This window comes from Physella acuta, unplaced genomic scaffold (assembly GCF_028476545.2).
Source record: "Physella acuta isolate Inbredline_101_S28 unplaced genomic scaffold, ASM2847654v3 ptg002116l, whole genome shotgun sequence".
Classification (NCBI taxonomy): Eukaryota; Metazoa; Mollusca; class Gastropoda; family Physidae; genus Physella; species Physella acuta.
This window is the reverse complement of record NW_026733617.1, coordinates 1-55,000: the sequence shown is the minus strand read 5'-3', so window position 1 is coordinate 55,000 and position 55,000 is coordinate 1. Positions and strand designations below refer to the sequence as shown.

The 55,000-nt window shown below is 39.0% G+C and overlaps 4 protein-coding genes across 5 annotated transcripts; 1 reads left to right on the top strand and 3 right to left on the bottom strand.

Annotated features, from left to right (window-relative positions):
• Window positions 1-8,441: 8,441 nt before the first annotated feature.
• Window positions 8,442-20,881, bottom strand: LOC131932236 (glutathione hydrolase 1 proenzyme-like). Its single transcript, XM_059289097.1, has 12 exons — window positions 20,840-20,881; window positions 19,498-19,671; window positions 18,800-18,925; window positions 16,080-16,177; window positions 15,398-15,596; window positions 14,215-14,378; window positions 13,416-13,565; window positions 12,774-12,928; window positions 11,472-11,659; window positions 9,933-10,173; window positions 9,143-9,256; window positions 8,442-8,755 (listed from the first exon to the last, which is right to left on the bottom strand). The coding sequence occupies exons 2-12, from the start codon at window positions 19,662-19,664 to the stop codon at window positions 8,615-8,617; spliced, it is 1,743 nt and encodes a 580-aa protein (XP_059145080.1). The 5' UTR covers window positions 19,665-19,671; window positions 20,840-20,881; the 3' UTR covers window positions 8,442-8,614.
• A 3,531-nt stretch (window positions 20,882-24,412) lies between these two features.
• LOC131932234 (uncharacterized) lies at window positions 24,413-31,116 on the bottom strand. Its single transcript, XM_059289095.1, has 9 exons — window positions 31,006-31,116; window positions 30,196-30,596; window positions 29,403-29,616; window positions 27,472-27,652; window positions 26,383-26,600; window positions 26,055-26,140; window positions 25,568-25,670; window positions 25,066-25,147; window positions 24,413-24,524 (listed from the first exon to the last, which is right to left on the bottom strand). Exons 1-9 carry the CDS (start codon window positions 31,055-31,057, stop codon window positions 24,413-24,415), a joined length of 1,449 nt encoding a protein of 482 aa, XP_059145078.1. The 5' UTR covers window positions 31,058-31,116.
• A 3,350-nt stretch (window positions 31,117-34,466) lies between these two features.
• LOC131932237 (intraflagellar transport protein 88 homolog) lies at window positions 34,467-44,852 on the top strand. 2 transcript variants are annotated; one of them, XM_059289099.1, is made up of 26 exons: window positions 34,467-34,572; window positions 34,803-34,908; window positions 35,198-35,263; window positions 35,480-35,654; window positions 35,975-36,050; window positions 36,176-36,266; window positions 36,543-36,647; window positions 36,745-36,847; window positions 36,927-37,041; window positions 37,412-37,643; window positions 38,103-38,173; window positions 38,521-38,607; window positions 38,909-39,008; window positions 39,330-39,416; window positions 39,604-39,673; window positions 39,772-39,888; window positions 40,080-40,188; window positions 40,822-40,860; window positions 41,016-41,127; window positions 41,916-42,031; window positions 42,414-42,532; window positions 42,646-42,752; window positions 43,078-43,141; window positions 43,283-43,315; window positions 44,219-44,335; window positions 44,632-44,852. In XM_059289099.1, the coding sequence occupies exons 2-26, from the start codon at window positions 34,843-34,845 to the stop codon at window positions 44,754-44,756; spliced, it is 2,502 nt and encodes an 833-aa protein (XP_059145082.1). In that variant the 5' UTR covers window positions 34,467-34,572; window positions 34,803-34,842; the 3' UTR covers window positions 44,757-44,852. The 2 variants fall into 2 exon arrangements, with proteins under 2 accessions (XP_059145082.1, XP_059145083.1); XM_059289100.1 differs by lacking the exon at window positions 43,283-43,315 and having other exon boundaries at window positions 44,632-44,851.
• Window positions 44,853-46,925: 2,073 nt separating this feature from the next.
• Window positions 46,926-53,468, bottom strand: LOC131932235 (S-adenosylmethionine decarboxylase proenzyme). The gene is made up of 11 exons (XM_059289096.1): window positions 53,306-53,468; window positions 50,163-50,249; window positions 49,314-49,440; window positions 49,121-49,223; window positions 48,966-49,008; window positions 48,802-48,856; window positions 48,621-48,701; window positions 48,226-48,318; window positions 48,045-48,119; window positions 47,853-47,933; window positions 46,926-47,679 (listed from the first exon to the last, which is right to left on the bottom strand). The coding sequence occupies exons 1-11, from the start codon at window positions 53,413-53,415 to the stop codon at window positions 47,542-47,544; spliced, it is 993 nt and encodes a 330-aa protein (XP_059145079.1). The 5' UTR covers window positions 53,416-53,468; the 3' UTR covers window positions 46,926-47,541.
• Window positions 53,469-55,000: the final 1,532 nt, after the last annotated feature.

Here is a 55,000-nt window from a genome sequence, read left to right as displayed (position 1 = left end):
GGGCATTTGAAATTTTCGGGTGGGCTGACACTGGTAAAAGTATATAATTTCTATATAAAGTATGTTTTGTTTGGGAGGGGGGGGAAGAGACGTTGTTTGTAGGGGGGGGGGGGGAGGGGGGGGGGTGCATGCTCCGCCTCAAAAGAGATGCCTGGAAGAAACTGCTAATAATAGCAATTAATTTTCACATAGCTAAAACTTTTGTTTTTTAAACTTCATAGCTAAAAAAAAAGCAATACATTTTCAAATGATTAGATTTTTACATTGGTTCAATCTCAGATAACAGCCACAGATAAATTACCATATAGCTAATGAAACATTAATTAGTGTTATCACAAACAAATACATTAAACATAGACTGAAATAGTTGTCACAGTATTATGTAAAAACTTGATTTTTTCATTATTTTATTAAACAAAATCTTGTTGTTTTTTTTCAATTACAATGTAATGCTATACGGATCTAGGATTTTTATTAACGGGGTCTAATAAGAACAGTAAATAATAGAAATAAGTAAGCAATACATACAGCTAACGCCACCCATCAATTCTCTAAAGCAGGGGTCTCCAAACTACGGCCCGCGGGCCGGATGCGGCACGCGAGGTCCTCTTATCCGGCTCGAGGAGATCTTTTTGTCCACGGAAAAATCGTTTGTTGATGATGGCTGAGCAACTTTGCCCAGAAAAATCAAAGACATGCCTGGAAGAAATTGGCCCCCGAACTGAAATTTGATAGTTAATGCGGCCATCGGACTGAAAAGTTTGGAGACCCCTGCTCTAAAGCCGGACGTACAAAACCAGAACCTAAACATCTAGCTAAAGCCAGTAATTATAACATCTAGCTGAAGCCAGTACCTAAAGCATTCAGCTAAAGCTAGTAATTATAACATCTAGCTACAGCTAGTCATTATTATATCTAACAAAACCCAATAATTTACAATCTATCAAAAGCCAGGTTTTTTTTTAAAATATCTAGCTAAAGCCAATAATTAGAACATCTAGCTTAAAAGCCAGCATCAACAACAACAACAAAAAACAAGCATATATCTCAGTCATCACAGACTACTTGCGTTGCTTACAATGAAAGATATTGTTCAAGTGATTAGCGTCCAATCAAGGTCATTTTAAAAAAAAAACTAAATTTGCTTTAATAGCCCCGCTTTCTTAACTCTACATTTACGATTGGCCAGATATCTTGACTGCAATAAACCTCTGAAGCGTTCCTTGGCCACCAAAAAAAACCTTTTGGCCAGTTATGTTGGCCGCAATATGCGCCATTAGCCAGCCATATTTGCTGCAATACTTACGATCCAACTAATATTTTAGCTAAATTAATATCTTGATCAATGACCTTCTTCTTCTTCTTCAACGTTCTTAATTTTTAGTGTTGGGAGGGATCGAGCCTTATCTGCCAGAGGATTTGAACTCGAGAATTTTTTCGAATTTATCAACCATGAGCTTTGCCGACTCGACCATGCTTCCATCACAATTAAGGATTACGTGTCAACTGGTTATGCGCCATTGAGGCCATTGACTTCTTGGATTTTCTTCCATAGCCTTTGTCCAACCAAGAACAAACTACAAGGCAGGAGTTTTTTTTAATTTTGGAGTTGTCTCTCCTAGATGAGTGGCTGTCCCCAGCTAACGAGCCTCATCTGCCCGAGGGTTCGAACTCGAGACTTTTCGGTTTAGAAACCATGAGCTTTACCGACTCGACCACGCCGACCCCCACCTTGACCCCAATAAACGTCATCGGCCAGCTATCTTGGCCACAGTAATCGTCATTAGCCAGCTATGTTGGCCAGATAATCGTCATCGGCCAGCTAACGTGGTAACAATAAACTTAACTTCCCCACGATAACCGCCGACTTTATCTACAAGTGATTTATGATTCTGTGACGTTTTCAAGGCAAATGTAGCCTTTCATCAGTCTATATATGCATAATGTCAAGTTTTAAATAAAAAATTCGTTTGTTCAAAATAATCTTGTCAGACATGAGCCATATGTGTCTGTTTGATTGTTGGGAAAAAAAAGTCACAGGAAAAATATTCACAGGAAAAACTTCACAGGAAAAAAGTCACAGGAAAAATATTCACAGGAAAAACTTCACAGGAAAAAAGTCACAGGAAAAATATTCTCAGGAAAAACTTCACAGGAAAAAAGTCACAGGAAAAATATTCTCAGGAAAAACTTCACAGGAAAAAAAAAGTAGCAGGGAAAAAGTCAGAAATGTGTATTTGCATGGAATCTGTTAATACTTTTATATATTACGTTTTTAGAAAGTGAAAATCAACATACGATTAATTAAATACAATTTAAGCATTTTAGATATACATGCGTGGGTGGTATTTGTATAGTAATATTTATAGCGCACGTAAAAAAAATTAATAGAATGTTCCAACCTCCTCAGTTTCCATAGCGATATTTTTTTTTTATTTCTTCGAATTAGAGTGAACTGAGACGAAGAGATAGCTAATATTATTTGCTACCTTCAACTCATCGCAACAATAGTTCATCCACCTTTATTGACAATAATTATCGCGCTCATAGAATAAAGACAAAAAGCCGACACGGTACAAAGGCTGTCATTGACACAATCGTCAACAATACACAGTGTGGACGGACAAGACCGACCGAGGAAACGCCTACGTCAACAAACAAAAAAACCGACAAAATACAAAGATGAGCCTAAATTTGTTTTATAATTTTTCTACCGGGTTTTTCAGTGTTTCTTCCAGACTTTTTTCTACGGCGGGGGGGGGGGGGGGGGGGGGGGCACTGAAATTTTCGGGGGGGGGGGGGGGGCGGTCAACATTTTTCGGGGGGGGGGGGCGGACACTAGTTAAAGTGTATGTTTACTTTATAAAATCCATCTCGTTCGGGAGGGTGGTAGACTTTCTTCGGGGGGCTCCGCCCCCCCCCCTCCCCGAAGAGATGCCTGGAAGAAACTGGGTTTTTTTTATAAAATCTGAGGCTCCTGTGTAAATTCTTACAGTATATTTACTTATTAAAAAGATGACACTCGCATAAATATTTTAAGCCATTATACTTTTTTAAAGTTTCTAAGTATGCAACAGAAAAAAAAATCCCACCAATATTTAAAACACCGAAAAAAACTTTACAATTATCAACAAGTAAATCATAGACATGTCTTTAAAAACATTTTCTATGATTTTTTTTTCCGAACGTCTGTTTAACACTTGTAAAATGGAGACCACATTTAGCTGTTCAAAGTGTAAGACAGAGGCCATATTTGTCTTGTAAGATAGAGGCCATATTTGTCTTGTAAGATAGAGGCCATATTTGTCTTGTAAGATAGAGGCCATATTTGTCTTGCAAGACAGAGGCCATATTTTTCTTGTAAAATAGAGGCCATATTTGTGTTGTAAGACAGAGGCCATATTTGTCTTGTAAGACAGAGGCCATATTTGTGTTGTAAGACAGAGGCCATATTTGTCTTGTAAGATAGAGGCCATATTTGTCTTGTAAGACAGAGGCCATATTTGTCTTGTAAGACAGAGGCCATATTTGTGTTGTAAGACAGAGGCCATATTAGTGTTGTAAGACAGAGGCCATATTTGTCTTGTAAGACAGAGGCCATATTTGTGTTGTAAGACAGGCCATATTAGTGTTGTAAGACAGAGGTCATATTTGTCTTGTTAGAGAGAGGCCATATTTGTCTTGTTAGAGAGAGGCCATATTTGACTTAAAACTTTGTAAGACAGAGGCCATATTTGACTTAAAACTGTGTAAGACAGAAGCCATATTTGACTTAAAACTGTAAGACAGAGGCCATATTTGTCTTGTTAGAGAGAGGCCATAATTGTCTTGTAAGACAGAGGCCATATTTGTCTTGTAAGACAGAGGCCATATTTGTCTTGTAAGACAGGGGCCATATTTGTGTTGTAAGACAGAGGCCGTATTTGTCTTGTAAGATAGAGGCCATATTTGTGTTGTTAGAGAGAGGCCATATTTGTCTTGTTAGACAGTGGCCATATTTGTCTTATTAGAGAGAGGCCATATTTGTCTTGTTAGAGAGAAGCCATATTTGACTTAAAACTGTGTAAGACAGAGGCCATATTTGACTTAAAACTGTAAGACAGAGGCCATATTTGTCTTGTTAGAGAGAGGCCATATTTGACTTAAAACTGTAAGACAGAGGCCTTATTTGTCTTGTTAGAGAGAGGCCATATTTGTCTTGTAAGACAGAGGTCATATTTGTCTTGTAAGACAGAGGCCATATTTGTCTTGTAAGACAGAGGCCATATTTGTCTTGTAAGACAGATGCCATATTTGTCTTGTAAGACAGAGGCCACATTTGTCTTGTTAGAGAGAGGCCATATTTGACTTAAAACTTTGTAAGACGGAGGCCGAATTCAACTTTAAACTTTGTAGTTATTTTACTTGAAACTATGTAAGACATGGACCATATTTGCCTGTTGAAAAATTTCTAGACCAGGGCCTTATTAAATTCACAACGTTGGTAAACTGAACAACTTAATGAAATCACATGCACTGATAACTAATCCCAGCTCATAATATAAACTAATTTGGCAGCCAATTTCTATGGAAAAGATCGAGCATATATTTTATGAAATACTCCACTAACGTTATACGTCATTTCCACAGACCACCACACCTATTATTTTAAAACACTTATAGGAACACCCGCCCCCCTTCTATCCAACATACAGACACATACCACACACACACACACACACACACGCAAGACACTACTCAAATTGGTACTACAATGCTTTTTATTGATACGAGTCACAATATGTTTTGAGAAAAGAGTTTTTAGACAAATTTCAAAGCCTTGATTTGTGTGATTTAAAGAGTGATTGTAGAACAACCCAAATTTCGCGAAAAGAATTGAAAAAAAAACAATGGCAGTGTTAAGTAAGATTGCTTAGACCATACACTACACAATATAAGAATAAGTTGTTTTTTTTTAATTACAAACCTTCTTCTCTCTCCCCCCCCCCCCCCCCTCTTCCGTGTAAAATAATATGTACACTTTAATTAATGAGAACAGTTAGATATGATACTTCAATTCTTGAGTGTGCATACATTGTTTGTTAAGATATTTTTTTTTCATGATCAGATATTTTATTATTAGCTTGTGCAGTAACCGTTACTCTACAATCTACTTGCTAACAAAAATTTTAACACAACACTTAGCTAGCCAAGCAAAACAAAACTTTACTCAACAATTAGCAATTCACCAAAACTTTACTCAGCTATAAGCTAGACACCTAATCATTACTCAAATATAAGCCAGTCACAAAACTTTACTCAACAATTAGCTAACCACCAAAAGTTAACAGCATTTAGCTAGTTAATTAAAATTAACTATAAAAAAAGCATGCCAAGGAAAACTTCATTTCAGCCATTTCTTAACCAAAAAAAACTTTACTTAAAGCCTAACTAGCCAGCGAAACTTAACCCAGCAATTAGCCACCCAGACCATTAAACTAATACAATAAACAAGCCAGCAATTAGCCATCCATACCAAATTAAACTAATACAATAAGCAAGTTAACAAGTCCAAAACTTTGACCGTGTCAAACAAAAAATCTGGCTTACCTTGAGCATGAGCAACGTTCATATGTCACGTTCATATGTCACGTTCAGAGCCAGCCGTCATTTGTTTCTCTCGGCTCGGGGAGGAATGTTACAAATCGTTACGGGGGTCGATATCTTAATGCGGGGTGATTAAACGATTTCAATATCAATAAACAGACCCCCCACTCTGCCCCGCCCACCTCGTAACAGCTCCCCCCCCCAGGTGTACGTTAAATGGTGTGTGTGTGTGTGTACGCTCGTGCGTGCAGACTTCGGCAGAAAGTGCAGCCGTGCACCATACAAGGTGAGCCTTGTGGGCAGTGGGCATATGATTATATGGGCAGTGGGCATATGATTATGTGGGCAGTGGGCATATGATTATATGGGCCGTGGGCATCTGATTATATGGGCAGTGGGCATTTGATTATATGGACAGAGGGTATCTGATTATATGGGCAGTGGGCATGTGATTATATGGGCAGTGGGCATATGATTATGTGGGCAGTGGGCATATGATTATGTGGGCAGTGGGCATATGATTATATGGGCAGTGGGCATATGATTATATGGGCAGTGTTCATCTGAATATATGGGCATTGGGCATCCTCCATTTCTTTCACTTAGGGTGTAGTGTATTGCTCAGCCCCCTTTGTTTTGTATAAACCTATGCCAGGTACCCAATAGAGCTGAAGGTACTACTAGTGGTCTTTGTAAAACCAAGTCATGAAATGTTGACCTGGAATGAGTTACTGCATATTCATTGGAGTGTGACGGGGGCTCATAGAGGATACGCTAATTGTTAAATGGTGATTAATAATCATGTCATTTTTTTTAAACCTCGATCATTGAGACTAGTAAGTCATTATCTGGACAATCGCGATATAATTTAGTTTTTTTTTTATAACGTCATTCTAGTTTCTGTATTATATGGTCAACGGTCCTGTGTATTGTTATAATACCAACCACACCCCCACACCTATTGATGTCGTCTGCTGTCAAATGATTGGACCAGCCTAAAAGTGCATGGCGTCAGCTTAGTTATTTGGATTGTTTGCTTGTCACGTGATGAAATCACCCTAAAAAAATATAATTTAATTTCTTGGTCGTCTTCCAACTTTCACCTACAAACCTTGCAAACAACACGCAACACGTTTTTTTTTTAAAGAAATACACAATTAAGTGTAAGCTGTGAAACGTGTGACTAGTATTAGCACGCCAGTTGACACTTTCTTAAACCTCAGCACACGACGCGATAACTTCTCAAACCTCAGCAGACGACACTTTCTCAAACCTGAGCACACGACTCCACACTTTCTTAAACCTGGGCAGAAGACACTTTCTTAAACCTCAGCAGACGACACTTTCTTAAACCTGAGCAGACGACACTTTCTTAAACCTGAGCAAACGACACTTTCTTAAACCTCAGCAGACGACTCCACACTTTCTTAAGCCTGAGCAGACGACACTTTCTTAAACCTGAGCAGACGACACTTTCTTAAACCTCAGCAGACGCGACTTTCTTAAACCTCAGCAGACGACACTTTCTTAAACCTGAGCAAACGACACTTTCTCCAACCTCAGCACACGACTCCACACTTTCTTAAGCCTGAGCAGACGACACTTTCTTAAACCTGAGCAGACGACACTTTCTTCAACCTCAGCACACGACACTTTCTTAAACTTCAGCAGACGACACTTTCTTAAACCTCAGCAGACGACTAGAACTCTCAAACCTCAATTGGTGAGAGGTTTCATGTCACAGGTCCGTAGCGTTGTAACAGGTTTAACCAGATTTCGTTCAGACGTGGTAATAGGTTTAACCAGGGTTGGTTCAGACAATTCTCTTCGTGGGGGTTGGGCAACTTAAAGTTGAGGGTGTGGGGGCGGCACTGGCTAAAGTATATATTTACAAAGTTAGAAAACGGTCATTTTTTTTTCGTTCAAGAGAATCTAAGGTCAGGTCGGCAGACGGCAACCTGGAGAAATCATAAGAACCTTAGGTCAGCAGACGGCAATGTCTACTGATATCCCGTGTGATTGTGTTACACTTCATACCTGGTGTTAATTAGTTTTAAATTACATTCGGTCGATTGCAATTTTGTGAAACAAACATGTTGCTAATGAGTTATTTAACTTTCCGTTATAATTTTTCGATTGATTGATTTCGAATTTCATGTAATCCTGGGTTCTCCATTACCTGTACAAGTCAGCAGTCTCTTTACTAATAACCTTTTGCCACTTTGTAATGTCTGCCCCCCCCCCCCCCCAGCCTCTACAATTTATGTCTGTCTACACCCCTCATCACATTTACCTGTTCACCCCGCCCCCTCCCCCTCACCCCCACCCCGCATCAGCATGTTCCGCCTGTTAACACCCCACAGCGCCTACAGCCAGGGGTGGTGTCACCGGGGGGTAAAGCCATTAGAGCAGAAGTAAAACCACCCCAGCTGTTGTCATAATTCTAACGGCCATTAGACCCAGTCACCGGAAGCAGACGACTTACATTACGCTACATGCTGGCCTACTTTCTCCATGTTGCCATGCTCCTGGCTTTAAAGATTTTTCCTGTTTAATCGCGTTTTTTTAATTTGTCTGTTTTTGTTTAATTTAATTCACCTTACATTAAATAACCATTAAGGCTTCGGTACTAGCTTAAAATAGACGCCATTGTGTCGTAAAACTAATGAGCTAATGCGTGTTAATAGTATAATAGGATTAATAAATTTCATCTTAAGTCTTTATAAATGGAAAAAGTCATCCGTTATTTCTAATAAATTCGGAAACTCTTCATGAATTTACATTGTATGATAGGTGGTTACTTGCCATCTAAGTTGTTTTTTATTATTAAAAGAAAAAAAGGGAAAAAAAAACAATTAAATATTTATTTATTTATTTTGATCAGTTAGAATTTCTAGAAAATATATCCACTAATGACCCGTTAACTAAAAAAAACTAGTATCCTCTACCGATAAAGGAAAAGTAAGTGGCCGTCCAATGTTAACTAAAGAAAACTTCAGTGGCCGTCCATTGTTGACTAAAGTAAACATTAGTAGCCGTCCACTGTTGCGTTCTGGGCATTGGCAGTTACGGCCCCTTCTTGACGCTGTAGTATACCTGTAGGGCTGCTGAATACACCGGAAGTGATTGTGACATTGTGACCTTTGTGACGTAAGCCTTCAAGCAGCCACTGGGGATGTAGGAAAAAAATGAAATAGTTTAAAGTGGTGTGAGCACAGGTGGTGAGATGGCTGGTTGTACCTCCTTGTGGTGACTTAAGTTGCATGTACAGGTGATGATAAACGTGAAACTTACTTGTGGTGACACCGTGACTTCACATTTGCATTTGGTGATACCGTGACGTCACACTTATCTGCGGTGACACGGCGACGTCACATTTACCTGCGGTGACACGGTGACGTCACACTTACCTGTGATGACACAGTGACGTCACACTTGCATTTGGTGACACGGTGACGATATACTTACTTGTAGTTAAACGATGACTTTACACTTACCTGTGGTGACACTGTGACATCACACTTACCTGTGGTGACACCATTGACGTCACACTTACCTGTGGTGACACGGCTGTCATCTCGACCACATCTGGGTAGAGCTGATGGTGAATGCGTGGAGCGTCGATGGAAGATTTGATCCCTTCACCCATCCACAGCGTCATAGCGGTCAGCTGTTGGGAGTTGGTGGGGGGGGGGGGGGGGTAGGATAGATGCATTATATACGTATGTGATATGATTGTGATGTGTCTGTTTTGGTATGTCAATGATGTCTATGTTTTGGTATGTCAATGATGTCTATGTTTTGGTATGTCAATGATGTCTATGTTTTGGTATGTCAATGATGTCTGTGTTTTGGTATGTCAATGATGTCTATATTTTGGTATGTCAATGAAGTGTTTGTGGTACGTAAAATAACGGGTGGGTAGTGTGTAATAGGGGACGGCGTGGCCAAGAGGTAGAGCGCTAGTCTGATGGGCCGAAAGTCTATATAAGTTCGAATCCGGGTTCAAGTGAGCAGAACGCCCCTTAGTCGACCCGGTTCTGACGGGTACCTAACTCACGTTAGGGAAAGTATTAAGCGGTTGGGCAAAGTGCTGACCACACTACTCCGAGGTTAAAGAAATAGGTGAACTCTACTTCACTTGCCCCATGGACCGTTAGATTCATAAAGTGAACTTTACAATAAATGTGTAGTTAATAAGGATGTACTGAGATGGGGGTGACGTTTTATTTGTGTTCTTGTAATCCTTTAATAACAGATTGTGTTGCTTTGATTATATCGTTGATGGTGACTTGTTGGTGATCATGTGACATACTAATGGTAACCGCAGACAAAGCACCACATACAAACGCGGTGGTGGTGGTGATCTTGGTGCCGCCCCCCGCCCCCACGGCCAGCACCACCTGACCCTCCTGGTCGACTACGACCGACGGCGACATGGACGACAGCGGTCGTTTGCCGGGCTTGATGAAGTTGGCGGGGGAGGGCTCCACGTCAAAGTCGTTGACCCGGTCCGGTACGGAGAAGTCGTCCATCAGGTTGTTGTACACGACCCCGGTCTTGTCCCCCACGACCTTAGAGCCGAAACTGTGGGGGGGGGGGGGGGGGGTGATGTATCAAATATATTTGGAGTACCGGAGTTTTATTACAGAGTATAGAAATAAACAGGAATCTTTTTAAAAGAATGTATAGAATTAGGGGTCATCCATTTATGGCGTCCATACGGTGGGGGGGGGGGGGGAAGGTCCGAAGAAAATTGACTTTTGTGGACGCGTATGGACTTTTATAAGGGAAATAAATGGTTTTTCGTGGACGAGGGGGGGGGGAGGGGGTCCAAAATCCAAAAAAATGTGTGGACGTCATAAATGGATGACCCCTAACTACATACACAAATTAAGATAGATGATAGACGAAATCTAAACATAAAATTAGCTCATTGACTGGAACTATCCAAACTCAATGATTAGTTGTCATCGATCTTCTATAAGAATATTTGTACAAATAAATTTCCAGTCGATAGGAAAGGTGAAGAGGTGTACAATTGTTTCTTTGACCTGTATGTGACAGTATGGTTAGCACTATGTCCAGCTGTCTTTCACTTCAAGGTATACTGTGGTCAGTGTGTGTTACTTTCATCAAGAATGCTCTACAATTGAGTTATGGGACGGCGTGGCCTAAGCGGTAGAGCGCTAGGCTAATAAACCAAAAGTCTAGAGTTCGAATCCGGGTCCAAGTCATTCGCTGAGTCCACCCAGCTCTGATGGGTACCTAACTCGTAAGGGTAAGTAAAGGCGGCTGATAAAGTGCTGGTCATATCTTCTCTTCATACGCCGAGGTGAAGAAACACATGAACTCTACTTCATCTCCCAATGGATCGCTAGGTCTAAAGAGGATTATTTACTTTACTACAATTGAAATACACTGTTTATTAATTATATGTGAATGTATATTAATATATACGAATTTAATTAGTGAATATTTTTAACGATCCAACCACCAAGTTGGAGGCGTAGCGAGGAGGGGCGGTTGGAAAAACAAATTGAAAGTTCGAGGGGGGGGGGGGTGCAAATCGAAAGTTCGAGGGGGGCTGCAAATTGAAAGTTTGAGGGGGGGGGGCTGCAAATTGAAAGTTTGAGGGGGGGGGGTGCAAATGGAAAGTTTGAGGGAGGGGGTGCAAATCGAAAGTTTGAGGGAGGGGGGCTGCAAATTGAAAGTTTGAGGGGGGGGGGGTGCAAATGGAAAGTTTGAGGGAGGGGGTGCAAATCGAAAGTTTGTCCCCGGGCGGCGGGAACGGTCGCTACGCCTCTGTAACTGAGGTCTCCATGTGAAATCAAATAAGACCCTGACCCACTGACCACGCCAAAGGGTCACGCCCGCCCACTTACAACAAGTTGACCGTTGACGTCACCGTGACGGCATCACCATCAGGGCCCAGCACAGCCAGATTTGACGTCCCGTGGTCCTCGGTCACGACAAACGAAGGGTGGTAACTCGTCCACGGGTATGTGGTCGTGTCAGATATGCTGGCCCTGATCGCCTCCCCTTGATCTCTAGACGTGATGTTGGCCACAAGCTGTGGATTCAAGAATGATCTCCCTTAGTTTATCATGTTGGTGCGCAACCTTTTTGGGCGTACCGACCGTACCGAACCCCACCAGTTTCTTAAGCGCATTCACCGAACACTTCTTAATAGTTCTGTTGATCGTGAATCTTAAGAGTCAGGTGTGTGTCTTGACCTCCGCCGAACCCCTGAGACTGACTCACCGAAACCCTAGGGTTCGGTCGAACCCAGGTGAAGAACCGCTGGTTTAACAGTTAACTAGATCGCAATGTCCCTGGCTAAGTTAGTGCGATCACAGCCAGACGAATGTGTTTAGATGTGTTCTTAGGTACGAGCCGACCCGCGGCATAACATACGCCGCTATTTAGTTGTTGTTTTTTCTACCATTCAGTAATTCATAATTTGTGAATTCGACAGTACCAACGCTGCCAATGAAAATATTTCTTTAAAACACTATAAGTAGCACGTTAAGGACCATAACCCCCCCCCCCCTTTTCCCCCCCCCCCCCCCCTCCCCCCCCCCCTACGTTTAAAATCGTTTCAAACTAAATTATCTGCCCCTAATAGTCGTCACTAAACCCGGCTCTGCTTGTAAACATTTAGACTGAACACAGCTCTCTAAAACCATGTTGGGGTGGGGGTGGTAGGAAGCGCGTTTACAGCTTGTTTTCTAGTGTCTCCCAGAAGAGAATTATATATATAGATAATTGTTTATTTCTAATTACAAGCCTCATACAATCTCATGAACGTTCTTCATTGTACTCAAGGAATTAGAAGTCTTACCGTATTTTATTTTATGTATCTGCTCAGTCGCACGAACAAAATTCGGCATTTTATTTGACCGTAATAGTTTCCTGCATTATACGAGCTAAATCTGACGTTTCTCTGTCTATTTTAACGAAGTCGCTTCACCGAAGAAGCGGCTGACCACACTCAATGCCGAGGTCACAGAAACAGGTGAACTCTACTTCACATGCCTAATGGACCGTCAGATTCGAAAAGGGAACTTTAATATTTTTTTACTTCTACTGAACAAATTAAATCTTTCAACTCATCGTCCCATCTAAACTTACCAGTTGTCCCTTTATACGAACAACTACTGACTAGAAAATTATATCCCACTAACCTGCTCCATTTCCCGAACAAAATCTGCCGTCTCGCCGTCTGTACTGCCCATCTTCGACCTGGCCGAGTAGGCGTGTTTGAAGGACTCAATCATGCGGTGGTAGGTGAGCACTGTTTTGTCGTCAGTCGAGATGTCGTCCGGGCTCATCTGGTAGCCTGGAGATGGGAACGGTGCGGGTACATCGTAGGTGAAGTAGAGTGGGACGGTGCGTGTGGATCGTAGGTGAAGTAGAGTGGGACGGTGCGTGTTGATTGTAGGTGAAGTAGAGTGGAACAGGGCAGGCAGAGTGTAGGTGAAGTAGAGGGGAACGGTGTGTGTGGATCGTAGGTGAAGTAGAGGGGAACGGTGTGTGTGGATCGTAGGTGAAGTAGAGGGGAACGGTGTGTGTGGATCGTAGGTGAAGTAGAGTGGAACAGGGCAGGGAGATCGTAGGTGAAGTAGAGTGTAACGGTGCGTGTGGATCGTAGGTGAAGTAGAGTGGAACAGTGCCTGGATATTGTAGGTGAAGTAGAGTGGAACAGTGCATTTAGATTGTAGGTGAAGTAGAGTGGAACACGGCAGGCAGATCGTAGGTGAAGTAGAGTGGAACAGTGCATGCACATGCTGATCAAAGGTAACCTTACAACGGTATTGATGACCTACCCGACAAAATATTGAGAATGTAATGCAAGACAGGACCGCTAGATGGCAGTCCAGGTGAGAAGATGGTTAGGTTGCCATGGAGATCGAGCCGGAGGGGTGTCTGGAACTGGACAGCGTAGGAGCTGAAATCTTCCTTTGTGATGATTCCACCTAGGGGAATGGGACATATTTGTCTTCAACTTTTTAAAGTTTTTTTTTTTAAATGTGAGTGCCTACTAGATCAACAATATTCTAGACAACATTTCTTAAAATGTTATCTGGCAACTAGTATTTGCACCCCCTCCCCTATACAATGATATACGTCCTCCTCCCTATACAATCAGATGCGCCCCCTTCCCTACACATTAACACCGGCCCCCGCCCCTAAACAATCCCACCCTCCACACCTCCCTTACACGATCCCCCCTCCACCTTTACATACTCCCACCCCTACATATTCCCACTCACACACCCTTTACACAATCCCACCCGCGACCCTCTCTCTACCCACCCCTACACTATCCCATCAACCCACCCCCCATACACAATCCCATCCACCCCGTACACAATATCACCCCACCCCCCTACACAACCCCACCCACCCCACCCCCTACAGAATCCCACCCACCCCACCCTGTACACAATCCCACCCCTACACAATCTCACCCACCCCACCCCCTACACGATCCCACCCCCTACACAACCCCACCCCCTAACACAACCCCACCCCACCCCCTACACAATCCCACCCCTACACAACCCCACCCCACCCCCTACACAATCCCACCCCTACACAACCCCACCCCCTACACAACCCCACCTGCAGCTTGTATCTCAGCCACCATATCGTCAGCCAGACTTCCGTTGTAAAACTCTGCTGCCCCGCCGTCTGCCAGCCGCTGTAGGGTGTGGGCCAACTTCGGGTTTCGAACCGTCTCCCCTGCCCGGTACCACGTCTGTGTTTCTGGGTTGGTCACAAGATTTCTGGAATCACGTGACACATTCCACGTCAACAAAGTCCATTAGTGTTACAGGACTACACAACCAGGAGCGACATCAATGACTAAAAATAACTATCTAGGCTCAAAGCTTGTAAATAACTAAAAACCTAACGAAAACGTCCGGTCTAGCTGAGCTCGCACACCACTACCTGAGCATAACATGACGACTTGAACTTGATTTGACAACCTGAGCTTAACACAACTACCTGAGCTTAAAACGACTACCTGAGCTTAACACAACTACCTCAGCTTAACACAACAACCTGAGCTTAACACTACTACCTCAGCCAAACACAACTACCTGAGCTTAATACAACTACCTCAGTTTAACACAACTACCTGAACTTAACACTACCTGAGCTTAACATGACGACTTGAGCTTGATTTGACAACCTGAGCTTAACACAACTACCTGAGCTTAAAACGACTACCTGAGCTTAACACAACTACCTCAGCTTAACACAACAACCTGAGCTTAACACTACTACCTCAGCCAAACACAACTACCTGAGCTTAATACAACTACCTCAGTTTAACGCAACTACCTGAACTTAACACTACCTGAGCTTAACACGACTACCTGAGCTTAACACTACCTCAGCTTAACACGACTACCTGAGCTTACTATCTGAGCTTAAAAAGACTACCTGAGCTTAGTACAACTGCTTGAGCTTAACACAACTACCTGAACTTAACTTGACAACATGAGCTTAACACAACTACCTGAGCTTAAAAAGACTACCTAAGCTTAGCACAACATCCTGAGCTTAACATGACTACCTGAGCTTAACTTGACAACATGAGCTCAACACAACTACCTGAGCTTAACTTGACAACATGAGCTCAACACAACTACCTGAGCTTAACTTGACAACCTGAGTTTAACTTGACAACCTCTAGCTTAACACACTACCTGAGCTTAACACGACTACTTGAGATTAAAACTACCTGAGTTTAACACGACTACCTGAGCTTAACACGACTACCTGAGCTAAACACTACCTGAGCTGTGGCCAGCGGTCATAAACTCCGGAGTTCAACTGACTCCTAATGGCAGAAGCCTGAATGGGCTCACATGGGAAGCCCTCCAGTGCCAGCCTAATGGATGGCTGAAAGAGTTCCTTCCACGGCAGGCGCCCCAGGAGCTGGTGAGCCTCCCACATCCCCAGCACCTCACCTGGAACTGCCACGGAGCTCCCACCTGTGGAAATGTCGGAGAATTGGGTTATACTGAAAATAAAATTACAACAATAATTCCACAAAATGTCGCAGAAATCGGGCAGTATTGCTAGAAAAATTCCTCAGAAATGCTACAAAAAAGAAACAAAAAATACATAGAAAATATTATTAAAACATCATGAAAAACTATCATAAAATACCATTGAAATATCACAAAAATACATTTGAATTCCGTTGTATTTACACGAAAATACTAATGAACGTACAAGATAAAATACTACCACATAAACATATCACAAAAATACAAAAAAAATATACTAAAACTCCATAATTTATTCCAGATAAATCCCACAGAACTACAGCAAACCTGCGGAAATATCGCTTTAAAAATAACAAAAATATTTGTGCATGGTATCTGTATTCGGCACATAAGACTAAATAATTTAGACTGATTTGCTGTATTTGTGCTTAAGGCAAAGAGTGAATTAGGAGATAGTTGAGTCACCTTCAATGGTTCCTCGGGAACTGTTGGCGTACATGGTGGGGTAGCTGGCCTTGGGTGCAGTAGAGCGGGCGTTGATGGCGTAGGCTTGGCCAGTTTTCCTGGGTAAGATAACAGACTTTTGTAGGATAGACTTTTTAGGACAGACTTTTGTTGGACAGACTTTTGTACGACAGACTTTTGTAGGACGGACTTTTGTTGGACAGAATTTTGTTGGACAGATAGAAATATCCACCCACATATGGTAAATTGTCAACACCTGTCCCCAACCTGTGGTAAATTGTACACACCTGTTACCCACCTGTGGTAAATTGTACACACCTGTTACCCACCTGTGGTAAATTGTCCACACCTGTTACTCACCTGTGGTTAATTGTCCTCACCTGTCACCCACATATGGTAAATTGTCAACACCTGTCCCCCACCTGTGGTAAATTGTACACACCTGTTACCCACCTGTTGTAAATTGTCCACACCTGTTACCCACCTGTGGTAAATTGTCCACACCTGTCACCCACCTGTGGTAAATTGTCCACCCACTTGTGGTAAATTGTCCACCCACTTGTGGTAAATTGTCCACACCTGTTACTCACCTGTGGTTAATTGTCCTCACCTGTCACCCACCTGTGGTAAATTGTCCACCCACCTGTGGTAAATTGTCCACACCTGTTACTCACCTGTGGTTAATTGTCCTCACCTGTCACCCACCTGTGGTAAATTGTCAACCCACTTGTGGTAAATTGTCCACCCACCTGTGGTAAATTGTCCACCCACTTGTGGTAAATTGTCCACACACCTGTCACCCACCTGTGGTAAATTGTCCACACCTGTCACCCACCTGTGGTAAATTGTCCACCCACTTGTGGTAAATTGTCCACCCACTTGTGGTAAATTGTCCACACCTGTTACTCACCTGTGGTTAATTGTCCTCACCTGTCACCCACCTGTGGTAAATTGTCCACACCTGTCACCCACAAATGGTAAATTGTCAACACCTGTCCCCCACCTGTGGTAAATTGTACACACCTGTTACCCACCTGTGGTAAATTGTCCACACCTGTTACCCACCTGTGGTAAATTGTCCACACCTGTTACTCACCTGTGGTTAATTGTCCTCACCTGTCACCTACCTGTGGTAAATTGTCCACCCACTTGTGGTAAATTGTCCACCCACTTGTGGTAAATTGTCCACACCTGTTACTCACCTGTGGTTAATTGTCCTCACCTGTCACCCACCTGTGGTAAATTGTCCACCCACCTGTGGTAAATTATCCACACCTGTTACTCACCTGTGGTTAATTGTCCTCACCTGTCACCCACCTGTGGTAAATTGTCAACCCACTTGTGGTAAATTGTCCACCCACCTGTGGTAAATTGTCCACCCACTTGTGGTAAATTGTCCACACACCTGTCACCCACCTGTGGTAAATTGTCCACACCTGTCACCCACCTGTGGTAAATTGTCCACCCACCTGTGGTAAATTGTCCACCAACTTGTGGTAAATTGTCCACACACCTGTCACCCACCTGTGGTAAATTGTCCACACCTGTCACCCACCTGTGGTATATTGTCCACCCACCTGTGGTAAATTGTCCACACCTGTCACCCACCTGTGGTAAATTGTCCACCCACTTGTGGTAAATTGTCCACCCACCTGTGGTAAATTGTCCACACACCTGCCACCCACCTGTGGTAAATTGTCCACCCACTTGTGGTAAATTGTCCACACCTGTTACTCACCTGTGGTTAATTGTCCTCACCTGTCACCCACCTGTGGTAAATTGTCCACCCACCTGTGGTAAATTGTCCACACCTGTTACTCACCTGTGGTTAATTGTCCTCACCTGTCACCCACCTGTGGTAAATTGTCAACCCACTTGTGGTAAATTGTCCACCCACCTGTGGTAAATTGTCCACCCACCTGTGGTAAATTGTCCACCCACCTGTGGTAAATTGTCCACACCTGTTACTCACCTGTGGTTAATTGTCCTCACCTGTCACCCACCTGTGGTAAATTGTCAACCCACTTGTGGTAAATTGTCCACCCACCTGTGGTAAATTGTCCACCCACTTGTGGTAAATTGTCCACACACCTGTCACCCACCTGTGGTAAATTGTCCACACCTGTCACCCACCTGTGGTAAATTGTCCACCCACCTGTGGTAAATTGTCCACCCACTTGTGGTAAATTGTCCACACACCTGTCACCCACCTGTGGTAAATTGTCCACACCTGTCACCCACCTGTGGTATATTGTCCACCCACCTGTGGTAAATTGTCCACACCTGTCACCCACCTGTGGTAAATTGTCCACACCTGTCACCCACCTGTGGTATATTGTCCACCCACCTGTGGTAAATTGTCCACACACCTGTCACCCACCTGTGGTAAATTGTCCACACCTGTCACCCACCTGTGGTAAATTGCCCATATACTGTCCCCACCTGTGGTAAATTGTCCACACACCTGTCACCCACCTGTGGTAAATTGTCCACCCACCTGTGTTAAATTGTCCACACCTTTCGCCCACCTGTGGTATATTGTCCACACCTGTCACCCACCTGTGGTAAATTGTCCACACACCTGTCACCCACCTGTGGTAAATTGTCCACACACCTGCCACCCACCTGTGTTAAATTGTCCACACACCTGTCACCCACCTGTGGTATATTTTCCACACCTGTCACCCACCTGTGGTATATTGTCCACACCTGTCACCCACCTGTGGTATATTGTCCACATACTGTCCCCACCAATGCCACTGCTCTGGTAACGGACGAGACCATTGCAGATCAAAGTAGCGACCATACCGTCCACGGCATTGCCGCCATTTTTAGCCATCATGTCACTAAAAGTAGTTTTTTAAAAAGTGGTTTTTTAATTTATAAATGTAATTTGCTAAGAAAATAATACTGAGCCCCATGACTTTGTATGACTGAGCCCTATAACCCTGTATGACTGAGCCCTATAACCCTGTATGACTGAGCCCCATGATCTTGTATGGCTTAACCCTATGACCTTAAATGACTGAGCCCTATGACCAATGACTGAGCCCCATGACCTTGTATGCCTTAACCCCATGACCTTTGTATGACTGAGCCCAATGACCTTCTTTGACTGAGTATTATAACCTTGAATGACTTAACCCCATGACCTTGAATGACTGAGCCCTATGACATTGCATGACTGAGCCCCATGACATTTGTATGACTGAGCCCCATGACATTTGTATGACTGAGCCCCATGACATTTGAATTAACCCCATGACTTTGTATGACTGAGCCCCACGACCTTTGCATGACTGATCCCTATCATCTTGGATGACTGAGCCCCATGACCTTGTATGACTTAACCCCATGACCTTCAACGATTGAGCCCCATGACCTTTGGATGATTGAGCCCTATGACTGCATGACTTACGTCCCCACCCGAGCGCAGGTGTCCGTGTTTGAGGCCACAGCTGCGAAACGAAACTTGCCCTCCTCCCCCGTCGCTGGTCCCGTCATGGGCAGGTTGGGCACCGGCCCTATCAGGAAGGCCAGGGCTCCAGAGACCCACACCAACAGGAGGTAGGCGACAGGCGACATGTTGCACCTGTAAGCACATGGATACAGTGGATACTAGCAATTAATTAGCAAGCAATTCATATATTGATTTGGATATTATAATTAGAGAGATGTGTGTAAAGCTTAACAACTGTGTGGATAACTGAAAGATAGCGATATTTATCTAAATATGCCAAAACTAAATATGCTTTGTACTTAGAATTTATACATTGATTTAGACCAGGGGTTCCCAACCTTTTTTCACTCTAGAGCACATTCTAAAATATCGGTAGGGTGGCGGGCACCACCTATTTTAAATCGACAAACTCCTTCCAGAGGCGTAGCGACCCTTCCCGTCACCCGGGGACAAAACTTTCGATTTACACCCCCCCTCAAACTTTCGATTTGCCCCCCCCCCCTCAAACTTTCGATTTGCACCCCTTCCTCAAACTTTCGATTTGCACCCCCCCCCCTTCAATTTTTCGATTTGCACCCCCCCCCCCCCCCCCCCCTCAAACTTTCGATTTCCATCCCCTTCAACCTTTCAATAATGTTTATGAAAAAAATTCTGTCTCTGCGAATAGTGAGAGGCGGGCACATGCGAATCGTTCGGCGGGCGCCGTGGCGCCCGGGGGCACGGGGTTGGGAACCCCTGATTTAGACAAAGATGAAATGTGAATAGCATTTATACTGTGAATTACATGAAAACGTTTCCCTTATAATGTTTGTACCTTGATAAGGATGCTTGGTGTATTGGTACATATGATTTATACCTTGAAGTTGATATAATATTCTGTATGAATAGAGTTTATAACACTACTTAGTTACAATACAAGGGGTATTTGGTATATCCTGATTTTCTTTCAGAATTCCTTCCGCAGTGCCAAACCCCCTCCCCCACTTCCCTCGTCCTCCCAGAAGAAAAATGTCTGAAAGAACCCTATAACCCTAAATCTAAGTTAAGTAGGTTTTTTTTTTATTGGCCCACTTATAGCGTTGCAATGTAAGCTAATAGTAAACCAGCACCATGTTCTTACGCTTACAGCATATGAACATGTACATAAATAGCTCACAGCTTACCACTAGACTAAAATCGTATTAATTAACCTAATCAACAACAGAAACAGCTTTCATATATTGGTCAACAGCAGACAAGTGAATTTAAAACCACTCACAGCACACGTAAATCAACATCAAACACCAACATTTTACATTACCTGACGGCAGTCAATTTAAAAGTACTCACAGCACAGGTACCGGCGAAGGTTTAGAAATGTAACACACTTACGTGACGTCTCAGAGATAATACGGTCACGTGGTACGTCCGCTGACCTTGTCCACGTTTGACCCTGGACCAGACAAAGCACCGAGAGCAGAACCAGGTACTGACATGTGACACGCGCCTCGTGCATCCTGTTAATTGGGCTAATTTCAACCACCCTCAACACACATACTAGTTAGTGTGTTCATCAACCACCTACAACACATACTAATTAGCGTGTTCTTCAATCACCACCAACACACATACTAATTAGTGTGTACATCAATCAATCATCACCAACAAACATACTAATTAGTGTGTACATCAATCACCACCAACACACATACAAACATGTTGGCAACCTAATTATTTGAATAATCTGTTCTTAACTTGAATGAAAATATTTTTTTTTCAAAAAAATTCTTTAAAAGAACTTTTATTAACCTACATTACTTATTTTTACAACCTCGACCTACAAGATAAGGATTATTTTTTTTAACAACTATAAGCTAGCATCTACAATGTAAAGGTTTATTTTTAACAACTGTAAGCTGACATCTACAGTATAACTAGATAACACACTGACACAAATCCACGACACCTGTGTTAAGGTGAAGGTCACTTGTCATCACTATAGCATTATGTGCTCACTGAAACAGCAATGGATGCGAAAATATGTTTTTGCGCTGCTAATTTTATTCACAGCGACAACAGATTTTAGTTTTGTTTTGCGAATAACTTTTTAACTCAGATTGATTTTTAAAATTAAAACTTAATTACCGGATTTGCAAATAGCTAAATACTACAAGCTTATGTTCTACAAACCTTGAAAGCTTGGGAAGTTGTAATGTTATGTAAATTTCTTGCAAATAAATAGAATAAATGGGACTTGTGTATACATTGTTTAAAGATATGATCTATCCAATGTGTTCTCAAATTCCTAAACGATTATTCCAAATGTTCAAAATAAGTGTACTATGTTCTCAACAGATCTGAATATTTCTAACCGAAAACCAACTTACAGAGGCGTAGCGACCCTTCCCGGCGCCCGGGGACAAACTTTTCGATTTGCACCCCCCCCCCCTCAAGATTTCGATTTGCACCCCCACCCCCTCAAGATTTCGATTTGCACCCCCCCCCTCAAACTTTCGATTTGCACCCCCCCCCCTCGAGATTTCCATTTGCACCCCCCCCTCAAACTTTCGATTTTCACCCCCCCCCCCCATCTCGAGATTTCCATTTGCACCCCCCCCTCAAACTTTCGATTTGCACCCCCCTCAACCTTTCAATTTATTTTTCCAACCCATTTTGGCGCCCCCTAAGGTCGGCGTCCGGGGACATATGTCCCCCCCGCCCCCCCCCCCTCCCTACGCTACTGCCAACTTATACAACAAATTCTCAATATTCCCAACATATTCTTGATTTTCACCATGTTCCCAATAAACTCACGATATTCCCAATAAACTCACGATATTCCCAATAAAGTCACGATATTCCCAATAAACTCACGATATTCCCAATAAAGTCACGATATTCCCAATAAACTCACGATATTCCCAATAAAGTCACGACATTCCCAATAAACTCACGATATTCCCAATAAACTCACGATGTTCCCATTCTTAACAAATCCCCAAATTTCTCACTAAATTCCTAATTTTCACCAACTATCCCGATTTTCCCAATATAATACTCATTTTTCACAACAAATTATCGATATTCTTAACAAATTCCTCATTTTTCCCGATAAATATCGATATTCTCAACAAAATCATATTTTTTTTTACAACAAATCATCTATATTCCCAATACATTTCCCATTTTCCCCAATTTTTACACCGTAGTGAATGAGTAATCTATTTGGAAAATCAGGATAGTTGGTGAATATTAGGAATTTAGTGAGAACTTTGGGGATGTGTTAACTGAAGTTAAAACATTAAATGTAACATGTGATGTATTTTTATTGACGTCATTCAGCACTAGTCTCTCGCACTTTCCCATGATTCCATGCATGAGATTGATGCGCTAAAACAACTTCCGTTCTGTGTGAGATCAAACCCCAGTGAGGACGTCGTAGATGGTGCTGTACTCATCTTCTTGTGACTCCTCCCCCTGTGACTCCTCCCCCTGTGACTCCTCCCCCTGTGACTCCTGCAGACTTTCGCCGTCTGCTTCCCTGACCCCCACGGTGTTAGTGTTGTTGTCATAGACACCACTGTCGCCGTCTCCGTGGTCCGTCTTTTTCTTCTTCCTGGGTGGAGCTTTGGGTGGATCATCTGACGTCAGCTGGGCAGGGGGTGGAGGGGGTGGTGGAGCTGGTGGACGTGCCACTGGCCGAGTGGCTGGAACAAATTTGATTTTTTAATAATTGTAGAGTCTAATAACACACAAGTTACGTACATATAACAAGTATCTCAACATGTACATTACATTTGTACACAAACCATTTTGTTAACGTTTGACAATTACAGTAGGTGTATTGGTGTATATGATTTATATTATACCTTGAAGTTGATATAGTATTCTGTATGAATAGAGTTTATAACACTACTTAGTTAAAATACAAGGGGTATTTGGTATACCCAGAATTTCTTTCAGAATTCCTTCCGCAGTGTCACAATATCGGTAGATATTGACTCAGATAGTGATATCAGGACTGGGTGGAGTCGGGTTTCTTTCAGACATTTTCATCCGGGGGGGGGGACTTGAAACTTCCGCTGTGTGCAATAAAATTTCCGACGATGGGCACCGGTTAAGGTACATAATGTCTATATAATTGATTCCCACCACTAACCTCTAGAGATGCCTGAAAGAAACTGCCGTTGACTAAAACTGTTAAGACACTTTATTATTTATGGCCTATTCTAATGAAAAACATCCCTTACACGTGGGCGGTGACGTCACGGTCAACTTCCGGTCAGATGGTGGCACGGAGTAGACGCTGCACGTTTTGGCGCCACCCGGAGACCTTGACGTCTGCTCTAATTTACCAGCGGTAAAAAATCGCACCAGGGCCCCCAGTCTAGAAGGTTCCTTGTGGGCAGGCCCGTAGACACTGTGTGCGGCATTGGCGTCATTTCTGGTAGAGGATACATTTAGAATTGGCTTGACTGAGTGTAGGAAGTTAGTTGCATAAATTTATCGTGTATACACTCACCAAGAGCATTATAAGTATGTACCATGTATTTATGTTTGGTGCGTGTACACACTTACGTAACACAATGTACACACTACATGCCCACTGTATACACGCAGTAAAAGACAACAAGTACACAATGCACTCATTTTGTCCACGCTGTGCACATTGTCTATGCTTTGTTAGTTAAAAGAGAAACATCAACACTTGTTTCCACGAATCACAACTCGTATGATCAAATTTATCAGTTCACATATACTAAGTGAAGTCACTTTAAATTTATCAGCTTACATATACTAAGTTAAGGCACTTTAAATTTATCAGCTTACAAAAAAGTCACTTTAAATTTACCAGCTTACATTTACTAAGGGAAGTCACTTTAAATATATCAGCTTACCCATAATACGGAGCGTCACTTTTGGTAGATCCGCCATACTCGTACCAGTTCTGACTTCCTGTTCCGTACCTCTCCAGTTCTTCGAGTTCCCGCCTTTTCTTTTGTCGTCTGCATCAGAAATCAAACGGTTTGTTCAGAGAATTAAAAGTCAATGGTTTACTTAACCGTGAATACATCCATACACTGATCTAACTGCACTACTCAGACGGATAATGCACGTCGATATTCCCCCATTTTTTAAATATTCCCTCTGACTCTCTGACATCTCAATTATTGAATTCTAGTTGTCATAGAAACAGATGATACCGAAACTAGTATTGTTGTTAGTTGACCTTTATAGTCTTTTCTAGATTCGGGTTTTAAATTAATCTAAATGTGGTGCCTTTGAAATATTTTTTTAAAAGCGCCCCCTAATCCAAAACGTCTTTGAGTTTTCTTTTCATGTTTTACAAAGTAATCCATTATGTATCCTTCCCCCCAACCCCCTTTTATGTCTTCTATGTGTTAGAACGCCACCAAAGTTTCTTTCAGACACCTTTCGTGGGGGAGGGGGAGGGGCAATGCCTTCCACTCTTCCTGAAATTTCAAGTGTGCCCTCCCCCCCCCCCCGGAAATAAATGTCTGAAAGAAACTCTGGCCCGTCACCCACCTTCTGTGCAGTAGCGCCGCCCCCACCGAGCCCATGATGACAATCACAGAGGCCAGAGACGCCACTACACCTGAGAGAATACCTGGAAGGTAAGAAGTTGTCTTAGGTCAGTTGGTAGAGGCAATACTTTAGGTCAGTTGGTAGAGTCAATACTTTAGGTCAGTTGGTAGAGCCAATACTTTAGGTCTGTTGGTAGAGCCAATACTTTAGGTCAGTTGGTAGAGCCAATACTTTAGGTCAGTTGGTAGAGCCAATACTTTAGGTCAGTTGGTAGAGTCAATACTTTACGTCAGTTGGTAGAGCCAATACTTTAGGTCAGTTGGTATAGTCAATACTTTACGTCAGTTGGTAGAGTCAGTATTTTAAACGATATCTTAATAAATTAATTAGCCTTTTCTTCCACCATCTTGTAAGTGCAATATAATTTTCTTTGATTTGACTTAAGTATGACGAGACAATCGATTGATGTGATTGGTCCATGTACTGATAACTTTTGACTTACCTGGTGACGTGCCTGCGGAATCCCCTGCGTCAGTACCTGCGACGGCAGGCGGTGACTCGCCCCTGCCTGCCTGTTGCTGGTAGATGGCTTTAGCTTGGGCACCCTGCAGAGGTTAAAACACGTCACGTCAGGAGAGGTCATAGAGGTCAATGACAGGAGGGGTCACATGGGTCATTGTCAGAAGAGGTCACAGGGGTCATTGTAAGCAGAGGTCATAGAGGTCAATGACAGGAGAGGTCATAGGGGTCAATGTTATAAGACGTCACTTTGCTCAATGTTAGGAGAGGTCACATAGTTTAATGTCAGGAGAGGTCAAAGAGTTCAATGTTAGGAGAGGTCACTGAGGTGAGGGTCAAGGTCAATGGATCGCACAAAGAGGTCGGTGTGACGCCGACTGTCAGTCAGAAGTGTCAGAATGGTCATTTGATTCTAGAACCAGAGAAAAGTCAAAATACCTGACAAAAATAAAGTGCAAGACAACTCTCACCGAGACTTTACCAGAGTTAGCTCCTACTGTCGGCGGCTCTTGACAAGAAATATGGAAGACGGTGTTGGCGCCTGTCTTGCTCAACGCTTTGTTGTATTTTAAAAAACAATACGGGATTTTTTTTTTGTTATAAAGATGTCTTAAATTCAAAACCTAAATAATTGCATAAAAATTATATCGTATTTATTTTTAGTCACAACAAATTAACATTTTAAAAATGATATATGTTACCTTTGGTTAATGTTAAGGAAAGATGAACACTGATGATGGTGAAAAAAAAATGATGATGAACAAAATACCCCAAATCAACTCAAAAGTACCCTCTGACCTTTGAACTTTGCAATGAACCCTGACTTGTCCCCGACCAAAGGTGCCCCGCCCAGATACGTCACGCGCAGTATGCTGTCATGTATGATGACGTCACTGGAGACATTGTGGCCGCAAATCTCGCGCTCCATGACGTAACGACCCGCGGTCTTGGGATCGGGTCGCTCCAGCACGAGCATGTCGCCGTCACACGTGACCCCTGACCCGGGCAGGTGACTCCTGCAGGAGATTGAACATCACTGTGTAGTACACTAAAACTTACAATTTGTACAACCTTTGGGAGAGTATGGCATGTGACTCCTGAACATCACTGTGTATTAGGCCTACACTGCCCTACACCAAAGCTTACAATTGGTACAACCTTTGGGAGAGTATGGCATTTTTTTGTCTGATTTGAAAATAGGAGTTCCTTTATTAGTTCCCATCAGTGTTTCTTCCAGACTTTTTTCTCCGGTAGACTTTCTTCTTGCCTGGAAGAAACTCTGGTTCCCATAGAGTGCATCATAGAGTGGTTAGCAGTGTGCTCGGTGTGATTTTAAAAGTGTCCGGTACAGTCACAATGGAATTTTCTTAAATAATGGCTGTTAGTTAGTGTGGGACGGCGTGGTTGAAATGTCCGGAGTTAGCCACCGGCTTAAGTCAGTAGAACGTCCCTGAGTCTACCCAGCTGTAATGGGTACCTAACTCATGGTAGGGACACTCAAGGCGGCTGGGCAAAGTGCAGACCGCACCTTCCCTTCTGAAGAGGGTGTTGGGTATTGGCAGTTAACTATAACAATGGCGCTAATGCTAACTCTAGCCCTATACCTAACCCAAATCGGAACACAATATTAAATTTGTCTCTATCACTAAATGTAATTTTTACGATAATTTAACCGAAACAAAGAAACACATCTATTTTTGGAAGTATCCACTGTCCAGCGTTTCTTTCAGGCATTTTTCTCCAAGGGGATGGACACAGCACATCATCTATATAAATTATTTTTCTATTTCTTACATGGGGGGGGGGGGGGGGTCCGGGAAACTGGAGGGGGGTAGTGTTTATAAAACTCCTGCCCTTCCATACAATTAAAATGTGATTTTAAAGTACCTGAGGTATTCCATCACAATTTGTGAGTCCGCTTCAGCGCGTAGTGTACATTCGCATGACGTCACACTTCCGCTGACGGCAGACGTTGAGACAGGAAGTTGCGGGTAAGCAGGGGAGGTAATGACAACACCATCGGTGACGTCTCGGTCTGCTGGGGCACAAATGTTGACTCTTTTGGCTTCTGTTTAATTAATAATTTTTTTTAAAATATAAGAAAATTTTACTTTTCATCGTGGTTCTTTATAAACAACATTTGGTAAACATTCAAAGACGTTTTATAAAAGACGACTGGCAATGTAAACAACCACCCCCACCCCAAACATACACCATATTATTATGTTAGTTATGTATCGTCACATATTACACCCACCCTCCTCCATTCACATACATACTCACATACTAGAATATAATGATGAGATTAGTGTCTAAATTTTATTTTAATTTTAGTTGTGCTATATCGTCACAAAATACGTAACACACACTCATGCACCCACCCACCCACCCACACACACACACACACACACACACACACACACACACATCAAATAAAAATAATTTGAAATATCCTCCTCTATTGGTTTCAAATTTAAGTCTGAAGTTGTTATTTATTAAGTTGGTTTTGTATTATCATTGTTACTTCCCTTTGATCAGAGAACAACTATTTTTAGAGTTGTTTTTTTTTTTAAATAAAATATTGGATAATTTAACAATAAAAATATTCATTATCTACTTTAAACAACACTACAAACTTTATTTGCTAGAAAGTATAATTTATTTTTTAAAATCAACTTCCATTACAATAGTGAAATTTAGATTTTTAAAATGTAAGAAGTAGTTTTTAGCGCAATTTCCATTCTGGAGAATTGCGTTTATTAACCCGTCATTTCTGGATGTATGAATGTATGAATGGATGGATGGATGTGTGTCCGCAGCTTTAAGTCGTATCTCCTCCTCAACGAAGCAATATCGATGACTAGTTCCAAAAGCAATTATGTTAAGCAAGTTACGAGGATGAACATATGCCATAAAAATTCCGGGTTTCTTTCATGGATTTCCCAGAAAAGCCAAAAAACCTCGAAAAAAAGCAGTTTTTGGTCCATATCTCGGCAACCAGACCACTTAGCGACTTAAAACATGTACCAATCGATTCCTGCCATAATTTAGAACAATATTGCCGAAGAAAGTTTTCAAAAATATCCTTTCGTTCGGTCACAAAAAAAATTTTGAAGTAATTAAAATTTGGACCGAATTAGTAGGCATTTTTTCCAACCACACCACACGCGTCATCGCGTTCAATAGCTGCGCCATCACGTTCAATGGCAGCGTCATCACGTTCAGTAGCTAGGCGCGCAATGGTTTTTAGTCATGTAACTCTATTGTAAATAAAACATGTAAAATGCTGAAATTTTTTTTAATAAAAAACGTTTTAATAACTAACCAATGGTTTTACTAACCCTGCTCTTGATTTACGCTACGACAGAGCTATTTTTAGATAACATAAGGAAATTGCGCTAAAATTGTCACTAGACTTTTTAACTAACTTGTTTAAACAGTTGATTTTTTTTTTCTTAGCTTGCGAATGAGGTTAAAATATTGAGTTTGTCTATCGGTAAAGTTTAAAACGTGTGGGTTGGAATGGGTTCACAATGCATACAATATAAAGTTAGAGAGGGACAATACTGGTGGATTGACGAACACATAAACAGTGGTTTTTTTTCAGACTTCTTTCTCCGGGGGGGGGGGGGGTGGACTAAATTTTTCGTGGGTGGAGGGGGGTGGTGGGACAGGTAAAAAATTTTTTTATATTTTCTATATAAATTCCAGTAGACTTTTTTCAGGGGGAGCTGGGGAAGGGAGGGGGTCTCTGCTGTAAGGAAAGGACAGGGCATGCAGACACTTTAAACCTGGCAATACCATGATGACCTGCTTACCTGGCACACACTCGTAGTTGATCACGGCGAAGTTGACAGTTTGGCCACACTTTGGCATATCAACTCTACGTATGGCAACCTGGCAGGTGCCCGTCTCTCCCTGGCAATGTAGAACTTGGGTGGCCTTAGGGGACCCTGCCTGGCAGCCTTCGTACGCCTGTGGGGACGCGGAGAGAACAAGTGGTGAAGGGGGGGGGGGGGTATCAGAATTGGACTAGAACAGTGGTTAAAGTCAACATGTGATTAGACAGTCAAATTACGTCAAAAAATTGACCTTATTGTAAAAAAGAAATCTAAATATTCAGTGTGTTGATCTCAATGCGTCCCTGAGTCCGCTGAGGTCACAGAAAACAGGTGAACTCTACTTCACCTACACGATGGATCTCGATTTTTCAAAAGGATGACCTAGACCAGGGGTCTCCAAACTTTTCAGTCCGAGGGCCGCATTAACTATCGAATTTCAGTTCAGGGGCCAGTTAGTTCCAGACATGTCTTTGATTTTCCAGGGCAAAGTTCTTCAGCCATCACCAACAAACGTTTTTTTCCGTGGACAAAAAGATCTCCGCGGGCCGGATGAGAGGACATCGCGGGCCGCATCCGGCCCGCGGGCCATAGTTTGGAGAACCCTGACCTAGACGATAGGGAAAAAAATCTGTATGGCTATTTTCGTGGTCGTTTCTTTTTATTACTTAGAATGCTGGAAGCTTTTATTTGTAGTTGATGGAAGCAGTGAATGCATGTCCATGTACCTGTTTTAAAACCTGTACCTGTGCAATTGACTGTGAGTAATTACCTGTATACAAAGATGGCTGTTAGAGTAACCAATCACGACATTGATCAGGTGGATGGTGTGGCCAGGACACGCTATCTGCCCCACCAATAGATCCGGTCGGTGGCCAGACAACGCCTGCCTCCTCCTCCTGGCGTCCTCCCACTCCCCGTCCTCGTCCCTGTACCCAGACCTCCCCTGCACCCGGGCGACTGGCCGAGCCACAGGATGACCCCGCCCGTGGTTTTCTTCTTCTTCGTCGTCCTCCTCGTGGCCTCCTCTCCCGTTCCCGCCCGGCATGGCCGCGTGCTGGTGACCGGAGGGGAACATTTCCTCCCTCCTCTCCTCCTCGTCGTCATGCTCATACTCTCCTGTGTGGCCGCGAGAGATGGGATCAATCAAGCAGGCACTTTTGTGTAGAAAACCTGGAAATAGATGGGATCAATTAAGCAGGCACTTTTGTGTAGAAAACCTGGAAATACATGGGATCAATCAAACAGGCACTTTTGTGTAGAAAACCTGGAAATACATGGGATCAATCAAGCAAAAAAATCTTCAGAATATTAAAAATATACTCTTTAATAAGTGTTTAATTATTTTACAGTGATATTTTGTAAAAAGTCATTATAAGCGACATTTTCTAGACTAATATTCAATGATTTGAACTTTTAAAATGTTTCTTAAGAAATCTATCAATATTTTTCGATCACAGATCTCACGAAACGTTGCCAATGCAGAAAGACAATCAAAATACTTACCTGATGAGGTTGCAAAATGTTGTAATCAATATTTATTTTGATTATACTGAATTTTTAGTTTACCCGTAAGACTTACCTAACGTGTTGCCTAGCAACGCCAGGAGAACCAGTAGTGCCAGCCTGGGCATGTTGTTCACAGGACAAGCCAAAAAAACAGCCGTTTTGTTTAAATCAACATTCTCCTCTGGTGAAGACACACCGTCTGACTCAAAGGGGACATCAATCAGACACGCCCACTTCTCAAACGTCAATTGTATTGGCTGTTTAACCTACCATTGTATCCCCCCCCCTGAAACTTCAGTCTCCACTTCGTTCTATTCTGGGTTCTTTTTTTTTTTTTGGCAAGGTGTCCAAATTTTTCCTACGCGTGCGTTACGGCGGTCATTTTTTTTTCTTGTCCTGCCAACTGCTTTGTTTTTTTTTTTATGTCACCTTATTTTATTCGTTCTTTGTTCAGTCAAATGACCGTTTCCGCTGTAAACTCTACACACCAAGTGTAACTATTTAGCAACATTGTCTTCGAGATTAATATTGAGACACGGAATGGATGAGGGTTATATACTTTCGTTTTTGATCTTTTATATTAAAAAAAAATAAAGTGGCTATGATTTATGAACTTGAGTCAGGTACAAAACCAGTGGCTGAACTAGAAAAAAAATGACCACCCCGCAAAAAAAATTTTTTAGGCCCCCCACCCATATATATAGGCCTATATATATATACAAACACAAAATACGAACAGAGCATAGGATACTCATTGCTGGCCTGTTTGGGTTTTGAAAAAAAATTGTTTTTTTTTCATTAAAACAAATTGCAACATCATGTCATGTGTGTAAGTGCATTAGTGTGTTTTGAACAAATTAGTTTCATTTTATCTATGGGTTCTCTTAACATCTATCTGGCCAAAAGAATATAAAACATGACATTTTTGTAGAAGTAATGGTGTCTCGTGTTATGATTATTTTTATGTTTTTTCGTACTTATATTATTAATTTTAAATACATTTCCTTTTTATACAAGGTCATTCTTTAGTATGTACTTTATGAAAAAATATTTAGTAAGAGAAGTAATTGCTTTTTAATTTGTTTAGTACAAATCTATTAAAAGGAGCTTATGGGCATCCAAATTAGACTATTTAAAAAGGGAAATAAGTCATGGAAGTGGTTTGAACGTTTGCTTATCTTTGTTAAATTTAATTGTAGACGAGAGAGGATTTGGCTTTCACAGTGGTTCAAAAAGAAAGGGAAAAAGAATATACAAGGGCGTGGGGATGGTGTCTATAGAATAAAGATAATCAAACCGCAGCTATGGTAATCGTTTACAAAACAAACATCAAGTCAAAAATTGCAAGAAAATTAGATTTTTTAAACTATAATAAAAACTGTTAGGGTCGGCCGTGGGCCCCTAAATGGCGCCCCCCCCCCCCCGCATTGCGGGGTCTGGCGGCACTGTAGTTCCGCCCCTGTACAAAACAGAACTGGGTGGACCAATGGGCGTATTACGGACTCGATCCCGCGATCCGAACTTGAAACTTTCGGGGGGAGTTTCTTTCAGACATCTCTTGGAAATTTCAAATTTCAAATGCTTCCTTTTTCGGGAAAAATGTCTAAAATTGCTTTTTTTTTTTTTTCAAAAAAAAAAAAAAAAAAAGAAAATAGCTACTTTTAAGGGGTCTTTGTGACGATGGGATTGTGGGCAGGGGCGTAGCGAGGGGGGGGGGGCGAGGGGGCGGACCGCACCGGGTGACACCATTTAGGGGGGTGACACCAAGGCAAAAAATAGCAAAATATATAGAGAAAAACTCGAGGGGGGGGTGCAAATCGAAAGTTTGAGGGGGGGGGGGTGCAAATCGAAAACTTCAGGGGGGGGGGGGGGTGCAAATCGAAAGTTTGAGGGGGGGGTGCAAATCGAAAATTTGAAAGTTTGTCCCTGGGAAGGGTCTCTATGCCTCGGGGGGGGGGGGTGACACCATTAAGTGCCTCACCGGGTGACACCCGACCTCGCTACGCCACTGATTGTGGGTATGATTTTTAAAATATCGGGATGCGAGTGACGTCACAATTTATAAACATAAAACTAAAACGTTTGTATGATTTCTGTATCGTTGGGCATACACGTTATAAAACTGGACTGGAAACAATAAGCCTATATTTAGTTGCGAACTGCACAAACAGGCGCGCCATCTACTGGGGTTTATTTTTAACAGACCGTCATTACGTCGGCTGTCAGAAATGACAAGAACACATCACAGGCTGCAGGACCCAATCAGTCACATGACCATCCTACAGTGTACCAAAATGGCTGTATCTACTAGGGAACTAGGGCTATAAATAGACTTATCCGTTGTTGCAAAATGATGACTGAGAAAAATACCGTTAAAAGAGAAAGTATAAAGGAAAAAAACGTAAAGTGGTGTTACACAAAAGCAAAAAATAGAATTTTCTTCTTCTTCGATCTTAATTTTAGTGTTGGAAGGAACTTCCTCCAACACAATTAAGAATTGCTTGTCAATATGTTATGTGCCATATGACTTGACTCTTGTTTCAGCCTGCTTTTCTTCTGAGTTCGATATCACTAATCCACAGCCGTTGTCCGCCCAATAACATGCTACAAGACAACAATCTTTATGGCAGCAGTTGTTAGAGCTGTATCCCCTAGATGAGTTGCTGTGCCCAGTATTGAGCCTTACCTGCAGGGACACTGCAATGTGGACGCTAAAAATTTGCTCTAATATGTAGGATGATAGTAACGTATGGAATTGGAAAGGTGTGAGGTGGTACAAAAGTCTTATTTCGTGTTATATATACACTATCCCTTAATAAGTATATTACTAACCCAAATCATAAATTAAATTAATTGAAATTAACTTCAATTAATCATTAAAGAGATATCATTACCCTAATTATACGCAGGCTACTCTCAGGTTTGATAAGTGCAGATTATGTAAAGATTAAATATAAAGTCAAGTTTTTTAGAGGGTTTTACTTCCCATCTCTCCCCATTGTCGCATCGTCACTGAAAGTCACACCTCTACCCCACACCATACAAAGCGTCCCACTTTAGCCTTCCACCCCCCCCCCCCCCCCCTCCCTTAACACAAGTTTTGGTCTTTTGACCAGATATATTTCTTTCTGAGCCGGGTCAATTTTAGATACATTGGACATTTTTCAATATAACAATTTATAAAAGTCTTTGAAAATGTGTGAAATTAGTGCTATAATTAAATTTTAAAATGCGAAAATGTGACGTCACAAAACATCACTAAAAGCAAAGTTCCCTGCTCCCTGTGTAGTTAAGTGTGACATCATTTATTTATGGACGACCCCTGAGGACATTTCTTACGAGATTTTGGAAATATTTAGTGGCCTAATACTTTTGTGTTCGATTGGATTGGATTTTATTTTAAATATAGAGACTAGTAACGCACAGTGTTTCCTTCATCGTTTTTATTTTATTAGGCCCACTCATTTGATATTCTTTAAAACGCGATAAAAGCATTTGATTATTTATATGGGTTTTTTGTATTTTCATTTTAAAAAGAATTCCTAGTAACGGCAACGATAGTTTGCTGCGCATGAGTACTAAAGACCGGATGTTGAAAAATTCCTCAGTAGTACTTTATTGTTCAAAATTAAATGTCCAGGTAGATCTATATCACCCTCATTAAGTTAAATAGAATCTAGCCTATTAATAAGTTACTAGTCTATGACATTTTATACTATATAACTATAACGTAGAATGTCGTACATAAATCTTATACTGATAACTTGTAATGTAATAAGTTAGTAAAAATTGTTAAAACTTTTAATTTTTAATGAAACAGAAAGTTCAAGTTGAAAAAAGGTTTTTTTTTAATTTAAAAATCCAATCCAGACTCTAGCTGCTAGACTACTCAGAGTAGAAAAAGATCAAAATGGATTATGACGAAGATGACGACTATTCAGGATTCAATGATTACAATGCAATGTTGGACACAGATGTAAGTTAACTTGTCATAATTGTATTAAAGTATTATTTTAAATATATTATTATTAAAATTAAAAACATAATTTTACTCCCTATTCTTAAGTATTCTTAGGTCTTAGACTATAGTCTTAGACAGTTACTCTAGGGTCTTTAAATTCTAGTTGTATAAAATATACAACTAGTAACTAGAATCTAGTAGACTATCATGCTAATGTATTAAATTACTTGCTAATTTTAAAAAAAAATGCTATGTAGGATTGCTTGATTTTATAAATTGTTTACTATCTTTCCTTCTTCTATAGGAGCTTGTTCAAGATGAAAATTTCCAGAAAGCTGTTTTAAGGACGAGTCATGGACGACGCCCAGTGGTGAGTTGCATTGATTGTGTAGATTTTAAAAGTATAACATAAATTCTAAGCAGCCATGAAAGCAACCAATTAAGCATGATAGAGTTGTATTGTTATTTTAGACCTAGTAATGTATAAAAGTATTCTTTGAAAATATTTTTAAAAATAAATAATATAATCTTTTACCAACTTGTATTATTAGTTTTTGCTTAAAGATTTTGTTTGCTTTTATTTTAGACACAGGCTAAAGTAGGTTTCACTGCCGCCTCAGGTAGATTGGCAACTGCTGCCAAAGGACGTCTTGCCATGCCCTCATCCATGGGTCGAACAGGTGGTATGGCAGTGCAGGATGGACAGGCAAGACCAATGACTGCTGTCAGAGCAGCTGGCTTTACTTCTGCTGGAAACAGAGGTTTGGTTGCTTATTTCATATGACATCAGTATTATATTAATTTTTTTCTCTCCTGATATTGTTTTTAGGATGAGAGTTTACGTGAAGATTAATATTAAGGCTAGAGTTAGTATTAAGATAAAGAAATAAACATAAAAAACGCCTTTTTCTTGTTAGCTTATGTTTCAAAAAGTCTGGGCTTTGGGGTCAGATGAAAAATTGCTACAACTGCAGCTTGTCGATGCTGGTTGAATGTTAATCATTCCATTATAATTCAATGCTGCTGTATAGAAATGTTGTGTATACTTTATAATAACATATGGTTTGTTTTCCTTACATAGCTGGGGTTGGCTTTGATCCATTCAATCAAGCTGGTCGAGGTCCTGCACCTCCTCTGGAACCAAAAGCAGAAGACAGGTCAGTCAAGAGTTAGGCTATGTACTTCCACCTAACAATACCATATCTCACACTCCTGTAAACTTAGTAACACATTGAATCTCAGAGTAATGTGTAGTGTTTGTTTTCTCCTCATGGATATCCAGTCCTGAAGAAAAAATTCGACAGCTAGAAAAAAAAGTCAATGAACTTATTGAAGAGAGTTGTCTAGCCAACAGTAGAGCTGAATTTCAACTGGTAAGGACTGTTTAATCTTCCTATAGCCAAACCATGGTTTAGCTGAGTAAAGTCTTTCAATCCTAGCTTTTTACATGAACACTAGTTTTAAGACCTGAACTTGCATACAGGTCTATATTAAGTCTTTTTAATAAAAGCTTTAAATATAATACTTCTTTTAATATTTTAATATTCTCAACCTTGGTTAAGAACTGTGCAGTGTTTTATTTCCTAAGATTATTGAATGTGATATTGAGTAAAACTATGAACATTCCTGTATATGACTTCTTTCTTCAGGCGCTGGACAAAGCTAAGGAAGCTGGTAGGAAGGAAAGAGTTTTGGTGAGACAAAGAGAACAGCTGACCAAAGGAGACCAGATCAACCTGGACTTGACTTATTCTGTAAGATCCTCATCATTTTATGTTATGTCTATAAAGTTAAGAACTACTGATAGCAACAAAACATGTTTTTAAAATGAATATTTGACATTCCTGATAGGTTCTCTTCAACTTAGCCAATCAGTATGTGGCTAATGAGATGTACCATGAAGCCATCAACACATACCAAGTCATTGTAAAAAATAGAATGTTCAGCAACGCAGGTTGGAAAGTTTTCTTTTAATTTAGACGCATTTATTTAGAGATGTTGTCTCTGTTTACAGGAAATTTCTTTTTTTTTAGGTCGTTTAAAAGTAAACATGGGAAACATTTATTTTAAACAAAGAAATTTCCCCAAGGCTGTCAAGTTTTACAGGATGGCCCTAGATCAGGTGCCCAACACACACAAGGAGATGAGGTAAAAATAGCATCTTTGATGTGTACATTACATGTAGTGCTGCCATGTCTTTTGTATACAAAGTTTATTAATAACAACACAACATTTGTTCAGATTTTATAAGGTAGAAGTGTGGAGTACAAATAGAATAGGAATAACAAAATTTATTCTAAGAAAACAGAATTTTTAATAGTTAGGAATTCTAAAAAATAACCATTTAATGGTAGAATTCTTGTTGTCTCAATATGTATTGATGTAATAACTAAGAAGTAGCCATCATCACATAGAGTCAAAACTTGAAAATTTATTTTTAGAGGCTTTTAACCTCATATTCTGTTTGTATAAAAAGGTATACTACCAAAACAATGTAAGCATTTTTTTATCCACCCAGAACCAAAATAATGCAGAATATTGGTATAACCTTTGTGAAGATGGGTCAGTACAGTGATGCCATCACATCCTTTGAGCACATCATGTCAGAGTCTCCCAGCTTTAAGACTGGATTTAATCTCATCTTGTGTTACTTCGCCCTGGGGGACAGAGAAAAGATGAGGGATGGTTTCGCCAAGCTGTTGACTGTAGACTTGAAGATAGATGATGAGGACAAATACCTGTCGCATGGTGTAAGTCTCATCCCTCCTGCAGTGGCTCACATTGGTGTCTAGATCTGTTTTCATGATACATTAGAGTTCAGCAGGCTCTAGTTGAACATGGAATTCCTAAGTTTATATAAGTATTTAGACAGGAATATAATTTAAACAATACAAAAACGATTGAAATTCAATTTTATATATAATTAGAGTTGAGGAAATATCACACAATGTTATAAAAATAAACTAGGGCTTACCATTCTCCAAATTCAATGGGTAGAGTGACCTCCCCTAGAAAAAAAATCTACAAAATGTCTATTTGTTTTTATTTGTTAGAAACTCATGCATTTTTTTCAAATTCTGAAGTCTCTCAAAAGGTGGCATGTATTTATATTATGCTGAAGGTTGCCACATGTTCTGATCTCCTGTTAATCATGAAGATTTCTAACATGTAAGCAACAAAATGACTGATGTTTGTTTTGTTGTCATCAGGAAGACAAACAATACAACCTTGTCCTGGAGGTGATAAAGAATGATTCACTCAGGCAGATTGAGAGAGAAAGGTAAGAAAATGATGTTTTTCATGCATATTTAAGTCAGTTTTTTTTTTGTAATAGACCTCTCAACATTTTACTTTTGAAAAATAATTTATGAACACATTTTTTTGAAAATCTTAAAAAATTTAAATAATCATTGTTTGATTCAGTAATATTTAGTTTTATAAGTATTAATTTATGGCTTGTGCACCAAAAATTTTTTTTATTATAAACTGTTGAATATTGCAAATGCATTTACTGTATATAAAACATAATTTAAACACAGAAAATAGGTTGTTTTAACTAACATTCTTTACAAATATTGAGAAACACACTTTTTTGCATACTGGTTTAATGCAATTTGAATTTAACAGAAAATATGAAGCTGAAAGATGCATCAAATATGCTGCTAAGATCATCTCACCTGCAATAGAATCCTCTTTCTCTGATGGCTATGACTGGTAAGGAACTTTTCTACTTATCTGAGCTTACAAGATTTGTTTTGTTTTACATATTCACATTTCTCATCACTCTGTTTTAAACGTGTAACTTGAATTACATAATTAAATTGTATTCCAAGAAGTCTTTTTAAAATTTTGTGTGCATGCAATGAAGTAAGTATAAATTTTTATTTCATTAAAAGTCAATATAATCTTTGTTACAACAAAACTCAATATTTTTTTGGCAATAGAGTGATAAAAAAATATTTTCTAAAGAAATTACCTAAACTTTGTTCTAACAAAGTCTTTGTAAAATGTGTAGGTGCATTGAGATGGTAAAAAATTCACAGTACATTGACCTTGCACATGACCTTGAGATTGACAAGGCTATCATGTTTCTCAAGCAGAAGAATTTTCAACAGGTAAGTGAAATTGTAGGAATTACCAGCAGAATATCCACAATATTGATTTTAATTCCTCAAATGACTTAACACTTGCCTTATGTATTTTTAAAATGTATTTTTACATTCTGTACTAATGATTTAATGTATATATTAAGCTATGTATGTCTAATGTTTTTTTAACCATTTAAGATCTTAATCACTTGCAATTAATACATGATCAGTGTTAATCAAAGATATGCCAAATCTAGATAATTAATTATGTGGTACCAAAGTTGATTGACAAGTTACCTAAATAATTTAACATTTATTCCATGAGATTTTTAAAATTTATTTGAACAGGCTATTGAAACTCTTAAATCTTTTGAGAAAAAAGATTCAAAAGTGGCCAGTACAGCAGCAACTAATTTGTCTTTCCTCTATTTTCTGGTAAGGTTTTGTTGTTAACTAAGTAAGATACAACATTTGTTTCCTTTTATTTACCTAAAAGTACTTACCATTTTTTAAATTAACAATAGACCTGTGATAAAATACCATCTTAAAAAAAAATCAAGCTTTTTTTTTAGATCTGGTTATCAGTCCTAGAACTGACTTCTGAATCTGTTTATTTCAACAGGAAGCAGACTATGCACAAGCAGACAAATATGCTGAAATTGCCATGACAGCAGACAGATACAACCCTGCAGGTAACAAAAACTGTTTACAGTCCTGCTGACAAAAGCTAGAAAATTGAAAATATGAACACATTGCCATTGGTTTAAAAAATCATACATATATTTTTCAGCTCTGGTTAACAAAGGAAATGTGCTATATGCCAAACATGATTATGAAAAAGCTCGAGAGTTTTTTAAAGAAGCACTGACCAATGACTCATCTTGTATAGAGGCTTTGTACAATCTAGGTAAACTTTGTACACATCTCTTTATTTTATGTCCATAATTGCCAACTCCTCACATCATTGCCTGTTCAAAATTGTCATCTCACAGCATTGTCCCTACCCACTTGACCACTGCTTGCTTACATTAGTAGGTTGCCTTTTACCATGTACTATTTGCTGCATGCAACTAATTAAACATTGACTCTGTTGGTCAGGTTTGTGCAATAAACGCCTGAGTCGGCTGGAAGAAGGCATTGATTGCTTCTACAAACTCCATGCTATACTGAGAAACAGTCCACAAGTCATGTATCAAATAGCTGACACGTATCCTTGGCCCAGCAAAAGTTTTATTCAATTAGACGTGTCTTTTATGATAGTACCGGTATCCTGACAGCTAACTTTCTCCCATTTCAACCAGACTTAATGTGCATTTGAATCCTCACAAACTTAACAACAGCAATTTATACATGTTGACTAAATTAGATATTTCATTAATTATTAAAAACTAATTCAGATACTTCACACCTGAGATTACTAAATAAACGAGGTTTTGAGTTTTTTTTCTTCGTTCATAATTATAATATAGGATAGGATTTTCTCCAACTCAATTAATAATTATGTGTTAACCTGTTATGTGCCATACAGGCTGTTGACTGCGATCCCAGCCTGCTTTTCTTTTTGGATTTGCATCTATAGCTTTTGTCTAACCAAGAATGAACTACAATACTACAAAGCGGGGGTTGTTTGATTTTGGGGTTTTCTCCCCTATATGGGTTGCTGCCCCCCAGCTATTGAGCCTCATCTTCCCTGGGGGTTAAACTCAGGACTTCTCAGCTTTGTAACCATGAGTTTTATGGACCCGAATATACCAATCTTGAATATAAATTTATTTCTAACTTGCTTTTTTCTTACAAATTCTGATTGAGAGTATGTATACTAACCTTAACAACCGTAAAGATATGAACAGCTAGAAGACACTGCTCAAGCTACAGAATGGTAATATGCTACAAGCCTTATTGACTCTGTCCATTTATAAACATTTTTATTATAGATAGTTAAACTACACCACAAAACTCACAGATTCATTGAGTTTAAAATATATTTTTGTTACAGTTGTTGTACTTAAACTAAAGAAATATTTTCTTCACTAGGTTCATGCAACTGATTGGTGTGGTCAGCTCTGATCCTAGTGTTCTAGCAAGAATGGGAGAACTGCATGATAATGAGGGAGACAAGTCATTGGCTTTTCAGTACTATTTTGATGTAGGTTCCCAGTCAAAACAATAACAGAACTATGCTTTGTTTAACCTTTTCATTGTGGCAAATGTTTATGGTGCTGCACTACTGCACTACATCAAAGTAAAGTTCCCCTTCCAACCTGATGGTTCATTGGACAAGTGAAGTTGAGTTCACTAGTTTTTGTGACCTCAGCATATGAAGGGATGGTATGGTCAGCACTATACCCAGCCGCCTTTACTTTCCCTAACGTGAGTTAGGTACCCATCAGAGTTGGGTGACTCTGTGACACTCCACTGGCTTGAACCAGATACGAACTCGAGACATCTCGGGTTAGCAGTAGTATGCTCTAACATTCCACTACTCTGGACCCATGTGTCTTGGGCACAAAAAGGAAAAGATGTTGACTACATGAAAAAAATTAATCGCATTTTATTTTGCTAATTTTTTCTCCAATTATATCTATCCCACTGCATTTATTTCAGTAGAAAATCAAGAATGTAATCTTCTGTTAATGTGGTTTTCAACTAATGTACTTTATCTGCCATTTAAATTTTTTAAAGTGAAACTATCATCTTCATAATAATTTTTTATATCCTGACTTTTGTTTAATGTGTTTTTTTAAGCCGCAGTACATTATTTTAACACATTGTAATTGAGCTGGAGTAATCAAAGTAGAATGCTATAATTACACCTTTCTTTTTACATTATTAGAATTGTGCTATAAGACATAGTCACTTATGTGCTGCAAAGGTGTTAAAAGGAAAACCTTTTGAGTCAGTTCAGAGTGTAAAATTTAAAAATTTACATTTCAGTCCTACCGCCATTTTCCTTCCAACATCCCTGTGATTGAATGGCTTGGTGCCTACTACATTGACTCTCAGTTCTGTGAGAAAGCTATACATTACTTTGAGAGAGCATCTCTTGTACAGTAAGTTAACATTATAATGGATCTTCAGCAAACCCTCCAATCATCTACAGCAGAAGTCCTCCAATGATATATCATCAAACTAGTAAACTACCCACTCATCCATTTACTTAATCATGACTGCCAGTAGTCTATTAATTACCATCATGTTAGAATGTCCTCCAACCAGCAAAAAAGTCCTCCAATGATATACCATCACATTAGCCCTGAAGCTATACACTAGTCCATTTACCACCATGTTAGACCTTAAGCTATGTAACATTACTCCATTAAACTACCATCTCACCTGTCCAGTAACAAACATACTGGTCCAGTATTCACACATCACACTGTAAGCTACTGTCATTGTCACAAATCTGACATAAGTCATTTACTTTGTCTTCAGACCCAACCAAGTGAAATGGCACCTGATGATTGCCAGCTGCTATCGTCGCAGTGGCAACTACCAAAAAGCACTGGAGACATACAAGCAAATCCACAGAAAGTTTCCAGATAATGTAGAATGTGAGTGCAGTGGTCTTAATTACAATGATTTCTCATAATTAATTAAAATAACCCGCTTAGATCAGCCTAAACTCTTAATAAAATCTCATATTGTTTGTTGTTTCAACTTCCAGGTTTGAAGTTTTTAGTGCGGCTGTGTACAGACCTTGGAATGAATGAGGCACAAGAATTCGCCACCAAATTAAAAAAGGCTGAGAAAAATAAAGAACTCAGGGAACAAGTAATAATTGATTCTGGTCTTGTTATTGTTTACATGTAATTTATTCTAGTCGTGTTAACATCTTCACATAATTTGTTCAAGTAATATTATCATTTTTACTTAATTTATTCTAGTCATATTATCATTTTTACATAATTTATTCTAGACACATTACAATTTTCAAATAATAATTTTTTTCTGGCTGTTGTCATAATTGCTTCAGTGGTAACTTTCCCAAGTGTAATAACAACCTTTTTAGTGTGCTTCATGATATTAGTAGTAGGTAACTCATTGACAACAGATTTAAAAGACATTTAATACTGTATACTCTATTGTATTCTTTCAGAGAACAACCAGTGCTGGTAGGCGAGGAAGTGGGCGGGCCAGGAGAGAGAGCAGTGCAGGAAGTGGTGAGAGAAAACATTCAACTTGTGGTCACATTCCATTAAAAAATATTACACCAGAACATGAAACAATTATCCACTTTAACGATTTTTTTACCAGTAACGCTGATACTGGTATTGAAATTGTAGTTTTATTCTTTGTCATAGATGGATTTAAAGGAGAAATGAGCCGGAGAAAAGGTCAAAAGTCAACTTCACAGTAGTTAGAATTTAGTATTTCTAAATGTGTGATGCCTTTCTGTAATGGAAGAATAAGTACATTTTCCTAAATTAATGTGTTAAAGCATCTTTTCAGGCCCGTTAAACCAATGTTATTATAATTATACTTTACTTACCCTTAATTGCCCTAATTAAACACATTTGGTATTATTTGAAAGCTGGGTCTTTTCCATTTTAAAATATTGCTTCTTCCATTCAGTAAGATTTAAATTCAAATAGTATGTAGGATTTAATCACTGAAAAATGTGGGGTCTTTTTTTTTGCTGATCTAGTCATTTGATTTTATCAAGAGATTGTGAACATTGTAAAAAATATAGTATTTTTATTTATCAAAACCAGACTTTAATGAATCTAATAAGAGTGTTTCTTTTGCATGCTTAGTTCAAAACACTAGCAACTTATTCAATTTTTGCAGATCCATAGATTTTTTTTATGCATTAACTGTTGCTATTTGTTTGTTTTTCTTATTTCTTACTTTTTAGTGGAACTTCTTTTTTTTTATCATTAAATGCTAATTTTAAAAATAAAAAAAAAGTGCACACCTCCCATTACACTTCAATATTGGTACCAGTGATTTAAATTTAGTATGAACTAAGTTAATACACCACTTCAGTCCAGAAATTTTTTAAAGAAATCCTTTGGTTAATTGAAATTATAAAACTGTCAAAAAACATGGTCTATTTTTCTTAAAGTTTAAAATAATGATAGCTGTGAGTATTAGTAACTTTTGCTTTGCATCAAGCCAAAAAATCCAGTATTTTCCCATGTCAGACCTCTTACTATATAAATGCTTACAGTTGTAGATAGGCCCAAGTTATAATAGGAAGATGGCATTTTTTCAAACAACTTAAAACTTGTACACAGATTTAGACAGAGAAGGTAGTGCGGGACAGCAAAGCCGGGGATCAAAGAAACAGAGAATGAGACCAAAGCTGGATGATAATGACAGGAGCCCATACACAAGTCAGCCACAGGAAATAGGTAAGTGTTAATGGTCATCTCTAATTAATGACTTAATTGACTGCTAGTAGATCTGTTTGGAAGAAAAATGTTTTTAAAGTGTTAACGTACACATGCATGTGTCACTTCAGCAGTTATCTTACTAGGTTTGCCTTAGGTAGCCAGTTTGACTTATTAAAATAATTAAATTTAAGATTTGGGTTACTGTAAACCTACACAAACTGGATCAATAGCAACACAAACATTACACATACGTGCAGCACAAATCCAGTTCTGTATTGAATGGAGACTTCCCAACCATATTTTTCCCCCCACAGATACAACTTACTCTGACCCACTTGGTCCTCAAGCAGAAAGACCAAAGACTGCAGCTCGTAGAAAGGGGCCTCATGAGGATGATTTTGGTGATGAGAAATTGGGTGAAGACCTGCTACCTGAATAAAGTTGATACCTGTGCACATGCTGGAGACTTAATTAAGTGATGTTTTTTACTTTTTAGCCCAAAGGCAGGCTTCTTGAAAAGTTGTCTTATTTAACTTATTTAAAAAATTGTGATTATTATTAGCAGACCACTTATGTCTTATGAATATTTTGTAATTTGTTTTTATGACATCTTATTGATGTAATAAATATGTAACACAAAACAAGCAGTTTCTTTAAAAAAAAAATGAAAACCATGATAAAGCAAGCAAAATCTTTATTAGTGGCACCATAGCAGATAAATGGGTGTAATTAAACTAGCTGGTGGTTAAAGAAATGTTCTCACAACACATTCAAACAACTTTTTAGACGCAAATATGTTTAATGCCAGATACAGTAAATTATAATAATGTACAAGACTCCATGCCACTGTACTTTGAAACTATTTTTATTTTTAAAATGCCAGCATCAGATCCTAAGTACTATCTCAATTAGTCTCAATATTTATAAGTTGACTTGACCAAATAAGGTGTAGAAGACCAAAGATTTTGCCAGTCAACAAGAGATAAAATCCAGACCAGATTATGGAAAATGCCAAAAGAGCAAACTAACAATACAACCTTCTATATCATTGCACACCTTGGTGTCTTAGCAACTTATATAAACACAATAAAAGAACCATCACCAAAGCAAAATTGCTAACCTCAGATGTGTCAAGTGTGACAGCACACTATCACTTAGGTAGTAACATCCATATAGGATGACTTTTTTTCTCAAATGCGTAAAACAATAGACCAGATCATTAGCTTTACTCATAGGTATATCCATGCCAAAGAGAACTCAAACCAATTGTTTAGATACAATTCTGTTGGCATAATGACAGAGACAGCTAATGATAACTGGTACACAACATGTAACCTGGTGTTGAACACGAGGTCGGGGCCCTTGATCCACCCAAGGGATTCATCGGTCAGGAGGGTCAGTGTAATAACAAGCCAAAGATGGACAAATGTCAATAAATGTTGCCAAAATCAGTACTGCAATGACTGATCTTGTAAAATGAATTTTTAACTTCATCAGCAGTCACAGCAGTGATGATTTTACTTCACTTGTATTTCAAAACTCATTTTAAAAAATGTACAAGCCTGGACATAAAAAATAAACAAGGGTTCTGATGTAAAAAGTAAAGAAACTAACACTTACTATAACCCCTTACAGTCAAATCTTAAAAAATCTAAACATAAACAGCACAATCAAGTAGATGAGGGAAAATGATATAATACAACTGAACAGGGGTTTCTGCACCTAGGGGAATCAAATTAGCAGTAGAAAGAAATAAAAATTTAAAAACATGATGGCATGGAAAAAAGCCAACACCCCCCCCCCCCATATGCCAAAGGAAAGGTGGTACCATTTAAGTGAATTATATATGAGTCTTAAAATGTCATTTTCTACACCCCCCCCCCCCCACCACCTAAATAAATAACAGCTCAATGGTAACAAAAGCAAGCTAGCATAATCCTCCTTAATTATGCTCAACTGAACAATTTTCTCAGTGAGCAAGAGAAACAGGATGGATATGCAGAAATACAGCAAACTATGAAAATAGGAAGTATGAACAATTCAAATAGGAAATGAATTGAAAATTTAGTGAAAAAACCTTGAGTAGACGAGATGGGGGGGAAAAAAGGTTTTTATCGATAGTTCACTGATAAAGTATCATTTCCTTAAATTTGTCTAGATCTGGTCATTACTTGAACAGACTTAAGGAATGAAAATTTTTTAATTTTTCAGGCGAAAATGACATTTCAAAATTCCATGAATAGGCCTATAAGGGGGGATCTGATTACGATCCAAAAAACAAAGTATTAAAAACTTAATGAACTATATAATTTGTAATTTAGCAGACCATTAAACATTATCAATAGCTGAAAAACAAGAGTGCACAAAAAGTGATCTTGAAATTGACCATGAAATGACCTTCCTTTAACTTAAGAAACCTGAAAGTTCTTATCAATTAACAGCCACAGTATAAAAAATAACATAACTTAATTTGCCTAATAGTATAATAAATCTACAGGCTGCAATTGTCTGTGAAGGGTTAACATCCCAAACAATTATGGTAATGTCCTGAATTTCTTTTCTATAAAAAATTACTGTGCTACCAGAAAAAAAAAAAATATTTAAAAAAAAACACAAGTTAAAAAAAAACACAAGCGACAACCTCTTATCTCTAGAACAAAATCTCATCAACTGAGATAACTGATATGTACCATGCCTTCAAGTAGGCGTATCTATTGAACCTCTTGCTGCAACATTTCTTGACATAATTATGTCCAATACAGCTTTGAATGAACCTGGCTCCACACAACTGAATGCTCTGTATTTTTTAGGTCGAATGTGGGTTTTCGACAAAGATTTTAAAACACCATTCAGAATGGCCACCACAAAAAATACTATTTAGGCTTGCGTACAATGTACCCCTTCCTGACACTCAGCTTCTTTCTCCCCTTGCGAGAACGCCACACAAAAATCTGACAGCGCAAACAAAAACGAAAAACAAAGCGAGGACACACACGTGAGAAATAGGAAAAACACCGACTGAAGTAGAAATGAGAGTAAGAAAATCTAGACTTGACATTGCTAACTAGCATCACACATGGTGTGCAGGCAGGCCTCAAGTGCGTCTTCAGCTGAGAGGGGACATCTTTATGGCTACAAGACTGAGCCATTCCCTCTAGCCGCCCCCTCCTCAAACGCTGTTGGTTATGACGACGCACCCAAATAAGGCCCCTGCACACGGTCTCCTAAATAACGGGACGGGAGAACTGGGTGTAAGTCAGGTAGTAGTTCTTCAGGCTGCAGAACTGATGATCACTCCTGACATATCCTTCAATTCTCTCCAGTTTTTCCATATGTTTGTGGGTATCTTTAGCAATCGATGCCTGGAAAACAACACATGTAATTAAAAATTAAATGGCTTTTAACATAAGCTAAGATAATATAACTATTAAGTCTGCAATGTTTGTTAAAAAGTCAATTTGAGCTTAAAAAATATAATGAATGGTTTACAATGAATAGTTTACAAATAAGTTACATAAGTAACAGGTCAACTTACATTGTTTGCAAAAACAGTCATCAAAAATTTCCCAGGTTTGAAAACATCCAGCACCTTTCTAATCAGACCCTGATAAGATTCCTAAACAAAAAACATTTGAGATGGTTTTAAAAAAAAGAAAAACAATTGCAAGACATTTCATTAAGCATAACTAAAAAGAACAGACCAGTGATTAACTAAACTTTAGTTTACCTGGGGAACATTGCTTTCAAAACTGACATAGCTGCAGTGTGGCTCTGGTGTAACATGGATTGTTATGTAGTAGCCCTGAAAATAATATTGAAATACAATTATTCCTTTCAACTGTCAATGATTTAACACTCACCATTTTAAAAAGACTAAATACAAAATAAAGCAGTAGCTCAAAACTTACCCCAGGCATGAGTCCATTCATTGAGTACCCACAAGGATCAAAGAGATAGTCATCAATCTGGATCCCAGGGATTATGTCACATATGCCTGATTTCTGTAAAGGAAATATAAAGTGCATTGTTTAAAACTAATAATTGGTGACCAGAAAGACAAGCAACAGAAAACTGCGCACAGGTATTTTTGTTTTCTCAAATAGAACTTTTATAGACATTAAAACAGAGTGACTGCATGGACAATATAGCATAATAAATCATATTTCAACAAAATATAACAAAATTAAAGTATTAATATAAATTGTATTTGCGCATTCATTTCTCATTGCACTGTTTTCTTGCAACTGTAGAAACATGTTGCAAATGAACAAACAATAGCTGGAGATCCCACAACAAAATTTACCTGAGTAGCATCTTTACCATCAACAGATACTTCACGAGTAAAGATTTCCATTTTACTGCGGCACATGTCCCACATCAGCAACTGCAAATAATAGATCAACTTATACTGAAAACTGACCAAACAATGGTACATTACTTTTGAAATGATAAATTTAAGAATACTACCATAAAAACATTTTTACCTCAAATGTTTGATCTGGTGTTTCAACACCACCATTCTCAAGAGTGTAAAGGTACCTAAAAGAAAGGGGAGAAAATGGGGTTGTTTGCATTATAACATTACAAACATGCTTTATCTATTTAGCTAAGTTTACAGTATGTAACATAATACATGAATAAAACTTACCAACAATCTTTATTCATCCTACCAAGCACATAGGCAGCACCATCTGTGAAGTTGTTGGATTAAAATACATTACAAACTGGACACCAGCAGAACATGTGAATGTGACATAGGGCAATATTGCAAGAGACAAACCAATTCCAAAAAAAGTTAATTACTTGTGAACATCTGATCCAAATGATCCACTTCCTTGTCAAAAGACTGGTGCAAGTAATGCTGAAGTTCTGGACGAGTAAAATTTTTGCGAGAATAGAAAATGTCCTGTAGAGAGACAAGAAAAATTTATTTAACTTGCAGAAAGACACGAGGAAATAGATAAAGGACAATAGAAGGTAAAGAAAAAAAACTTACTGCAATTGTATCAAAGCCACACTCTCTTTTTACCAGCTGGGCTAAATGTTTCACTGCAATAAGCAAAGTTGTGGTCCCACAAGTTTTCAGAATAAATCTGTTCTGTGTAACAAACATACTGCTTTCACTGTGGACAAAATGTAAGCCAAATATTAGACTTTTGGGGTACAAAAACCTGAGCTCATTATTCAGACCTGACACTTTAGTTTCCTAATTCACTTTCTGATACACAAGGGACCACCAGGTTACAACTGTCCAAAATGTGATTTACCAACCAGTTGCTCGCACACAATATCTGTTTAAACTTTCCACAGTTGCCCTGGAAACTGTGAGTGACCAACTCAGCGGGTAGAGCTAAAGTTAAGCAACCTGCAGTTTCCAATGTGTCTCAAATTGTGCTTTAGCCAGAATTTGTACCATAGCAATAAATAGCATGATATAATTAAATTATCATCTGTAAAGGTAATAGTTGTATTTGTTTTTTAAACACGAGTAATAACTTGGATAACTTCCAAAAATTATCTTCTTGAAAAAGGAAGAATGGAATCTTTTTAAAATGGACTACGTAACCCTTTCAAAGAAAATACTACATATTCACTTTTTGCAGCAAATTTCATCAATTTTTGTCTCTTGGGTGACTTAAAATTTGAACAAACACTGTCCAGATATTAAGTTCATTGCCTGGGAGCTGAGTGCAGCATCTAGTGGCTTGCTAAAGATTGTGACACTGTAAACAAAAATATTTTTACAGGCTCGATATTTTACTGTGACTGTTAACTTGATTTTAAAATATACCCTCGACTTCATATATTAACAGGTCAAGAACATTTTTAAAAGCTTGAAATGTACCTTAAAACATATGAATCCATATCATCATGCTTCATACAGCTGATGATCTCACATCTTACAAGCTTTAAAAGCTTCTCCCAATCTTTTCTGAAAATTAAAAAAAAATACGTGTTAGAAAAAAAACAGTCATAACTAAATATTCAATAAAACAAGAAAATTCAAAGCACCTTTTACAAATCAATAGAATTAGGTTAAATTATTCATACATCAAGTTAGCTAATCAATTTGGCACCAGATGTAAAACACCCTATGTTTATAACTGCAACCAATCCTTGGTTCTATACAGTCCTATCATTTCTGAAAATGGTTTAACCACTTGCAATGGATATTTTCTAACACAGTAAATAAAATAATAGGTGTGAAGAATGAAAAAGTATTGAAGTCATAGGCCTACTGCAATTAGGCTGGAATTGTGTAAGAAAAACTATTTAGACTCTAGAAAAGGTCAAATTAATAAAATCAAAGACATTTTTGTCTTTAACTCCTTAACCCCTCAATTTACAAAAAATAAAAATGCAGGTCTATGCATCATAGACCTAATTATAATAATTAAGCCTATTGGGTATATTGACGTACTACTACAATGGTAAGTTTTTAAAACCAGCTCTCCCAGGCATGTGTTACAAGCATTTCATTGGTCAGTGGCTGATCTAGCAGAACCCCAGAGACTGGTATAACTAATCAATTAAAAAAGGAATCTCCCTAGAAATGTCAAGTTACGTTTCAATAGGACTTGTTGAATAAATAAGGTTTAACCTAGATCTAGCTATAAAGCACAAGACCTTAGGTAGCACTAGATCTTTAGGCCTATATCTAGCTGCCAGCTCAGTTAGCTAGATCTAACTAGGGTATTAACACTAACCTAGTAAAAATCGCTAGATCTAGATTACAGACTTATCTTGATTGGTTCTAGAATTAGACTTTGACTTTTATAAGACTAGAGCTTTGTAACACCTTATTTTTATTTTATTATTCATAGATCAACAAGTTGGGTCCTCAACATCTTTTCATTCTCTTAATATGAAAGTGGAATGCCTCATCTAGATCTAGATCTAGGGTAAAACTCCATTTCAGCGTATTTTATTCTCCGTTGCTTGTTTACCTCCAGTTGAGCGTATTTTATTATAACAACCGAAACACACCAAAACATTAGGAAAACACGATTTATTAATTGTATTGTATAATTTTTGTTTTAGCAAATGAATAAATATGAATATTTAAAAAACACGACTTGTTTATTTGTATCGTATTTTTTTAAAAAGGCATTTGTCTCATGGTGAAACTGATACACTGTTAATTATTCTGTATTATATTTTTGTATTTATGCAATAAATGTACAAACTCTGTGTTTTTTTGTTTGACAATTTCGCCAAAACTGAAAAAAATATTTTTACTATAGAGTTGTATGTTATTTAAATTCATAGTAAATCTACCATCCTTCCAAATATTTTGATATATGTATCAAGTATGATTTTTTGTGTGAGTAAATTTCTGGCTTTTAAAAAAAAAAATTGACGTGGGGTCGTCCATAAATGACGTCACACTCGTAAGGGAGAGGGGGTCCGCAATTTTGTGACGGTGTGTGATGAGGGGGAGGGGGTGGGGTTTCAGATGGTGTGACGTCACTTTTTTTGCATTATAAAAAAAGCAATGTTAGAAAAACGAGTTTTAGCCGTTATTTCGCGTTTTAGAAAACGGTTTTAATAAATTGTAATAGGAATTGATCAAAATACTCTATGTTGACAGAGTTCTGACAAGATTTTGGAAAAAGTATCGATGTTTTAAGAAAAATTCAACAGAAATTTTGAGGGGGGGGGGGTGGGTGTAGGCTGTGGTGTGACGTCATTTTAGGGGGGTCTGACTTTTTGTGACGACGTGTAACGGAGGGGAGGGGAAGGAAAAAATCGTAAAAAAAGCGTGTCGCCACAAAAAGCAAGACCCCCCCCAAATGACGTAGCACCATCTGAACCCCCGTCCCCTCAACACACACCGTCACAAAATTACGCCCCCCCCCTCCCCAGAGGCGTAGCGACCCTTCCCGGGGACAAACTTTCAACTTTCGATTTGCACCCCCCCCCCCTCAAACTTTCGATTTGCACCTCTTAAAAGACTATTTAACACTCGTATTAATCACTTAATTAAGTGGAATTATCATTTTTCTCTATATATTTTGCTATTTTTTGCCTTGGTGTCACCCCCCCCCCTAAATGGTGTCAACCGCGCTACGCCTCTGCCCCTCCCCCTACTAGTGTGACGTCATTTATGGACGACCTCTAACATTATTTTTTTTGTTGTCAAACTTTCTCTAACACTCCAAGCCATCCGTCACCAAATTCCACCCCCCCCCCGGCCCACTTTTAGCAGCATTATTGTGCCTTTTAATACTTTTATTCAGTTTAGTTGAAATTGGAACACTTAATTGTCAAAGTGTGCATCTCTATTTTTGTAACCAACGAACAAAGCACTTCAGTCAGTCTCTTTGTTGTTTTTTTATTCATTTGTTAAAACAAAAATACAATACAAATAAACAAGTCGTGTTTTTTAAACATTCATTTTATTCATTTGTGAAAACAAAAATACAATACAAATAATAAATCGTGTTTTCCTAATGTTTTGGTGTGTTTCGGTTGTTATAATAAAATACGCTCAACTGGAGGTAAACAAGCAATGGAGAATAAAATACGCTAAAATGGAGGTTTACCTAGATCTAGATAATGTAATGTATAAAATAAGTAGATCTAGACTAGAATCTAGATTTCAGATCTGTGTCAAAGTGACCTGCTATGTCGGGCTCTTGGCGGTGCACAGGCATGTGCTCTGCCCTTCCTTTTGTCTATCTGGCCTTTTTTTTCTTGGTTTGAAAAATCTGCTTGTAATGTCAATATAAATGCATTTTCAAAAATAAAACTTTGAGTCCTACAAAAAGAAGGTTAAGATAGTTTTAAGCAGGTGCACCATTGTGCCGTCATAAGCAGTTTCCACTTCTAACCGGTCGCGTGATAGTGATACACATCACGGTCTGCGACACGTTTCCCCGACACGTGAAAGTAAAGATGCAGCAAAATTGTATCAACTTAATCATAATCTTCATATTAAAAAAAAAGCAATCGTGTAAATAACTAAAGAAAAAGCCAAATTCTTGCCTTTCAATCGTTCGCAGATCGCATGTTTTATCATTTACAGAGGAAGAAAACCAGACTTCCAGCAGTTTTTCAGTCCCTTCAAAAAAATGTTGTCCAGTGGCAGCAGCCATGACGAATAAACCTATCCAGACTGAGTAGCAGTAGCGAATAAGCGCACAGGCTAGTTATTATGGACGTGCACATATATTGGCCAGATTTTCAAAGAAAAACAGTTTAAATAAGACTAGCCTAACCTATTACAAAATTATAGTTAAATCGCTAATATTTTTTTGAAATATAAAATATGTTTATAAATAATAGTATTTGTTATCTTTTAAAATTGAGTTTTGATAATACAATTTACCAACGATATACATATGTATTTCTGTTGGACAAACAGGCATAATTTATTATCGACGTAATTTTTTTTTTTAAATCTAAGAATAAACATACCGGTATACCAGTATAGTCTGCTTTTCCTTTCTTCTTAGGCCTGTCATCTGAATGCGTAGAACTGAAAACAAATAGACATCTAGATCTAATACGCTTAAGGAATCGTCACATATTATATGGCACATCAATGTGACATTCTGCCCCTCCACCTTACCCCATATGTTATTTAGTACCCCCTCCCCTAAATACAATTCACAATTGGGTACTACAACCATTATAATTTTTCAAATAAATTATGGAAAATCACTTAACTAAAAATTTATAGAGAACATTACTTGCTGCAGTACAACTTCATTGAAACAGATGTAATGCATTATTTTGTGTAAAATGAAAAGACAATGACAAACCAGCTGTTCAACAAATTCACCCAACCATTTATTTTTATATTGAAAATTGTTTGTAACAAAGGGAATAAAGAAAGCCACATTACTTTTATTACATATAGGCCTAGAGATACATTCATCAATGATAAAATTTAAAAAAATGATGAGCCATCACTCGATCCTCTTTGTGTTTTATAATATATTCACGGTCCTTAAGGATATGTAGGCCAATAGCTACATAAGTTTTATAATTGAGATATATAACTTAATTTCACATATAATTTAAGCAGGTCGTCCAGAAATGTCGACATTTCATTTGGGGTGTTGGGGAATTGTTTAAACTACGTATTGTTTTGTATTTTGTTTGTGCCTTCATTTTTTTTAGGGTAGGGAGGGGGGCTCAAAATGCGCATACTTTTGTAATACATCGAAATAGATCAACAAAAATCATGATCATTATGTTAAAATTGTAAAGCTAAAAATTGGGTATTTTTTTTTTTTGTTGTTGTTGCTGATTTGGTTTTTAGGGAGGGGGTCAACTTTCAGAAATCAACTTAGGTAAATCTTGTTTTCCCCGACGATAAGTGGCTGAGGTAAAATTTGTCTAAACTAAGCGATTGTATATAACAATGAATATATATATATATAAATATATATATATATAATATATATATATATAGATATATATATATATAATATATATATATATATATATATATATATATATACAGTGGCGTAGCGAGGTCGGGTGTCACCCGGTGCGGCACTTAATGGTGTCACCCCCAGAGGCGTAGCGACCCTTCCCGGGGACAAACTTTAATTTTCGATTTGCACCCCTCTCAAACTTTCGATTTGAACCCCCCCCCCCCCCCTCAAACTTTCGATTTGCAGCTCTAAAAGACTATTTAACACTCGAATTAATCACTAATTAAATGGAATT

Coding starts and splice junctions, on each gene's coding strand:
- LOC131932235 (XM_059289096.1), bottom strand. CDS start 53,415: ATGGCTGCTGCCACTGGACAACATTTTTTTGAAGGGACTGAAAAACTG. Junction 49,441..50,162: donor ATGGATTCATATGTTTTAAG/GTACATTTCAAG, acceptor TTTTGTCCACAG/TGAAAGCAGTATGTTTGTTA. Junction 47,934..48,044: donor TTGAAAGCAATGTTCCCCAG/GTAAACTAAAGT, acceptor TTTTTTGTTTAG/GAATCTTATCAGGGTCTGAT.
- LOC131932236 (XM_059289097.1), bottom strand. CDS start 19,664: ATGTCGCCTGTCGCCTACCTCCTGTTGGTGTGGGTCTCTGGAGCCCTG. Junction 16,178..18,799: donor ATGTGGACAATATACCACAG/GTGGGTGACAGG, acceptor TATCTTACCCAG/GAAAACTGGCCAAGCCTACG. Junction 15,597..16,079: donor TTCCCGAGGAACCATTGAAG/GTGACTCAACTA, acceptor ACATTTCCACAG/GTGGGAGCTCCGTGGCAGTT.
- LOC131932237 (XM_059289099.1), top strand. CDS start 34,843: ATGGATTATGACGAAGATGACGACTATTCAGGATTCAATGATTACAAT. Junction 36,648..36,744: donor ACCTGGACTTGACTTATTCT/GTAAGATCCTCA, acceptor CATTCCTGATAG/GTTCTCTTCAACTTAGCCAA. Junction 41,128..41,915: donor CTTTTCAGTACTATTTTGAT/GTAGGTTCCCAG, acceptor TTTACATTTCAG/TCCTACCGCCATTTTCCTTC.
- LOC131932234 (XM_059289095.1), bottom strand. CDS start 31,057: ATGCCCAGGCTGGCACTACTGGTTCTCCTGGCGTTGCTAGGCAACACG. Junction 30,597..31,005: donor GTTGCTAGGCAACACGTTAG/GTAAGTCTTACG, acceptor ATCTATTTCCAG/GTTTTCTACACAAAAGTGCC. Junction 25,148..25,567: donor TTCCGCAGGCACGTCACCAG/GTAAGTCAAAAG, acceptor CTTACCTTCCAG/GTATTCTCTCAGGTGTAGTG.